The sequence below is a fragment of the Lottia gigantea genome (genome assembly GCF_000327385.1).
Source record: "Lottia gigantea unplaced genomic scaffold LOTGIsca_129, whole genome shotgun sequence".
Classification (NCBI taxonomy): Eukaryota; Metazoa; Mollusca; class Gastropoda; family Lottiidae; genus Lottia; species Lottia gigantea.
The window spans coordinates 217,926-288,458 of NW_008707410.1; the positions used below are offsets into that span (position 1 = coordinate 217,926).

At 34.3% G+C, this 70,533-nt stretch overlaps 5 protein-coding genes across 5 annotated transcripts in view; all 5 read left to right on the forward strand.

Moving 5' to 3' along the window:
- Nucleotides 1-22,312: 22,312 nt before the first annotated feature.
- LOTGIDRAFT_172234 (hypothetical protein) lies at nt 22,313-27,855 on the forward strand (the record flags this gene model as incomplete). Its single annotated transcript, XM_009048816.1, has 3 exons — nt 22,313-22,334; nt 26,320-26,757; nt 27,053-27,855. The coding sequence occupies 3 exons, from the start codon at nt 22,313-22,315 to the stop codon at nt 27,853-27,855; spliced, it is 1,263 nt and encodes a 420-aa protein (XP_009047064.1).
- A 2,001-nt stretch (nt 27,856-29,856) lies between these two features.
- LOTGIDRAFT_224978 (hypothetical protein) lies at nt 29,857-38,953 on the forward strand (the record flags this gene model as incomplete). The annotated part of the gene is made up of 19 exons (XM_009048817.1): nt 29,857-30,058; nt 30,307-30,482; nt 30,701-30,793; nt 31,099-31,270; nt 31,552-31,686; nt 32,191-32,358; nt 32,508-32,676; nt 33,072-33,141; nt 33,278-33,505; nt 34,096-34,190; nt 34,399-34,534; nt 34,649-34,789; nt 34,937-35,052; nt 35,429-35,495; nt 35,758-35,871; nt 36,122-36,237; nt 36,650-36,767; nt 37,265-37,411; nt 37,801-38,953. The coding sequence occupies 19 exons, from the start codon at nt 29,857-29,859 to the stop codon at nt 38,062-38,064; spliced, it is 2,727 nt and encodes a 908-aa protein (XP_009047065.1). The 3' UTR covers nt 38,065-38,953.
- Nucleotides 38,954-39,538: 585 nt separating this feature from the next.
- On the forward strand, nt 39,539-47,478 carry LOTGIDRAFT_238066 (hypothetical protein). The gene is made up of 4 exons (XM_009048818.1): nt 39,539-39,697; nt 43,026-43,106; nt 43,364-43,455; nt 46,842-47,478. Exons 1-4 carry the CDS (start codon nt 39,625-39,627, stop codon nt 47,046-47,048), a joined length of 453 nt encoding a protein of 150 aa, XP_009047066.1. The 5' UTR covers nt 39,539-39,624; the 3' UTR covers nt 47,049-47,478.
- Nucleotides 47,479-59,669: 12,191 nt separating this feature from the next.
- LOTGIDRAFT_224981 (hypothetical protein) lies at nt 59,670-62,966 on the forward strand (the record flags this gene model as incomplete). The annotated part of the gene is made up of 5 exons (XM_009048819.1): nt 59,670-59,810; nt 60,615-60,802; nt 61,118-61,323; nt 61,823-61,975; nt 62,413-62,966. 5 exons carry the CDS (start codon nt 59,670-59,672, stop codon nt 62,964-62,966), a joined length of 1,242 nt encoding a protein of 413 aa, XP_009047067.1.
- A 6,274-nt stretch (nt 62,967-69,240) lies between these two features.
- The window catches only part of LOTGIDRAFT_172238 (hypothetical protein), a gene marked incomplete at both ends in the record, with an annotated part of 1,744 nt that continues 451 nt past the window's right edge, over nt 69,241-70,533 (forward strand). Inside the window, one exon of the mRNA XM_009048820.1 lies at nt 69,241-70,462. Coding sequence (XP_009047068.1) covers nt 69,241-70,462 — 1,222 coding nt within the window. The remainder of the gene's footprint in view (nt 70,463-70,533) is intronic.

A 70,533-nucleotide genomic window follows, 5' to 3' on the forward strand; every position in this document is an offset into this window, starting at 1 on the left:
AAAGGTTGACCACCCTCTAGTATAGAATCCAGAGTTCGGTGATGATTGTTGTTTCTATAAACAGTAAATTGTACAACAGCTGGTCCCCCTCTAGAATGTAATCCAGAGTTAGATGATGTCTCATGTTTGTATACATTAACAACAGTTGACCACTCTCAAGAATATAATCCAGAGTTGGGTGATGTCTTTTGTTTCTGTACATTGACAATAGTACAACAGTTGATCAATCTCAGTTGTGTGTATTAATAATATGACTTGTCATTTCCTTTCAGAAATTTCTAAATGAAAAATGTGTCCATGTTTGAGTTGGTATCAACTCCGGTCAATCTAATACTGTTAGTACTGTTTTTAACTGATATTTCCATTCACTTGAAGATCTACAGCATTGGACATTGAACACATCAGTTGACATTTTTATAATGCTGTCCTGATGTGATGTGATGTGATGTGCTATTTAATGATCAAGAAAACTAACTATTCCTTTAAACATTCAGCAAAAGAACAAATGCATGTTTTTAATGAAGTTTCAACATGAACAATGCTGAGTGATATGTCAACACGATGATATTGACGATAATCGGTCAAATATCGATTACCCACAAACCCCTATTATTCCAAGAATAATACTTAGCAGCAATATTCTATGTCAATAAATTAAACCACAACATAATGGCCATGATAATTATTATTATATCACAGGCTTTTAGTTCATTAATTGTTAGAGTGTACTCTGCTGTTTATATTGAGGGACTCTGTGTTGTGGCTTGGCAATGATTTGTGCTGGAAGTTATAGTTGTAACTTAGCAATGATTTGTGTCAGAGGTAATAGTTGTATCTTATCAATGATTTGTCTCTGATAGAATCATTGTTGTGTCTTGACAATGATTTGTGCTTGAGGGAATTATTGTTGTGTCGTGACAATGATTTGTGCTTGAGGGAATCATTGTTGTGGCTGGGCAATGATTTGTCTATGCCATGTTTTTGGTTTAATGAATCAGAAGCTTGCTCATTACCTAATGGTCTGGTCCTTACATACGTTGAGATGATGCTTTTGTATTTTTAAGTTTTCAATTAAATCATGCCTCACTTTATTGTCCCTTCTGGACAACTACCCTGAGTTTTTGACTGGATAACTGTAAGTTAAAAGGGTTAACTTTACCATGAACTTATCTTCCAAGTTATGGTTTTAAACTTGTTCAAGGTCAAACAAATCTCCTTAATGAAACTCAAGACTTCAAATGAAGTGTTTCAGCTGAATTGAACTCAGAAAGAGGCTGTCTATTTTAACAAGTGTGGGTGGACAGTTTCAATTAAGTTTAGTTTTCCTTCACTTTATCAAACTTGCTTCTCATCAATGAGAGTTGTGCATCTGTAGACCCTCTCCTTCATATAAGTTCCCTGCTTTCGCTTATATGAAAAAAAATACATTTGCCTAATTTTTTTATTGTACAAACGAGGTAAAACACACTTGCCTAGTTGCTCCTGAAGAGTTCAATTAGACCACCTAAACAAGTACAGAGTTTCCAAAACCAGCTGCTTTGGTGAGGATTTTGTAGTCAAAACATCTATTAGCAGCATTAGAGGTTCGATAACACAGTCAATTAGACTCTGTTTTTTACATGACGTCATTTGTTTGTGGAGCAAATGGTGGTTGTGAGTTCTGATCTTGTTCAGCGTGTGATAAGTCATCTTCACTCATAATTCCAGACCACCCAGCTGTAAATCCGAGAAAGATCAATGCCAAGAAGTTTGACCACTTACCAGTTGGTAGAAATGAACCTCAACTGTGAACCTGATAAAATACAGTTGTTTATTTTTTTTAAATGGAATATTTCTGTTGCTAACATTTTTCTCCTGTTCAGTGTGTTCCCAGACAATAAACCTGATAGATATTGGAAAGTTTCAAATAGCACTTGTTATCCTGATGAGAACATCTGAAACTCTTGTTAGCAGCATCAGATAAGCTCTGGTGTCTGATGAGACAATAATTTTGCTTGAATCAATATTTTGTTGTTGAAAGATTTATCTCATGTAATTAGGATACCTATAAATGATTTTGAATCAAAAAACAAAAAAAATCTTTAGTACCAGTAGTTGATCTGCAACCATGAATATTCAGACACCTAAAAAACAACTTTAAACCAGAACTCAACAATTGACGAGATGATAATATAAATTCTTTCATTTATTTAGCCCATTCATTCATTTATTCACAATAAGGAAGTAAGGAAACTCATCTTGCTGAATCGTCGAAAATGGTTTTTACCTGGAGAAATTGTATACCAACATAATTACAATTTTAAATCTGATAGGTTTTTTTTAGCTTAAGTGTAATATCTTTAAAAAAGTAGACTAGATTAATCTAGTTAAAGCAGAAATGGCTATAGCCAGCTTCACTAAAGAAGCCGTCACACCACGAACGTTCTTGAAAATTAAACGTTCTCCACCGATTCCCGGCGACCACTGTCGTTCACACAACACTCTTCTGGCTCTATCCAAGCGACTATGGGCAACAACTAACTGTTCCTCAATGTCATGGTGTGACGACTCCATTAAACTTAACTTGGTTTGATTCCACTGTTCCAGTCAACTTATTATATTATCTTCTGATTGGTCAGTTACTTAAACAATTTTAATTCAGCTTAATAATAACATTACAATATCTCTTTAAAAAATAAAGTTTTGCGATAAAGTCCTCTGCTTTTCAGTCATTTGTATGAAAAAAAATACATATCTTTAAGTTTCTAAGCGATATTATGACAAACCTAATTGTTCATGAAGACTCATTACATTTATTTTTTGTAACATTTTTTTTAATCCTATAAATATTATTATACATCTAGAATATTAGAAATCTCATTAAAACATGTCCATTTTTACAATCATTTTTAAATATACTGGTTTTTATAGCATCTGAATTTGAGGTTTGATCAAAACATGTTTACTATTGACAAAAAATGTAAATTAAAAGTGAATGAAAAAATTTGTATAGGTGACTTTGAAAGCTTTAAGCAGTCATTGAAACTGTGATTTTAAAATTGTGTAGATTGAAGTCTAAAAATATGAGATTATAGTGCATTCAGACAATTAAAGTTAAAGCAGCTTAACTATCAACCGTTCTTCGAGCTCGTGTTTTTTAGTCATCTAAACATAAGCTGCTTTTACTTGCAGCTACTTTAGAGGTGGCTTAAAAGCTGGCTTAACTTTTCAAGTTTGGCCGTCTAAATGCAACTGGCTAACATTAAACCGAATATGTCATGTCTGCATATGCGCATTCTTCTAAACAAATTCCATTATTATTATTGTTATAATGCGCATGTTCAATGATGTGACCTGAATTTCTCAATAAATTCCAAGATAATGTCAAAGCTGGCTTAACTTTTATGTCCGTCTGAACGATTACCTAAACAGTAAACCAGACTCAACGACCTTTAGTCATCTGAACGTACTATTAGTGAATCCCAGTTTTGATTAAAAAGTATTCATTTTTTTTATTTAAACTATCAGAAGACTAAATATGATCAAACTCTGTAAAAATTCCATTTAAAAAATATTCAGGACTACTTCAGATTCATTAATAAAATGTCTAAAAATCTCAAGATTTTTTTATTAGTTTTTTTATCAGTATTTTTACTGTTTTTATTATGTTTGTGGTAAAATTTTACCAGGTGTTAACTATAAAATTAAAATTAATCAGAAATCAGGCAAGTTTATGACCAAATAAATCATAAGAAAACCCATTACTTTCTCAAATTTACTGTAGGTAATTTAATGATCATATATCAAGGCCAAATGGTTAAAAGAATTTTAAGTGGAATCAAAAATGGAAACTATTATCATAATAGGAAAGATAGTTTCAAGGTCTTATCATGTTTTTAACTGGAACTCAACATTTAAAATGATAACATACATTCATTCTTTTGCTAGTTCTTGTATTCATTCATTCATCTATTCCTAAATTCAATTGTTCACCTTTCTAATTGTTCGTTTATTCATTCTGAAATATTTATTCATTCATTCAGTCAGTCATATATATCTCCATTCAATTATTCATTCTGTCACATCCATTCGTTGGGCTATTCATCTATTCTTTCATTTTTTTCATTCATTCCATTAAGTTATATATTCAGCTATTCATTCATTCTGCTATTAAGATAGTGTTAGAAGGAAACCAGAATGCAGACAAATATTAATTCAATTTTAATTGTTTTTATAAAAAATAATTATGAAATCATTCGGCCATTGAACCAGGAAAACCACACAAAATTTATTTATTTCTATTTTCTATGTCACTTGTAATATGAGTCATTCAGTACAAGTAGTGATCTGTTGTTAAAATATAATTGAGAAAAGCTCATCTCGTATGTCGACAAATGTTTCAGAACCAAAATCCTCATCAGGACAGCCAGCTTAAAATATAAACTAGATTGCAGTCAAATGTAAGGAAAACTAGAGAAAACATCCAAAAAAATTCAAACTTAATAGAAGGTGTCCTCATACCACAAGTTTTGCAACCATATTTCATTCTATTGTTTTTGCAGTGTCTTTGCCACACTCATTTATACTGCATGTCTAATGACCTTCTCAATTCAGAACAGAGCGACCAACTGATTTGAACATGTCTAAAATAATCACTGTGTTTTGGCAAATAGTGGCAACAATGGCGAGAATTGCACTATGTCTGGTGTGGACTACACGCTTATAACGCGCTTGTGGCAACCTTAACACACTCTGAGCCAATTTTCCATCTGAATAGCAGCTCAATAAGAACGCCTTTCGACAGGACCATTACAATTACGTTGTAAGAAGTTTTGAGATATTTGTATAACATTAATATAGACTGGTTTGTACAAGACTATACCATTAGAATATCTGGGTATACAAAACATGACCATTCTTAATATTTATCTGCTTATTTATTGTCTTGATGTACAAGACTACATAACTGTCTGGTTGTGCAAGACTAGACAAGTCTCAATATTTATCTGCAAAATGATTAAAATGATTGACATTGATTGAGATTTGTTTGTCCAGACATATAATGGTCAATGAAATGCAGAGCCTATTTAATCTAAGGTTGTTCAAGTAATTGTCTGGTTCCGAAGTTGGAGGATGACACTCTCAAATGGGGCTTACATTAACAAGATAGGAATTGATTTTATTTCACCCGCAATGTAAGCCTAATACAGCTGCACTGGCTATGAATTGAAAATAATTTTATGCTCATTTTTTTTCAATCATTTGGGTTAGGTTCAATCTTGTGGGTTTGTTGGTTAAATTTGATTATATGGGTTAGATTCAATCAAGTGGGTTAAGTTCCACCAAGTGGCTTCGGTTCAACTATGTGGGTTAGATGTTAGGTTCAACCATGTTGACAACGCAAGCACCACACATTTAAGAACTCATTTTTTGGGAAACAACCCATCTCTTTCAAAACACACACATCCTCCTCCAGATATACATAAAAAGGCCAGAAAACCTTCCTTGATTCTCTTTAAAATAACAAGAATTTAAACGAACAATTTTCTTCTGTAATCAATACATGTCATACAATGTTGAGGAAAAAGCAAACCAGGAAAACTGCTGATTGTTAGCCTGCAGCCATTTAATTCCAGATAACGATCAATTCCTATATAATTATTATCAGAGAAAGAAACCAGTTTTAACCCTTTTGAGTCAGAACATTAAACATAGTTTACATAGTGCTGAAAGGTAGGCTGTGGTGCAGAGCCCTAGAGAATTAGAATCTTGACATCATTTGCTTGATTACGTCGAGTAAATTTTCGTAGTCAGCATGCGTGTAAAGTCCTTGTGATCTTGACTAAGTAATCTTTCCTCATCATTCCAGTTGACTCAGTCAGTTAGGGTGTATTGAGACATGTCTCAATGAAAGCACTGGCCTAGGTCACAGAACAATAGATAAGTTTATTAATTATGTGAAAATTAGTTAGTCATTAGAATGATTTTAGTTGAAAAGACACACACACTTAGTATAAGGCTAATCCGAGAAATATCAATGCCAACAGGTCCGGCCTAGGACCAGTTTTTGGACAGGACTGCTGAGAACCTAAGTTGTGTAAAATATGGATGTTTTAGACTGTTATCATTAATAATATGGCCCATTCACAGCCATGTTAAAAGGGTTAAAATTTATCAATAGCAACTAATTTAGAATTTAACTAAAAATCTTTCACATGCAGTATTCAACAAAATTCAGGTATTTTTTTTGCAGGCCAAGAAATAATTCAAATTCAAACTTAATCATGTGACTAATTGACCAAATATGGTAGAAGTAATTCAAAGAGGTCTTTGATTGGCTTAGTCAGCTTGGTTGATTTTTCTTTACGGCTCAAATCATTATTTTACAGATAATAATGCCTGAAAATTGAAGATTAATTTTAAGATGCTGTTCCAGTTAGATATTTCAGCCTTATCTTTTCCTATTTCAACTTAAAGGGACATCTGTTTGACCAATTGTACCTTGGTCTCAGGAACAGAATTTTTTTTTACTTTAGCGCATTAATCAATATTATTACATTTCTAGTACTTTTGAAGACTATTTACCAGACCCAAATCAACCCTAAAAATGGCAAATCTGTCCCTTTAAAACTTCATCTCTCCAGAGTCATGTTTGGTGGCAATATACAAACAGCTTTGAGCACACTACTATAGTCAAGATATTTCTGCTGAACCAGGTCCATTTCAAGATATTAACAAGAGTAGTTCATTTTAATTTTAGGTAGCTTAAAAGGCTAGTGCACACGAGAGCTCCCAGCTGAGCAAATTTCATTTGTGTCTCCCAGCTCAGCTCGCAGCTTTCGTCGGTTTCCCCCGCACACGCTAAGCTTAGAGCTTTCGTAAACAGGGTGTCGAGTCATAGACGTCTACAAATAACTAGATCACATGACATTCTCAAGTGATTTAAACAAAATGTCGGACATGGACAACCCTTCGAATGATTCAGAATATGAAGAAATTTTACTTCTTCTTTTGTTGTTGCGTCGTCGCTGACGAAGAATATTCGCATATTCCGGCCATGCGTCCACCAACTTGTCTTCTTTGAACAGGACCAAGATATGCTGAAATATTTTTGCTATAGCTTTATGACATTATGATAGGATTGACTAAACACTGCAGGAAATCAGATTAATTTAAAGATTAGCTAGAATGATTGACAGCTGTATATTGACCAACCTTCTAAAAGTGATACTACATCTTAGAATGAGCATAAAATTTAAATTCTCAAGAATGGTCACTATGAGTAATATTCTTAAGTGAACTTACCTAGTGCCATAAAGTTACAAAAGAATCCCTGTAAAATCTGAAAATTGGAAAATTCATAAAACTAAGTAATTATTGAATAATGCTTTATGTTGATATTAAGTGTTTTTCAATAGTTAATTGCATATTTATGGATAATTACTAAGTTTTTTGGATTTATCGGATTATATAAGGATCCTGTTATGTTATTTATGACACCAGGTATATCTACTGATGAATGTATGTTCTTATTGGACAAGTTTACAATTTTATGTCCATTCCAAGACATAGTATCCCTTTAACATCAGTCCCCACGTGTTACCCACAAACAAAAAAATGACAAAGTGAGTGTCATAAATGAAATTTAATCTTTAATGACAGTGTGTATCTGACAAAATAATATTGAGTTGTGTATGGGGTACTTCCAATACAGATGAAAGATATCCAGAATGATTGGAGAGAGTCATTTTATGTGGTTGTTTGTTGTGATTAACAACTGTATCTAAGTGGGCGGAGCAAAAGCTGTTCTCAGGGATTCATATATATTGACTCAAAATATCTAGGATGTCACACTTAAGAATTTGTGTTTCCCTTTTTATGCAGAATTGCACAATATCCTGGCATCATTTATAATTTGAAAGGCCTGTTTATGGAATAAAATCTATTTAGGACTATATCTTTAACTCATTAAGCACCAGTACAGAAGGTGGAAAGATAATAATAATATAAATAGAATTTAGCATAATATTATTATAATATATTATGATAACATACTGATATATCCATCTTACTGTAATATTATCATCAATATCTTCATTGCTTTTAATCACAAACCAAGTTTCAAACAAACATTTTTTTGGGCTCAGCTGTTTTCTTCAAATTTTATTCAATAAACTTTGTTAATAATGTAGCATTTTGTAGACTGCAAGGATGGGAACCCTATGTATCAAAGCAAAAAAATATAGTCAATAGGGATTTCCGAATTGAGAAAGAGAAAATATTAGGCAGATATTCTATAATGGTCTCTTCAACATTGCGAAACTATTACAGGTCTTGTTCCTGATATTCTCATATGCATATATTACACATATCATGACCACATCGCTCATAACTGGCCAAACGTTATATGCAGGAGAACCAGAAGTTGGATTTTTAATCTAAAAAGTGACACAGGCAGCTGAATTTAGCTCTTTCATTTCAAAATTTAGACGACTATATCCCTTTCAATAATTGTAACAATTGCCCCAAAGCAAACAAAACTAATTAGATAATAATTATTCATACTATATAGTCTAAGTTATCCAGACACTTAAAAATTGTAAAAACTTCGAAGATAATGTACATTTGCAGCAAATTTTAAAAATAAACCTCTTCAAATTTCTAATCTTAAATTAAACATCTTAAAATATCTCATTAAAAAAATTCATATCTATAGACTAAGTTTATGGGTAAATGAATTTCATCGTTTTCCCATATCAACCGGTTTATTCAACTTTTATCAGAATTTTATTTCTGCATCAATATAATGCACTTATCTTTTTCAATGGATTTGGGTCACATAACATAATTAAGTTTCATATTGAACTTGTTTGGCTATAGAGCATTAGAGGTAGTTAATATGTTAACAACAATTTATTTATATCAAATTATGATAGTTGTAAAACATAAAGAAAGAAGAAAATAAACCATCAAGGATCAAGAATGTGTAAAATTTTATTATTATTATTGTTATGAATATATTGAAAGAAAGGTGGATATACACTAATAGATGCAATGTTTGAAAATATAATTTCCAAGTGTAGAACCATCCCCAGCCTCCACTATCTCAATTGTAATATAACGTTTAAATCATTACTGTAAGTATTGTATTAGAAACATATATATATTTACTGTTCCTGATATTTTATACCAATATTTCAGATCAATATTTCGATGGTCAGCTCTTTGGTAATTTGAAGCGCAGCAGCCTGGCGATGGCCTGGATACGAAATCCTCATCAGGACGGCTTGTTGTGGAAAGGGAGGTTACTTGTTATGGCCTTTTTTTTTTAAACAATATTTTAATCACATAAATATGGAAAGGATTGAGAAACATAATAATATAACCCCTCTCCTGTCTTTTACCTTGACTGACATCTAAGACCTATATTTCAATGAACTTTACCATTGATTTCGTGTCAGTTTGTTTATCTATAGTCTGATTATTATACTCCATCATTAATATTTTACATCTCTCTGGACAAAACTTGATCTTATCTAATTTACGCCTTTTTAACCTCTTTCATCTCAGAGTCACTGTTTTAGTTGTAAATATTGATTAGCTCATAGGAAGTTTTGGTGACTCAGTGTTTGCTAAAAGCAAAGTGAAGTGATCATGAGTACCCAACAAAACTCATAGTTCAGTTACATGAGAGTTGTGTTAGAAACTTTTGATCTAATAGGTAACCATACGCAACTGGTGATTACTAGGGTGTGAGGGCACATTAACTTAGTTATAAGACCTAAAAACATTGGAATAAATTGTCTAGTTGTTTAGCTGAGACAATAAACAATAACAAAGGCCCTGTGTGCTACAGGCTGTGAATATGAAAGATCTTTCAATAGATGGAAATTTAAAAAGAATAAGCTGTCTTCAATTAAAAGTTAGTAGGACATAAAACTCTTATTTCATTGGTATAGTTAGGTGTATAACATTTAAAACTCCACACTCCATTTCATTTCCTTCCAATTTCAACATTTTCAATTAACCTCAACAGAATATAACTAGCTAAATTTTTGTGGTCCATTAAATAAGATATCTATCAATGGAAAACAGATAAATAAGATTTTTGTGAACTTAATTTTTAAAGGAAGTCAAATGTCTTACAAAAAATTTCCTCATGTGTCAAAACTGCCCTACTTTTTATGACACCAGACTTTGATAACACTGTCTGGCCTCATTGATTACCAAGGTCAATAGAAATGTTAATTAGTTAATTACTGATTAGTAATTAACCTAGTTTTGTCAACAGGTGATCTGACATCATGCCTCATTTGCTCTTCACATCAATTAGAGTTCTAAATATGGACAAGATGGGTGGAGATGACAACAATATAGTTTTTAAACCAGTTTCTCCTGTCAGCAACTTGGAAGTCATAGGGGCTATGAAAAAAAGTGTAAAACATTAGGATATTATAATTAACTGAGGCCCTGCATGCCACAGACTACATATAAAAGCTCTTCAACAGTTATAAATTGAAAACAAATCTATATCTGAACTGTTATTAATTTTAAAATTGTTCATGATCTATATTTGGACTGCCATTAACCTGGTCAGTGGAATGGAAAGTCTAATGAAGTAAAATAATTAATAATAAATAAAGTCAATTAGTTAGTAAACATCATCCTCATAGAGTCACCAAACAAATCATAACTTCACTAGAGTCACCAAACAAATCATAACTTCACTATATACAATATTTAGTTCATCTGAGCATACCACACCATCATAGAGTCACCAAACAAATCATAACATCACTATATACAATATTTATGTCATCTGAGCATACCACACCAAACAAAGTCATAACTTCACTATAATTGGAAATAAACTTGTACATAGGAAGATTTGTAAATACCAATGAAGTTGCAATGAAATCAACATTTTTAAAAACTTAAAAATTGAAAGATTTTCATCCTTTATAAGCTATTGTTCTGGTATCAAGCTTTTAAATGGAACAATGAACCAAAGTCGCCAATGCAAGTCTCTCACAGTTTGGAAAAATTCTCGCCTAATGCTGCCACCACCCTTACAAAATTTTACTCTTAGCACATTGTATAGTGTTTTATGCCTTTTTTCATTATCATACGTCATTAGCAAGTCCCATGCTTTCTATGGGAATGTTATTACTATTGCACATTAAAAACCACCCCATAAAATAATCTAATGTATAAACAAGGTAATAAAAGTAAATTAAAAAGTATTTGAGATAATATCAAACCACTAACAATCAACTATAATTGTTCACCGATTTGCTTCACTACACTCAAATGACTTGCAAAATAAAATGTCTTTTTATTTCATCTGTCAATTATTTGGTTAATTCATTCATTTATTCATTCTTTCATTTGTCCGTTTAAGCTTTTCATTTATTCATTCATTCATTTGTCACTTTAATCTTTTCATTCATTTGGTCATGATTCATTCTTTATGTGTCAGTTTTCCACAGACAGAAGATCCTGCGTTCATTCTTGTTCAATATATTCTATTACTTTCAGTATTGTGTATTGTTCCTTAATGTTTGAATTCATTCAAAACCAGAATGTTCGGATTCCACAACCTATGTTTTCCTTAATAAACAGTTGCATTGTCGTCTGCTAGGTCATTTTGTGTGTCTTTTCCGTTGTTTGCTTGGAAACAAGGTGTAATAAGTTTGAATACCAGTAAATTTTGCTACCCTGGTTAGTGCTGTTGTAAGCTAGCTTTATGATGTTTCTGACTCTATATTGGCTGGGAAATAAAAGATAAAAATTGATTATAGGTGGTTAAGTAATTAAAATGGTGTACGTAATGATCTCTAGGTAATTAGCTGATAATATAATATGTAGCGCGCATATCATTATATCTTGTACTGACTGACTTCATGTTGACATATCCTGGTATTAGTACATGCTTGAAGATGGTTAGAAGAATCAGAAAATCAGGAAAAGAAGGGAGTGGGGATGTAGTAAGGTCACACTTTACCTTGAAAAAAAAAGGGCAGGGATTGTCTAGTTTAGAGAGGAAAGGCGATGGAAGGGCAGGTTGAGGGGGATAGTTATCTTGTACTTACTGACATGGTTTCAACAATTCTGCATTTAGTGCACTCTTGAAAAAGTTTGTTACCATACAGACAAAAAGTGCAGGGACAATGGTTGAACAGTTAAGAAGGGGGATGGGAGTTCGATGAGAGGGGAAATTTGTAGGTTGTCTTGCTGTCATGGTGTCAACATTTCAGTGCATCCTTCAAGAGATTTAGTTTATATGAACTCGGGAGTGAGAGAGATTACAATGTTTATCTTAAATGATTTTTTGATAATCGATTTTTGACTCATTGAAACAATGGACACTACAGTTCTCATCTTTATGTATATCATTAATTTCTTGGGTCAGGGTTTTTATTTTGGTACAATTTTTGAGTTATCATTCTTCCCTTGAATAATTATGTTTTTCAATATCTTTAATTATAAATAGCTACATTGAAATTGAATTAAATACAGCCACATTAATAGAGTAATAAAATTGATGCACTTGGTTACTTTTCCTTATCTGTGTACTGTTTGACTCTAGTTTATATTTCTTACACTTGGTTAATAGTTCATTAACCACACTGTTCATTCTTCCTAGGGACAACTAATCTATAGTTCTATCAGCTGATAATTAGTCAATTACACAACTATATCCCTTTATTATAAAAAAAAAACATTGATAATTTTGAAAAGATAATAATTATTTTGTCAAGGTTCTTTATCTAACATCCTCTGTTCCTGAGGATCCTGTCTATCAGCTCGTCCTTAACCAGACATCTTGGAAATGAATTTACTAGGATAATTTAGATAATCCTGTCTATCATATTGTCCTTCCAGTCTTGGCATTATGCTATTCTTTTAACAATTAGCCTTTGTTCCTTACTATTCTGATCTAGTTTGGGATCAAGAAGGTGAAAAGGGTTCTGCTGTGTGCAATGAAAATAAATTTTGCCAAGACAACTTAATTAGACTACTCTTTCTCAATTTCCATTAGCCTTGAGATCTTTCAGGTGCACAAACTTTAGCACATGTGGCCATGGTTTATTATTTCATCAGACAATAAACAAACCTGCATCAACTAGATTGAAAAATCTGAAGGTTCTGCCTCAATCTTTACTGGAAGTAGATTTGCTTTCTTCTTTTTATCAAATCTGATTGGTCTTACTTCTAGTGACAATATAAACCAATGAGTTGTTCAAATTTTAGATAAGATTATTTTCATTAGTGAACATTCTGACATCGGACCCCCAAATAGTTAGGGTGTGTTTCAAATTGTATTTGTATCTACAACAAAGGAGTGATACACCAGCATGGTACATGTCAAAAACTAGTAACCAATACTACAAATGACTATTTTAATACTGTTAATATAGACTATAGGGTGGGGCATGGCTAGAAATAGTGCCCACTCATTTCACAGTACAGTTACATAAAGCTAACTAAATAATTTTTTTTAAAAGGGATATAATTGTTTAAATATTTCCATCATCAGCTGATAAGACTATGATTTTAGCCATGTGAAACAAATGTCAGAATGACTATTAACATCTAAGTTGTCTATAATTCAAGACATTTCTAAAAAAGTACTCAAGTCATCTTTATGAATCTGTATCAGCTGCAATGTATTTTTAATACATCAGAAACTATTTCATATTTCTACCATGTTTCACTATGACAGGTGAACCTCCAATAAGTTATTAGGGGGTGAGAGTTGACATTGCTTTTGAGGTCATGAATGATGACACATGATTTTTAAATTAATCAATAATCTTCCACATAGTCATTTTGATTCTTAGTGAACAATGAACAAACTCTCAAGCCTACAAAAACCTCAAGCAATCTACATCTAAACAATTCCCTATCCCCAATTATTCCATCCCTCCGCCCTCCTGGAACCCCGACTCTCAGCTTCATAAGCCTTCTCTAAAACACTACCCTAACACTACCCTCCCCTCCAAAAAAAACATTGGTTGATCTGTGTTGTAACTTATAAAAAATGTATTGGTTTTTCTTTGTTGTCAAACATGACTTGAACAGGAGTCTAAAGTTCACTGTCCTCCTTGAAAAATGTCAATTTTTTTTAATAGATAACAAACTCTGGGCAATTACCTCTACTTCAATATCTCAACCTGTCAATCAATCTTCAATATTTATATCTGCACTTGACAATATTACCTAGTTTTAAGAGCCAATTGCCCATATACATGTTCACAGGATAGGTAAATATCTGTATACTCGTACACAGGGCAGATAATCATATACTCGTTCACAAGTCAGTTATAATTCACAGGGCAGTAAACCATATCCTTGTTCACAGGAATTGTAAACATATACTTGTTCACTTGGCAGATAAACATTTCCTTGTTCATGGCGCAATTAAGCCATGTTCACAGAGCAGATAAAACATATACAGTTAAACATATCCTTGTTCACTGGAATGGTAATTGGGCAAGTTAGACTATCCTTGTTCATGCGACAAGTAAATATAAAAATGTTCACAGGCCAGCTTAAACTAAACATGTTCACAAAGCAGGTAAACATATACATGTCCACAGGGTAGGTAAATATATTCTTGTTCAAAGAGACGGTTAAACTATCCTTGTTCACAGGGCAGGTTAACCTATCCTTGTTTATGGGGATGGTTAAACTGTACATGTTCAAAACTCAGGTAGATATAATACATGTTCAGGTGGGGAGGTAAACACCCTTGTTCATAAAGAAAGGTTAAACTACACAGGAAAATATATCTTTGTTTATAGGGCAAGTTAGCATATCCTTTTTCACAGGAAAGCTTAAACTGTATATGTTCACACGACAGGGAAACCTATCTTTGTTCACTGGGAAGGTTAAACTATATATGCTCACAGGGCAGGAAAATACTATAGTTGATCAGAGAAAATGTAAATATAATTATACTTGTTTACAGCACAAGCTGAAAGGATTATCCCAGAGAGAAACGTGACGTTACCTGGCAGGCCCCTTGGATGATTTGGACTTGTATGGTTTGTATTATCATTAGTGCATATACATCTTTCTGTCGACTGTCGCAATTTACGACTTTAAGGTTTGCTCGTAGTCGGGGACGTACTATGCACTTATGATCAGGTGTAGTATGGAACTACATACTCTACAGTCAGCTGATATCTCCCTCTCTTCAATACAAACATAATTCATTTGGAAAGATGAATAACCCATCAAATTTAAGTTTCTTACCTGTTTTTTGGTCGGGTCCGTAATCTCCGTCCAATCATTTGATCCGTGTTAGCGTTAATCCTTCCCCGATCCATGGGATCCACAATAGCCTTTTCCGAGTTATTGTTCTGATCAGCTGATTCAAGAACCGGTAACTTAACATTAACACCGTTCATTTCCAATTCACTGGAACTTCCCGGTGACAAGCTTCCGTTAGAAGGGTTAAAGTTACCCTCTTCCATAATGCCTTACTGTTACATCTGAAAATTGGATTATTGATGATAATGCCCTGCAGGTGTCCACAATAATCCAATAAAGGCCGGGCAATTTCGTTCATACACCACGATAAAACTAGTCAATAACCGACCGTATGTTATAATAGCCCTATCTATATACTATACCGAAAGAGAACGAGCACACTGCATGTATATCCCACCAATGAAAATTTGTATTTCTAAAATTTTGTGATTGACAACCGCGATAATTAATTTATGCATAAACTAAACAACGACTGGCATGTACGGCACGTGGATCAGCACGTTCTAACGGTCTACAATCACCAACATTACGTCATTCAAGACCCGTTATTCCAACGAATCCTTCTGCATTGCAATAAGCGATATTTATAGAATAGTCTCGCTCTACAAGTCCTACTATTACACATAGAAAATCAACGACATGATTTCAGAACAGCTGATGAGATTTTAGTCCGAAAGAAGCAACTTTATCAAGCATTAGATAGTTATTTTCACGTGTGTCTGCTAATCTGTGTAGGGCGTAAAAATATGCTTTTTGTGGAGTGTTAGGTTTTTTTTGATAATACTCAGGTTCGGAACACCAGATTTTATTGAAGGGTGAAGACTGCTTGATTCGAGCATACAGTTCAATGGTTCGAGTTTGTCATTCTTCAAAGAAGGCATAGTCAAACTTGTATTAAGGAGACTGCTCAAAGATGACTGCTTACTGAAGTTGTTTGCCATAAAAAGAACCATACCGTGAAGGTGATATTATAAGACATACTTGGTGATCTGATTTCAGTCAAAGCTGCACATAGATCAAGTCATGAAGTATTTGCTTTACTAGCTTACATGGCTGAATTTCAGAGTTTTTTACAGAACGGAATTCGGCGTCTCTTTCTTCTTCAAGTCAACAAAACCGGTATGTGAAAGTTAACCCTGCTGCTACACCCCGACCTTCCAAGTTCTACAGAATCCCGGCACAAGGGGAGATGATACCTCCGATGCACGTAATGGAGGCTGTTATAATATGGCAAAATGTCCATCATTGTATACTGTATTGTGCTGCCCACCCGGGAGCAGTACAATATGACGCAAAACTCAATTCACTTCGCCAATTTACTATCACAGTCAGAAGTAAACAGAGTTTTGGACTAAATGAGACAAGCTAGCCTCGATCACCCACTCAAATACTTCAACTGGCTTTTGTCGTCTGCTGTACTCTCGTGAATAAACAATTGAATAAACTTTTACATTAGCAACAGATGAAGTATGCATCTAAATATATACAACTGTATTCATCGTGTCCTGTGGGGATCCCTAGGGCAATGACCTATGCCTTAACAAAAGCTAAAATGAATTGGAGTTTTACGTCATAAATTTCTCTAGCGACCACTGATGAGCAATTGGGAACTATTATGCAATGAACGGTGGTAATCTACCCTTCGATTTCAATCTAGAACATGGGTCAAGATGGTACTTTCGCAGCATCCCCCATCTCCCAATTAAAAAAAAGAAAAAAAAAGTATCAACCACCAGAAAGCTGTACAATGCCTTTGACTAAGAATTCTATGTTTTTAATGCAATATTTTAACGGATCCCGTTGAAGGAATCTAGTCCAACCTTCAGGCTTTCCAGATGTTCATTATTCATTCAGACCCCGGTCATGTACTAGGTAGATGTTTATCTTGAATCCATTGTCTTCAATTGAATGTACAGTGACCTATTCGAACTGAGTTACATACGGTGTTTAAAGGGACGTTCCTCGAATGTAAAAAAAAAGCTGATAGAGTCAGTTGGATGCAGAAACACAAAGTGCATCTTTAACAATAAAATATTTCCATTCGCTGGTATTTTTGAGTACTTGATAGCCATTTCTTTCCTGTAAATATATTTCCTATATCTTATCTTTCCTCGAACAAACATAAAATATACACCATAAACAATAGGACTATTCTTCACGCATAACCTACTTCCTCTCCTCATATATGAAGAGGTAATTAGTTAACAGGCGGGGTTTAGTAGGGGGGTGGGGCGGGGGGTGGTGCAGGGATGTAGAGAAGTGAAGCACTGTTGATTGCCTTTTGATATTCTTCTTTCTCGCAAACTATATATATGTTGTCGCCTGCCATGGTCCCATTGTAAATATTCAGCGGCACAGAGACTTATGTCTAGTCTTCTGGATTTGCACATGTGACTCTTGTTTCTGCAACCGATCAAGTCTGTATGATTCCCCTCGGACCTCACAGATGATGAAGTGAAGGTCGTATATGTATGTTTTCGCGTATCCTACAGATCGATTTATAAAGAATAACGAAATTATTTTATATTTCAGATTAACAGAGCAATGGGGACTTGGGGTGAGTACAATTAGTCTTGTTACAAACTGCTGCAATAAAAAACAAAGTGAAACCGAGACCCTAAGACCCTTTCCGTAAAATTAGCTTTTACATTCAATTGCCAGAACCTCCTTCTGCCCCCCGAGATCTGACTGAAAGCGATATTGTCGTCGAAATATAATTCCCGAAATTAAATCTGTTGCAGTTCTTCTACAATGCAACAAAAATTTGTTTACAACAATGTGAATATTATAAATTGTGAGTTGAGAGTGTGATATCATTGAAGGATGATTCACGGTTGATAGGGTGTGGTGTTTCTATTGTATCACTGTGTTCAAATATTACACACACAGCAAAATTTATTCCATGTATTTTGTTGTTATTCATGTCTATATTATGGTATGGGTTAAGGCATAAATAGTATCTTGTGTGGCGTTTCAGCGTTCACGATAATACAACCCTTACGTTCAGATTATAGTTTTTTTATTTTGTCTACTGAACGAGTCCTCTTGTGTAGTGGAATAACGGGAATAGTTAATCTCTTTAGATATCACAGTGGCCCTAACAGGAAAAAAAGTAGCTGAAATGGGAATTATCCCTAACGGGAATTAACCCTGACGGGAAGACATCGTGTAGAGTTACGTCCTGAGTGGGGATTTAGTCTTGTCTGCTTGTTAAAACGTTTATTTGTTTAAATGCAAAATACTGATAATGTATATTTTTCTATATAATGTATTGCGAATACGGATGAGTGGCCAACCGCTCTGTTGTAACGATGCGATTTAAGGATTTGTCTGTAGACTGAGCCGCTCTGTTGTAACGTTAGGTAGCGTTTTTATGGTTTTGTCAACTGAGCAAGCTATTCTGTTGTAATTTTACGTTGTGTTTTAATATGAGTCACTCATAATAATGTTTTACGGTTTAGTCTATTGATCGAGTCCTTCTGTAGTAGCGCTACGTGCTGAAAAGCGTTTAAGGTTGTTGGCCTATTGGCCGAGACGCTTGATAAAACGTTCATCTGTTTAAACGATACGTGGCTTGTTGTGACGGTGCGTAGCTCTTTTATGTTTATCTACCAAAAAAGTAAATTTATATGTAGCAACGTTATTTAACGAATCTTTTCTTCTACTTGCAAAAAAGTGGCCCTGCGTTCAAATAGCGCAAGGTTTTGTAGCTTTTCATTCTTTTGTACATTATACTTCCTTATAGTTAGGAGGTAATACAAAACGTTGCCATACGATATTCTACGTAGAAGGCGCAGATAATTAGATTTTATTAAATAGGTTTAAGATTTAATTTACTGTACCGAAGACGACAACAACATCACAAACTGATAGAGTGTGATCTGAATTCACCATTTCTACTGGAAATTAAACATTTTAACTTTAAAGACATCAAATAAACAAAGAAGGAGATGGTCTAAATCACATTAATTGAGTTTGAAGCTAATAAAGGTTAGATCAAGTCGTGATGAGAATTTAAACTAGATTCAATCTGATGATTTTAACACTAGAGTTTTGTTGTTGGGTGACAATATATAGGGTGGAAATGTGGGTTTTAATTTAAAGATGCCAGGTCTGCCTTTTCGGACGTGGTTTTAATAAGTGAAGTTTTATAGGGCGCCTTGGACTTGACTGCAAGTTGAAAGTCTTTAAATACCCTTTTTGAAAATTCGATGAGAATCAGACTGTGGAATTTCTTTTTCTAGAAAATTTTTATTCACAGCTAAAATTCAGCTTTTAGACTTTATATAGAACATACTTAGAAGACATTCAAAGTCCAGAACTCATAAGATCGTGACTACGGAACGTGAAATTTTATGAATTTCACGGGTGAGGCGGAAGTTGTTGAAAAGTTGAAATCCAGTGGGTAATCAGTCGTCTTCTGTCTTATTATGACACGTCTACTCCATTTCCAATAATATTCTTGACTTCCATACATAATTAAGCAGGAAATAGACGAAGTGTACGATGTGGGATTATCCATACAGTAGAAAATAGTGCAAGCGAATTATGTCTGCAACGTGCCCAGACCCGTTTCTCGCGTGTTCACTTCTGTGTTTTGGATTTTGGGACAATACTTCGAGGATCAAAGGTTCATCGAAAATTGGAAAAGATGCAGTTCATTTCACTCTTTGTACATTACATGGGGTTGGCTTTTTTCAATCATTTCAGACGCACCTGAAAGTGAGACCTTGGACTCATCATTGGTTGGGCTTGAAGTGATCTAAGTGAGGACGTCATAGAGGGCACATCTCTGATTTGGATTACATAGAATGCTGCTGTCTATTACGTCCGCGCTTGTGATATTGTGATCGATTTGCCTTTCTGTCTGTAATCCAACTACCAACTACTACGACTACCAACAACTACCTAGTTTGCGATATCAGCATCCGCTGAAAGCGAACGTTAACTTGTCATCTACCTACCTACCTACCTATCTTTTTTTGTGTGTGAAACAGGACCCATACATCGCCACTTTAAACCTGATTAGTGTATATAGTAAAGCAGTACATTATAGCCTATATCTAACAGAGAACAAAGACTTAAATCGATAATTTTCATGTCACAGGGTCAAGGTTGTTTCTTTGTCTCTTATTTTATCTCAACCCCGTCTTGATATTGAGAAAATTTATATTATATTGAACCAAATGGAGTTTTACGCTGTTTTTCACCGTGTGTAACAAGCTGTTCACGTAAAGGATTCGAAAAAAAAATCGAAAAGAGTAGGCTTATGCTTCTGTCCTGGCAAATTTTTCCTTATTGCACACATCATGACGTTGTTCGCCTTCATTAGCCCTAGAAAAGTAGGACATAAAATTCCATTTCATTTCTTAATACCTTGTACAAAATCGATTTAGTTTCAGTTAAGTTCAGACTGTGTAAGTCCTACTTTAAGTGCTGTTAGGTTGTCATTAGATTGAACTAATGCTATAGAGTCTACATCTAGTCGTTAATTTCTATATCAGCTGACTGAACTTAAGGGACACAGTCGTCCAACCACTTAAAAGTAACGATGGCTTGGCCATCAGAGTATGAGTAAATCTGTCATGTGGTTTTAAAAAAAGGTCAATTAACCCGCTTTGATGTAGCCATTTTTACCTTTTGTTTTGTAAATATGACCACACGGACAAAAATCATGAGTACTCGCAATCCCTTTCGAAAGGTCGGTTGAACTCACTGCCTCGTCGAAACTATTTGGATAAACAATGTATCAACCCATTTATTCTTTGGGTTGTGACTCCTCTATGCATCTCCAGCCAGGCTACTCCGAGTGAACTCGTCTCTTAGGACTGTCTCTAACGTCTGGTTTTTTAAACGGCAAGATCCCTTGACTGTGAATGAAAGAGGACATGAAATGAAGCAATAAACATGGTGGTAATAAAACAACATGGTGAATTAGAATGAAATAAATCTCGGTGATATAAAAATCAGCCAGGAAAATATTCACACAGGTTTTACATCATGATTCTAACACGTTTAAAGGAGCAACTTCTGGTAACAAATATACAAAATATAAATTAACAGCTGTATCAGGTCTCTGAAATGAATTCCAGGTTGACAAACCCAGTCGCATAGTGTCACCAGAAATTCCAAGATAGTGTGAATCTCTTGCAATCTTTATGCTGGTGTGAGCTATTTTCCAGGAAAACGAATTAACTGGAAAGACGACCTTTAATTTGTTTGATCTTGGTTTATTACCAAACACCATACCATTGGGAATAAAAATATGATTTTATGATGCAGTTATCATGTATATTTTTGATGTTTGGTCTTTATATGTCCAATACGATATTTCTATCAACTAAAGGTTAAAGGGGTGTTACTACGAAATATTACTCTTTTGGCTTAATGAGGCGATCCCAAAAACAAAAATAAAAAATACCCCTAAACCAAAATCCATATTATCAAAAGAAGTTACAAAATATAATCAGCAATCAGTGCTCAAGGATGCTCATATTCAAATAGGTATGTGGATTTCCTGAAATAACGCTCATATAGCTCTTTACATTATTAGCCATGCAGAATCTGCCAACAAGATGCTTGCATAGGCTACAAAATAGACATGAATAGTTTCCGAATTAACTATTAAAACATTATTAACTATTTGAGCTCTGTGAAAGGGGTGGCTAGTTGGCATACTCAAATAAAGTTTTTTTTTTATGTGAACGTTATGAAAGTACGCAGTTGTTAGTGACGATGTAAAGATGATTCTATTATCAGACTAGGTTCCTTTAAAGAACTGAAGTACGTGACGATATGTGAATGGATCTATTACCAGGTTAGGTTCCTTTAAAGAAAGGAAGTATGTGACGATGTATAGACGGGTCTATTACCAGGCTAGGTTCCTTTAATGAAAGGAAGTACGTGACGATATATATAGATGGATCCACATGTACTACCAGGTTAGGTTCATTTAAGATAGGAAATATGTGAAGATGTATATAGATGGATCCACATATATTACCAGGTTAGGTTCATTTAAGAAAGGATAGGAAGTACGTGAAGATGTATATAGATGGATCCACATATATTACCAGGTTAGTTTCATTTAAGATAGGAAATACGTGAAGATGTATATGGATGGATCCACATATATTACCAGGTTAGTTTCATTTAAGATAGGAAATACGTGAAGATGTATATGGATGGATCCACATGTATTACCAAGCTAGGTTCCTTTAAGAACGGAAGTACGTGACGATGTGTAGGTAAGAATGAAACGAAGCAGGTGGAAGAGAGATAATAATGGAGAGAATTAGTAACAGATATTTTCTATCAAATTATACACAAGTCTGCACATGCATGTTTACTGTCAAAACACACCACTACACGTTTTCACGTTTCTCTTCAACTTTCTTTTATAGTCAAATTACACTTTTCTGTGCAGTGCCGTTAAAAAGATAATGAATTACTCTAAATATTGGCTTATACTTTTCGGTTTGCTGAAGTAATAGTTCAAAATGAAAGTCAGGTGAAATTTTCACTACGCAAACGTGGTGCACGTGCTTTTAACTCTTTTGCTCAGATAAAAATAAAATACAGGTCTGTGTTGTTTTGCACGTGCATTGACCTTGAAACATATCATGACTGGTTGATGAGGACTATAGTTTGGTGAAGGAAAATCTTTACTTTGTTTGCTGGCACTGGCAAAAGTACGTGTGAGTTGAAATGTGTAGCAACAGAGTTCCCAATACTTTCGTTCCATTAGATCAAATATTCATAAAATAGTAGGACGTAAACCTCAATTTAATGTTAATAACGCAAAGGATGCAGAACAGTAAAACGTAAAAAAAAACCAATTTATTTCATTAAAATTGTAGCACTTAAACCCATTTTGATTTGATCAGTCAATCCGATGCGATGTACAACATAAAACTCCGTCCATTTAAAAGCATTTAGCACAATCAGGTGCAGAACATTATACTGTATATAGATGGTAATATCATCAAACAGGGAGTGCACAGTAATGAAACTGTCACGATATAAAAGAAAGGTACTGGTTGACCTAGACTAGTAATGAGTAGGTACGATCAATAGGAGCCTAATTAAGAACAAACGGAACACGACGAAGGTTGAGTCGGTACAAAATATTTAATATTCACTTTATATATCGTACACTTGTTATGTCAGCATTCAGAAGATCGATATTTAAAGGAGCAATATCTCAAATATTGGAGTTCAATATTTCAATGTTTTGCTGATAAATTGGCTTAACTCGCACGCTATTAAGATTAAGTTTATTTGTGTGGTCCTTAAAATCGACATAATAATATGTTGAGTAATTCTTATCAGAAATGAGTATCGTGAACTGTTTTGGGTGGTCGATTTTTATGACTATAATAGTTTTGACTATTTATGGTTAATTGTAGATTTAAAAATAAGTATCAGGCGATTTCTTTAAATAACGCTGATTTACTGATCACGATACTAGTGCATTTTTTAAATTTTATACATCAAAAGACTTAAACGTTTACTTGCCGTTTTGGACTAGACCGGAAACGTGCAGTGTGCAATAAGTTAAATTTTGGCAAGGTTAGCGCATTCCCCTTGTATAGTCGGGGGATCCTTAATATTAATATGACACAAAGACAACGTGTACGGAAAGTCTGGGTATTTAATACATGGTTATTTTTTCAAAACCTGATATATAACTTCCCCTTCAAATTACTTATATAAGCAGTAGACTAACCAAGACCAAAACAAATAATACTTTGGCCTATATATGCGCATTTAAAATTTGCTATGATATTATAAACAGTTTGCATCTACATTCCTTAAATTTCTCCGACAATGCAAGCAATTTGACATTCCTGTCTAATTCATTTTGAAAATCATTAAAAATTCCAAACGCTCTTTTTACTAGAGGAAATAATTATCGAGGTGCAATCACATCTTTTCATGTTCAGATTTAATTAGGGGGTCATGTGGTCAAGCATTTTAGTCGCACACGAGATGAAGATCTTTGAGTAAAAAATACAGATTTGTTGCCGAATTTGAAGGAGGTACTCATCTGGAATAAATTAACTTTATTTATCTTTTACTATCAATTAATTTTCTTTCCCAGTGGTGCTCGTGCGTCGTTGGAGATTAATTTTTTTAATTATCAAAGTCAAAATATTGGTGCAATCTGAATTTTGAAGTTAATGGGATGGAGTTGGGGTGGATGGCACACTTAACTGTGACTCAATGCTACAGTTTTTGACTGAAAAAGCATGGGTTAAAGTCACTATATCAATTAGAAGCCGAACATAAGGATCATTTCATTTTATTTTTCATTAAAGTCTGTTCAAAGAGAGACAGACGTCAAACAAAATTTGAACTCGGAAATTTCAACGTGTACGTTTTCCGTTTTACTACAACTTTCCGTAATATTATATATTACACCGGAAGTTCATATTACTTTGTTTGTCTTGCCGGAAGTGACGTTGGCTATCGTCTAATGACTGACCAATGATTGATCGTACAGAAAGAAAGAGTAGGATTTTTGGGGGGTTTTATGCGGCCAACAGTCTGCTCAGTTAGACAGTTTTGCTTTATATTTAGGTTAGGAAAGCCAGGTGCTAAAATTAATAAAAATAAAAGAAATGTGCGCCTTACCTTATCTAAACTAGTGTTACTATAACTGAAAGAAATATAACCAAAATGAGTTATGAAAATAATGTGCCCGATTATCACGTTCGCATTGATTCAAACACTCTATATGGCCTATGTCTTTTAGGCTACACATAGTGATAATAACATTGGAAGGGGTATCAAATTATATGAAAAGGCCAATTTAATAAACCCCCATGTCTAATGTCTTAGAAGACAGTGTGATTTGTTTTTCAGGCCCAATTGAGTTATTCGGTTGGTACTGGACACAGACCTTTTGTGGTTTGAGTTGTTCAGCTAAGGGGAAACAAATGTATATGGGAATGACTTCAGACTACACTTGCTTTAGTTTCCAAATCTGCTATTATAGCTCGCCTCCAGACATGTTGCCAAATACACTGATAGTGAGTGGCGTGAATTTTATACAGTGTTTACAGATTTAAGCATGTCTAAATAGTCAATTGTTTTTTGTTCTAGCTTTCTGTGTCACCGTTTAGCATACATTTATTTAAGTCCCATCTACGGGCTGTCTACCATTACTCAACTCGCGTGATTTCAATCAGTAATTTGAAGTTTTGATTTGAATAAAATCTAGAGAATCTTTCTTCCGGATTTGTAGGAATGTTAAGTTTTTGTGTTTTATCTGTAGGTTATTACACGGGCCATCTTGATCTGATGAAATCCCCTTTTATATCATGTTCAGTCGAAATTAACAGTGCTAAGAGTGGGTAAAGAATAATAATATCTCAGAATTTTCCACTCAAAGAAATCATTTATTGTAGCCTACAGAACATTTGTTGAGTATTATAGGGTCCAGAACATGTGATGCATCAAACTTTCGTCAGATAATGAATACCAACTGGAGTCACTCACAGAAAAAACACGAAATGACACATCGAGATTTTGTGATAAGATCGTTTATCCCTGAAATGTGTCAGTTTTCTTCCATTGAATGTTTTTTCGTGTTAAAAGACTTGCCATTAGGCATTGTTGCGAATCTTAAGTATAAAATCCATTATAAGTCACAGATTTATTGTTACTGTACTAATCATACACACAATCTACCAGCTAGTCTAACACTTTCTGAGGAGTGGAATCAGTCTCATATATTGTCAATTATTCTCGAATCGTGAAAGGTCTGACCATGTGGAATAGGATCATAACAATAGGAATTATTTGGATTGATGATCAACGGAGCAGGTAAGCAGATGGACTAGGCTACGTCCCTATCCATTAATATGTAACACTTTTATTACTACGTTATGCGAACGTTGTTGAAATACGACTGGTTCAAAATTATGTGAGGTCCAAACATCGAGCTTCTATGTGCTATGCTATGCGATACGTTAAGTTGTGCAATTTTATGCTATGCTATGCTACACTATGTCGTTACATTGATTGATGTTGCCTGATGTCTGGTTTCGATTTCAGAATCCACCAATACCTCTGTTATAACAACCCAAAAGGAGCACGTGTATGTTCCTCTTCTGGATCACGAAGTAGACGTCAGGGGTGTGGATTTCATCACATTTTACGTCAAGACTTGTTCCGACGTCCATGTTGGTATAGCCTCGGAAGAAAGTAACTTTCAATCTAAAATGTATGTTGTTATGATTGGAGGGTCGTTTAACTCCGTATTTTCTATAACGAAATATGAAAAGCATAATTCGACTCGACTTGCACAAAGATATGCTTCATATTTGAACTGTAATGCCTACCTAAAATTCAACATAAGTTGGACTGGAGGAATTATGAAGGTGTTTGCTTCAGATTCGCTAATTATGCAAGGTGAAATTGGCATGAACAAGTTCCCGATTAATTACCTTGGCATTAGTACTTGGAAATACCAAATGGGCAACTGGATATTCGGTAAGAACTTATATTGATTTCCGTTCTGTGTAAAGGAGATTTAGTTGCAAGAAGTATCGACCGAAGTAACTCTCACATTCAGATAGGCATACATGTATTTTCAAGGCGTCATAGAAGAATGTTAATAACAATCCGTGTTCGTTTTGTTTTTTACCAATTTGGCATTAGTGTTTAGTTTTGGAAACATCTGGCATTTATTTTTATACAATTTGAGTTTTACGTTCTAATTTTCTTAGTTTTTAGCCTTGATAAAATATACCAACTGTGAATGCAATAGAGATATGTTCAATTTCAGAAATACCTGAATCTTTGGCAGCAACATCAAAATTGTTATCGTACTACTCGGTGACGTCACCTTACAGTTATCTTCCGCTAGCAACAACCCCAGTGACGTCAACAGAAGAAACAGTACAAACCTTTTCTGATTCAATATCATCATCTTACCAAATTACATCATTTGAATCAATATCTAAATTTGATACGGTGATGCCATCGGAGGGCACACGTGCGTCATTTGACTATGCATCACCACCGTACTTCATGACGTCATCGGAAAACCTGCAAACGTCACTATTTTCATCTGTTACGATGATGCCAATGGAAGGTCTACATAAATCAATATCAACATTAGAAATGGTGATGTCATCCGAAAACCTACAAGCGCCATTTGACTCTACATCATCAGGGCACCAAATGGCGTCATCTAAAAATCTACTAACGTCGTTCAACGCAATATCGTCATTTAGTACGATGACGTCATGGGAAGGTGGAATACAGACGTCAAGAATTAGTAAGCAGATGACGTATTTACCTGAAGGGGGAAATAGCTGTGTATGTTTTTGTGACAACCTGACCAAATCAGACAATGTGAATGAACGCATAACAGAGATACAAAAGGAATTATTTGTCAGTCGCCAGAATCTATCGGCAACCACCCGACGGTATATTAGTGTTTCAGACAATAGACCCAGTGCAGTTTCCCTCGGTGTAACAGGTATTGTTTGTCTAGTGTGTCCCTTATTCCTTGTTGTCATTATGCCAGATTTTCTCTCTTTTATAATATATATGAACAATAGGTTTGGTATTCCGTCTCCTTAATTGCGAGAATGTGCAGTAGACATATATGTAATTTTAAAAAAAATAATAATTCTGTCCTAAAAAAGTATGTTTCAATGAAAGACAGGCTTAGAGCTTCGAAAGAAAAGTTTAAAGCTTTCATGAATTGAAACACGACATATCTGCCATGGAAACTGCCGTAATGAAATTTTCTAGTATTCCCTTGGAGATTAATCAGACAAAAGGTCTCGCCTTGAACCATATGAAATGTTTTTTTTTTTTTTATTGCACGGAATATTATACATTTGAATATTTTATTGTTTAATCGATTCGATTTTTTTTCTCAATTATTCTCTTATGTAGCCTACGGGCCTACATCTTTTGATTTTTGATCTTCTGTTTTTTATAACAAAATTATTAAAGTGTCTCGTAGACAATTAGAATCTAGTGCTTCTCAATCAGGGTTCATGTGCAATCCCACGGGTTAAATGCTCGGGTGAAATCTAGAAGGTGGTGATGGAGGTTAGGGGTGTACTGTATATTGGATATGTAGTTAGTGTTTAAATGTTCTAAAGTTAGCTCCAGATTAAACATCTCTTGTTCAAGAAGAACACCAAGCACACAGTTCTACTGGACAGGGGTCTTGACATCTTCATTGCCTATTATTTGTGATTCCTCATTCTTCAGTCATTATGGTTCATTTTACGCCCTGCAAAAAAGAAAAAAAGCTCTATCAATAATATAATTCATAATATACTCTGTGAACTGCAACTTTAACGAATTTACACTTTATTGTTGAGGATGACTGAAGACAAGCAAAGTCATGCCACACGCCTCATAAATAAAATGAAACGAAATTTGTTTATCACTTATCGTGTTTGTGAACTCGTGAGTCGTTGAACTTTTCTCAAATTTCTGAAATCAGGACTATATGAAGCATTGTTGCATTATTAAACAACTTTCGTTTCAAACTTCTTTAAGAAGATTAGACTACTAGTCTAGGTTATATATTTTGGCAAAAGCCACAATATGCGTGACAGTGAAATGCGGAATCATTGTGTGGAAGTTAAAGCGTTATTTGTTTGGTTTTTTTTAAGTTTAAATTTCCCAAATTCCAAGTCGACGAACTATGATCGGTTGGTAGGCGCCTATCACTTATCAGTCGTGTATTCAGGCGCACATGAGGGGTAGGCCTATCTTTAACTGAGAATTAATTTACCAATTAACTGATTAGAAGGGGATAATCTGATGTCATGTTAATCTGTCCTAATCTTTATTGCCTACAGATGGTAGATTCCTTTGTTCACAGCTTCATATTGAAACTTGATATGGTTCCTTTAAAATTACCTTATAAGGGCATGATACACAGAGTTATCTCCCATTATGGCATATAAACAAACGACAATAAAATCTTTTCCATCAATGAAAAGTTGCAGTCTCTTGAACGAGGTCCATTTCTGAATTGCCAAGACAACGTGATTTTTCGTACAAGAACCAAATCTTCGTAATTTCTTCAGTATTTTTTGTAATATTGCCAACTTCTCAACTCTTCTATAGTCTTCTAGAAGGTACGAAAAGTCTTACTTCCGGTTACTTAGACATGTGAGAGAATATCGTAGTTCCTGACATTTTATAGAATTCTAAGGAACCGAAAACCTCATCAAGGTATATGGATACACTTTTTGAATAATTTTGACTTCAGTGGTGATAATTTTACGTTTCAGTTTCAATTCTTTTTATACAGACATGAAAAAAGAGATCGCAATGGTGAGGGGTGAACTAATTTTTGGTTAGATTAAAAAAGTTTGCATCTTTGAATTAACTTTTTATCTTGGAGGAAAAAAAGGGTTGTTTTATGTAAAATAATGCAGATATTGGGAACCCCTTCATTTTTGTACAGAAAATTATTATGGAGTTTAGGAGCCTAGATCGATCTTAATAAATGATTTTATTCCCAAAATTATAGGAATCCCCATCAAAATATGTAAGGAGGTGCCAATGCTATTTATGCCTTTGATTGCTAGAATTGTAATGTTTTTGTAGATGGGTGATAGTACTGTATTAAAAGAGGAAGGGAACCAGTATTTTAAATCAGGAGAATTGGACAAAGCGTTAGCTAGCTACACTAAAGCTCTAGAGATCCCTAACCTCAAAGACTCAGAAAAAGCTGTCCTGTATAAAAACAGAGCTGCAGTTTATTTAAAGAAAAATGATTTTGGAAATACTATCAAAGATTCTAGTGCTGGTAAGATGATTTGTTTTTGATGTACTGGTACTTCGAAAAAATACTGTGGAAAAAACTAACTTTCTGTACCGTACCTCAGAATTTGAAATTTTTTTAAAGCTTTAAATTATTTAAGAGAGGCAACATATTACTATTGCCTGTGTTATGATTTACATCACATGAATTTATTTTAGAACTTTTTAGTGGGTCCTCACATCTAATATTTTTTATTTGGCTTATTGATAATGATTAACATATCTTTTTTCCAGCCTTAGATCTGGCACCTAATGATCCCAAAGCTTTATTCAGAAGATGCCAGGCATATGAAAGTTCGGGAAAACTTGAAGAAGCGTTCCGTGATGCTGCCTTATTAATGAAAGTAGATCCTGGAAACTCAGCTATTGTTCCTACATTTAAACGATTAAATCCTGTCATTCAACAAAGGGTAGGTAGTATATAGATTCAGTTTGCATTCTGAAATTCAGAGAGTCCGCTTGCTATTTTTTTAGTAATTTTACCCCATTTTTGCTCAAGTTGATTATCATTCTATGATGACTCAAGTTGCAATGATTGACGTGCGATTTTCCAAGACCCCTATTTCTAAGTCAGCTTTAAGCAATAAAACAGATGTCAACATGTTTTCATTTTGAAATAATTTTTTAGGTAAAAGAACAGAACAGTATGACAAATAAAGTGACTCAGATGTTTAAATTCGCTTTTGATCCAGAATGTGAGGACAAAGAAAAGAGAAAACAGGTAATGTACCATTTTATTACAGCAGATTAGATGACCGAATATTGATAGTAGGTTCAAGGGTCTGATTGATAACACCATTAGCCAATCAAATTTTTCCCCTTTCCAGCTCTATGATTGTGTGAAACACAAAAGGAAAAATAGACTAGTTTATCAAGCCCACCAAACTGAACAATGTGCCGATCAATGTTGAAACACGCTTTTAACCCTTTTTGGCCCTCACTGGAGTAGTTCAGTAAAACTAAAAGCTGATCAATATGGTGCAAATTGAAGTGATTTTTAGTGTCATTGTTCCTTATATATTTCAGGCAATCAATAACCTAATCGTACTTAGCAGGGAAGGGGCCTCAGCTAACATGATCTGTAAATATAACGGAATAGAACGTGTGAAAACATTACTGGATGATAAAGACTGTGCTATGATGGTGGGAGGTGTTCGTATTCTTGCCTGTCTTGGTAAAGAAAGCGAAGAAAGAGTAAGTCATTTCCATTATCTTAAAAAAAGAATGTTTGTCGGTCTGGTAATTCAAGAGTTCCCATCTCCATGAAATGAATAGACAAATAGCGTTTTGGATTGTTGTCTGCTGGACAAAAGTTGCTGTGGACTCAATTGAAAGACTGGTGCAACTTCCAGTGCTTACAAAAATCAGCCTGATGGTCAGCTTTAAACCCTTATCATCTATAGTACTTTAATGTGATGTTAGACTTCTAATAACTCCTTTCAAATTTCATATTACTTGGATTATAATTTCAGTCTAGAGAGATCATTGATAAAATAGGTGTACAGAAAATAATGTCCTTGATGGGAGTGAACAATGAAGAAGTCTCCACGTCATGTTGTCATCTTCTACAGAATTTAATGACTTACGGTTCAGAGTTTGATAAATTTACTGAACGTTTAAAAAAATATAAAGAAGATAAGAAGAAAATGGAACATGTTGGACCTTATCCTTATTTTCAACCAGGTGTGATATAAATTTACTTTTAAAATCTGTTGGAGAGATCAATATAGAGAAGTTTGGTCTGACAGGATTCTCGTGAACTTTGGATGTTATTTTTGGATAACTCAAGTTGTCCTTGCAATATATGGATCTTTCTTTCTTATATCATCATAATGACAGTATAAATGGTGAATTTAACATCTTTCTTCCCATGCTAATGTTATTGACATGAGCTCTTTTGACACTGTTTCAGATAAAACACCCTCATCAGGACTGATCGCTTCTGTATTTTGGCAGGCTTATAAAGCATCCTGTGTTTCAGATATTTAGTATTCACCTTATTTTATATTCTTAAACATTTTGACATGATTTGGTATTATATTACTGAGCTGTAAAGTATATTGTCTCTACATGACCTTTTGAAGTTGACCGTTGATTTTGGATGTTTGTTATTTATAGATGAATACAGTGAGAAATATATAGATGAAATATTTTATACCCTCATCAAAATGTTGATAAATAAAAAAGTGTCTGGTTATGGCCGTGATTCAGCCATGGAGATAATGATTAAACATATTGAAAGATTGGATGGTATTGGCTGGATGAAAAAATTCCTCGCGACAGAAGGTATGATATTAATCTTTTAAAGGATTTAGTAATCTAATTATTATTTAGCTATGTGTTTAGACCATACCATTATATCATTTGGAGAGAACCATTAAAATTAGTTTAATTTCAATTTCTGATAATAAAATGTTTTTAATGTATGTATTTAGGTATTGAGAATTTGTTAACGGTAGCTGGAACATTAAAAGTGCACAATACCATCCCAGTGACAGAGCATTCGAGAATGCATGCATCTGTTGCGTTGTCTAAAGTTTGGGATGACACTATGAGTGACAGAGAAAGAGAGATTTTTAAGGACAAATGTAGTGACTATTTCAAGTAAGTTAGAAGAAAGATTAGCTTTTGTAGAATGCCTTCTTCAAAATATCAATGAAATACGAACTTCATCTTATGCCTTGACTGCAATAGCCACTATTTTTCACAGAATGCAGTGATTTGATTTGATTGTATGCCAGGTAAAACAGTCAGTTAGAATGGTCTGCCTTACTCTTCTGAACCTTAAAGAAATTTTGTTTACATTTCCATTGTTTTATTAACATTAAAAAGATAGACATTTAGGATGTGGGATCAAATCAAACACTTTTAGCAGCCCATGTATTAAAAGAATAATGCACCAAAATCATACCGATAACTTACACTCAAAGATAATAATTAACTTGGTAACCTTGTGATGTTGCTGTAGAGCCACAGTTAATTCCTAATATTTATTACAGAGACTTGTTTACAGATGAAATTATGGAGTCCAAAATCGAAGCTGTGGAAGCCATTTCTACTCTTTTACAAGTAAGACATCAATCTTAGTTTGCATTTTGACTTTTGTCCAGTGACTTCTTTAGACTCACACTTTCTATTATCTAAAAAGATATGTATTATTTATCATTACTTGGTTCACCATTTTTATATTGGCCCAATTTTGCAGGGTCCATATGAAGTTGGAAACATGATAATTGGTGCTGAAGGAGTGGTTCAGTTGATGTTTGCCCTGGCCAGTAGTGAGAACCCTTTACATCAACGTATTGCAGTGGAGGCTATTGTACACTCAGCATCCAAAAAGAATCGATGTTCAGGTATATTGAAAGAGGCAGTGCCAATCTTGAAGAAGCTGTATCAAACTGGTGAAGATGAAACTAGAGTCAGAGCTCTTGTGGTAAGTTATAGAATTATTCCCCTTGAAAAAATAATCGCGATACATCGGCCCGATTCTCATAAATACAATTAACTCCCTTTAATGACTAATAGCACGGAATCCTCACGTATTTTAGAAATTGTGTCATGCTCAAATGTTGAAAAATTGCTTTTCACGTATTATTTTGTCTTCAAAAAACGATATGCCAACGGGAAGATAAACGCATGGAATCTGATTATAAACTTTTCTTTTTCCAACGTAATATTTGTTTGCATAGTCATGAAATAATTCCACGAAGCTGTATTCGATGGTTTGATATTTTATTTATTTTTTTTGAAAAAATTTGTTAGTCCTTGTTTGTAACAAATGATGAAAAGTGAGTTTTGTACTTCTAAGCGTGCCAAAATAATTTAAACTGTGTTAAAATATTATTAATTATCAGTTTTCTTTTTCTTTCCCTTTTAATCAAAGAATCGCGATTTATTATCGCAATAAATCGTATCGTTGAACAAGTATCGTTCAGTGTATCAGATCGCCACTTTAGGAATCGTTGCAGCCCTATTGATTATCCTTTGTCCTTGTATGATATAGTCAAGAATTTTATCTTTCAGGGTTTATGTAAACTAGGAAGTTTTGGAGGGACGGATGCCACCTCGAAACCAATGGCTGATGGATCAACTTTGACCTTAGCCAGAGTCTGTAGAAAGTAAGTCTGAATAGGATACAGTTGTTTGTCGAAATTAAGACTGTTACCCATGTTTCTTGGGGGAACTCAACACCCTTTTCTGAGTGTCCATATTTTGTCTTGGTTATTTTTTTGTGATACTTGTGGTCTTTGAGCAGAATTTGGATATAAAACTCCATTTAAGTTGAATAATATTGATAGTTTGTTCATATTGTAATGATTTTTACAGTTTTCTGAAGAAAGCAGCGTTTGATATGAGAAGATGGGCAGCAGAAGGCATGGCCTACCTGTCATTAGATGCTGAAGTGAAAGAAGAACTGTTAGAAGATGCTGAAGCTATTGAAGCTCTCTTTGATGTGGCTAAGGTACTATCAATATTATAAGATCCATATCCCAAAATCTTATGTTCAAAATGATTTCAAGATAAAAATTTGTCCATAGTTGTCAAACCAGACTTAATTTCTGATTATTTTTTGTAGAAAATTGAGAAGAATAGAGTATATGCTACTATAACAATATTTGTTAACCTAACTAACAGTTATGATAAACCTGATATTATGCCTGAACTTATAGAAATGGCTAAATTTGCTAAACAACATGTCCCTGAAGAACATGAAAAGGTGGACTATTTTTCATATTTATACTCACTGATTTCTCAATGTCCTCTGCTCTAAAGTTTCTAACGCATTTTGATATACCTTGTACACGTAAAAACCTGAAATGAAGATCAAGTTTGAATATTTCTAATGAAATTATTATAATTGTAGGATTCTAGTAAATATCTTACAGCCAGGATTCAGAAACTAGCCAAACTAGGTGTTGTCAATGCTTTAGTTGCCATGGCTAGAACAGACAGTAAGGGCAGCCGAGAATTACTTACAAGGTAGGTCTCACTTGATTTTAAAGAATGAGAGATTTATATCTGAGAAACTCATTGATTTTGTTTGAAGTAATTCTAATGCAGGAGAATAAAGATGTTGAGATAAACGCTAGTCTGTGGCTCTGTCTGCATGTTGAAGATCCTCAACTGTTGGGAGAAGAAATATACGCAAATTCGCTTCATTGTTGGTTATGGTCTTATGTCTTTTGTTGAGTAAATTCTCCTGAAGTTCTAGTTTTGGAAATTGAACCCCATTTCCAAACAAATTTTCTTAATGAAGACTTTATGGTCACCAGTGGTCAATAAGATATGGGATTTAATCAATAATATTACAAGAAAAAAGGATGTAAAACTCCATTCCATTTGTTGATTATTACAGAGTGTACATGGGACTGGCTACAGAAGAAAAATTACGAGGGTTAATAGTCCAGCAAGGTGGCGCCAAGGTAGAAAATCTTTTCTGTTCTTGTAGTCTTAGTAAATTGTCAGATATGACTGTATTGTTTCTGTCTCTAGCTATGAACAATCAAAGTGTAAGGTAAGGTTCAGGTAAACTGGATTCCTTTTGTGTACACTTATATATAACTAAACACAGGTGTCTTTGGATTTTATTTAAGCCCACTTATGCTAAGGTGAATGAAGAGAGAAATGGTATGTTAAATAGTTGTTTTATTCATACTGATTCATGACTTTTTTTCTCATTTTCAGAGCTTACTACAACTGGTAGAAAATAATACAGAAATTGGTAAATGTCTAGCTGCTCATGCATTAGCTAAGATAGCTGTTACCATGGAACCACAGACAGCCTTTCCAGGACAACGCGTAAGTTGATAACATAACTTAGAAATGAAATGTCATGAGGTTTAAACCTTACTCTACTGCTCATGATTGGTTCAATGAAAATGGCAGACATTATGCAGTGTGCAATGACTCATTTTTTAACTGAGGGACCTGTAATGTGCTTTTCCTGTAGTAAACAGGACATAATGTATGATCTTCCCTCCACTGAATGATCAGACCTAAATTTTAAGGATAACTTTAATCCTGTTATCTGTTTCTTGTCTCTTTATAGATCTATGAGGTAGTACGGCCATTATTAACCCTGTTAAAAACAGAACGGTCCAGTCTACAGAATTTTGAAGCTCTTCTAGCTCTGACTAATCTAGCATCACATTCAGACTCTGTTAGGTGAGTTTACTTTTACTTCATAGAGGACTTTCTGGAATTTAAACGGAAAAGTTATGCTTTCACTTTGAATTTGTTTTTTTTCTGATTCTTAACCAGATAATTTATTGAAATTGACCTTTACTGATGATGACTGTTATATTTGAAGTGTGTGCATTGAGAGTCTAATTTAAGTCTATATTTTGATAAATACAGTTATATGATTGGCTAAAAAAGCTAGATGTATAATCAGTTTTGTAATTAAACCAGTTATAATTACTGAAACATTAAATCTTACCAGTTGAAAAGTATGATTATCTGACTGATTTCATTTAGAAATTTGATTAGTGCAACACTAAAATCATAAAAAATAAAGGTTTTGAGAAACTTACTCCTGCTCAAAATTTCTGTTAATGTTCCATGATATTATTTACAGGAATCGTATTATAACAGAGAAAGGGATAACAGCAATAGAACAGTATATGTTTGAGGAACATGAGAAATTAAAATTGGCTGCTACAGAATGTATGTGTAATATGGTTATGAATGAAAAGGTATTGACTATCTACTTTTTTTTTTTTGTAATATTTCTGAGGTCGCGATCGATCTGTGATTTAAATGCTTGCTCGCTAACCTGATGCTCCAGGGTTTGATTAGGTCATTGGTCAAGATAATACATTTAAATTTTTCAACTAAGTTTCCCCCGGTCAGTGATACTGATCATAGGGGCTAACATGTAAAAGGGTTTGTTGATGAAGTTTCTGCCCTGGGTATGCTACAGACTATGTAAGTTGGGTTGAAAATCATAAAAAACAGTGCCGATTGTACACTTCATAGTAATGGCTGTTATTTCCTTAGCTCAAACTAGAAAGCCCAATGATTCACTGAAAAATAATAAGAAGAAAAACCATCCACTGTCACTGCAGATAGCTCCTCTTTCAATGTATCAGTACCCTTTGGAGAAGTCAAGCTCTCCTGCCCTGAAATCCATTATATATCAATTATTCATAATTGAACATAAGTTTGACTCATATATCCATGTTATTACTAGGTAGTAGAGCTGTATGAAGCAGAAAATGACCGAGTTAAACTGATGTATTTATATTGTGGAGAGGAAGAACCAAAATTAGTCAAGGCTGCCGCAGGAGCAATTGCAGTGTTAACACAGAGTGAAATTATATGTAATAAAATTATAAATGTAAGTAGACTTATGTTGCTGTTCTTGCAAAATTTCCATCATTGCACACTGAATGGTGTTCTCTTCTTCTTCTTTAGTTTGATCAGGTCTTTAAATGTAGGACATAATTGCATTTCTTTGTTTTTCTTTTTCTTGTATTTGGGCCTATTATGAGAATGTCCTCTAAATTGAAATGCATATGTATGAGACAACTTGATTGCTATAAGATTTTAACAATATTTAGAAGTGAGGAGTACATATAACAAACACAAGACAATATTATATAATAAGCACACTTCTTAATATTATTAATATTAAACACATAAAGTTTAACACGTGTCATCATCAGATTATCATTGTCGCCACATGTAACTGTCATGGTTTTATACTTTAATTCTGTACTATTTCAGATTCAATGCTGGTTGGAAGTTCTGCAAACTCTGGTAGCCAATGAGGATCTAGACATTCAGCATCGTGGCTGTTACATCGCTTACAATATGGTCAACTCCAGTCAGAAAATAGCCGAAAAAATCTTTGAGAGTCAACTGTTTGAGATTATGATGGCAGTGACGAAGCTTGAACAACAGGAACGTGCCAGATCTAAAGAACTTTGTGAAGATGCTTTACAAAAGGCTGTAGAATATGGCATGGTCAAACCAAGGATTGAGGATTAGAGAGGCCAATATTGGTCTGTAATCAAGGGTTGCATGTTAAAATGGACTTTGAAACCCTTTTAGATCATTTGACATCATACTTCACCAAAATGGTAGAAACTCAGATTTCATGACAAAAATGCATTTTAGATTGATGGTTAAATGGAACAAAGCAACGTGCAAAATATCAGTTTGGATTGATGGCTAAAACACAGAAGAAGGAAAAGTGCCTATCAGCAAATTTTAAAGATATCGAGATTGATGGTTAAAATGTAAAAGAAAGCAAAGTGCAAATTAGCAAAGACTTGTGTATGGGGAAAAATTCATTTTGCATTATTCAGTAGATAAATCAATAACTACATCACTTGACATTAATCATACTGCTGTTGAGATCAAAATTTTGTGCAATAATTTCTTTTTTCCTCAAGTTTTTATCATTTTGTGAATGAACTAAGGATCTTCGGGCAGAGAAAAACTTGTGCCTTTTTAGATCTGATGCAGTTTTCAATATTTTCATACTATTTGTAAATTAATGAAAATTTTATATCTTGATATTCCATCCATGTACATATTCCAAATTGTTTTATTTATAAATTTATTTATTTGTCAACATCTACTTAACCTTAATATAATTTCCCTTATTGCACACAACTTTTTGCATTGTGTTCTTTGTCCTCTATTTTACTTAGTAATATGTAGTACTTCCTTTTCAAGAGCACTAGCAAGTAATTTGTTTAGTACTTTTTATCAAAATTACTTCATTGTGCAATGCATGATGTTGCCTCTTTTTAAACTATCTTGTACATTGTGTAATTAAGCTATGAATTTTGTAATTAATGTATGAGAGTGTTTCCATTTCATTTTATAGATCAGAAAGATTGAGAAAATAAAAGAATATACTTGACTAATTAAGTTTGTTGTATCTTTACTATTGTATTAATTGGGTTGAGCCGTTTCAAGATTAAAATGTGGTAATCAATCCACTTAAACTCATCTGATAAGCCCCTATATATAGTTGTCGGTCAATTTTCTACTGTGGCAGATTCTATCAGATGTTTTGAATCGCCAGTTGATCTTTTCTCACTTTTAGATGAATGCTTTTCAACATTGTTGATTTGACGTAGCATTTTATTGTATAGGTGATTGGGTCTGTAAAAATACTTGAATGTTACGTAAATTATTTTTTCAAATATTACAGGATTATGTTGTTTCCACTAACCTTAAAATTGGAAACTATTTCAATTCTAGGCAACTTTATGCAGGCAATTTACGATCCTATATTTTATGCATAGCCGATCAAAAAACAAGATTAACTCCATTACGGAATGGAATTTTATAGTGGACTTGGCTATAGGCTAGGCCTATTCCTGAGTTTTATTGCCATATCAACATCGCGTGAAGAATTCTATCGCCTTACCTCGTGAACTCGATCAATAGGCCCTACGTGATTATCTTCCATTCTGCTAGTATCGTCTGCTCGACTGTTTTCCTGCTTGAATATTCTCATCGTCTGCACTTCCGCGACATTTTTGTATCTGTATTTGTCTGCAACATTCCGATATTGGATCGTCTACTAGTAATATGGCTGATAGCGCGAAAAGAGTAGTTGCTATAGCAGTTGATGAAAGTGAACATTCCGATTTGGCCTTCGAATGTAAGTTAAATTTTTTTCACTATAGATTCTAATCCAGTATGTAATCGTCCGCAAAAATAATAATTTCTGATTTCTGAACAGAATGCAGTCGTTGGTTATCATTCCAAATATTGTGCACAAACCTTAGGGCATTGCGAATCTCAGAAGTAAACGAGCACGGTAGGCTAATGGCAGCACAGAATCGAAGTTTCTCTCGCCAAAATTAGATCACTTGAACTTTCTGGACCGTTAAAGAATCTGTACATTCTGTGATATTCTTGCCTCTTCCTGTAGTCGAGTAGGCAGGGAATTAACCAACACTCCCTTCGGTTATTAGCCGACGAAACCGGACGGGCTACTTACCAGGTCGATTACTTAATGCTCTTTTAAGTGAACTAAATGAAAAATAAATATGTGGACAGAAAGGGATGACTAGTTAACATGTAAGTGGAGGGGAATGCGAACGGGGTATTAAACTTTCAGTTCAAAATAGTTTAAATTATTTAATGAATGAATCATTATTGAAACGTAAATAAAAGCACGAAATCAAATACTTTGTTTGCATTTCACATTTGGTCATGTTGTCTAAAATGTCACTGCTGTGTAACTGTCATTCTATCGTTCGTATACAAACCAACACGTTTTATCTCAAATTTTAAAGTCGGGATACCAGATATTGACCAGAAGACGCTTATTCATTCTTTTTTCTTTGAATGAGAATTCTACCAGATTAAGTGTGTATAAATAATTGTGTAATTAAATAACTAACACACAACTTAGTATTATGGGTTATGATAGGCCTAAATTTGATAAATATCTAACGACGATTTTAAGAAATTGTTATTAAAATATAATTGTGTCCATTTATACATTCTCAGGGAAGTTGGAAATTTTGATTGTATGGCATTTATATGCAGTTCTGCATTTACAAAGAAATCTAATCTTCCAATGTGATGCAGTTAAAACGTCCATTAAAAGATATAGAATATAAAACTTCCTATAGCATGAAAATAACATATTATCCTACTATACTATCATATATAAATTGATATTAAACGAGCACCTGCTAAATATATCAAAATCATAAACAGAGAGCCTGTATTTATAACTGGTAATCTAGAAGATAAACTCTGGTGTTTCTTAAAGATAAACTTGGAATTTCCTACTAAAAAAATGATAGGCACCTTACTGTAATTCCGGTCAGCACGCAACGTTTGAATACTACAAACGTAGATTTATCTTGAAAAGGGAAACATTCAAAATTCACACTGATAATTCCCCAAGTTCTCGAAGATCCTGTCTACCAGCTGATTCTTATGTAAAATAATCAGGGATATAACGTGGGATTCTTGGGATTTTGTCAAGATCTTGGTATTGATCTTTCCTAAATTTTCTAGACTCAATGACAAGATACAAATTTATAGGATTTACAGAGGAGTTTAAGATGATAAATCCCTGCGTTGCACACTGCAACTATCTCCAAAGTAGATTAGTTGCGCTGGTAAATCAGTGTGGCAAATACGAACAGAAATTTGTTTTTATAATGACAAAGCGAATATAAAAAGAATTTCTTCTAAAGCAATTGATTAAGATTGACTTGAAAAATATAATTGAAAAAGTCATCAGTCACGATTATATGGATCTGGCAACTGACTAGAATGCTAGAATGACAAGACGAAATACAATTGATCTGAGCTTTAAATCAGTAGGTGGAATTATTGATGATTCAAAACAACAGATGTTTTTGACAGACTTTTAGATAGCCAATCTTCATACCAATCGTCTTGTTAATCTTGTGTTCAAAATTGTCCTTATCCACACTCCAATGTAAGACGTTCTTTTGTTGTATTAAGACAATAATCCTGAAAGTCATTTTTAATGCCAGCACCCTAACCAATCATCTTAGATTATTCGGAGGGGCAGGTGATATATCTAGAGGAGACAATGGGGTATAGTGTTCAGTTGCAGTAAATTCGTCGGTTATCAGAATTTTTTCAGGGGGAGTATACGAGCAACCTCTCTCGTATGTGAAAAAGGTGGGTTTTGGGTGGCAAAAATATCACCACCTTATTCGAATCTATGCATTTGCTAACAGTCAACCATCCATCTATTTGGAACGTGGTTTAAACCACTATGAGATCTCAGAGAACCCCACTTCCGGAAATCAACCGCTTCAAAAGTGATAGTTTTTTTTTAAATATGCTCTTAACTTAATTCATACACTCAGACTTCAATCAAGAATGTTTCTGTAATCTGGTCGTATGGTTTCTGCTGATTAAATTTTTTTTTCTGTAATGCCGACTGTAAATGTGTTCATATTTGATAAGATTTCTCTTTCTCCTTAGACTTAAGTTGTAATTGTGATTAGTCAGCCAGAAGGGCGTTTTTCGCTTGATTGAGACGAATCTTTGCGGAAATCTCGGATAAAAGAGCTTACATCGGCTATCAGCATCACTTTAAAGAAAATAAATTTTCAACGTTCAGTTCGTCTATAGGTATAAGGAGTCGTCACTTTCGCCAGGTCGTGTTTCGCAGTCACATTCAATTTGTCATTTGTCTTTGAATTTCTTAATGACGTACAGATTGGTATCTGAAGGAAAAAACCTAGCTTAAAAACTCAATTTTTTCTCTTAGGAATTATAGGCCCACTTCCTAACTGTCCCGTAGTAGACTAATGGCACTATCTAGGCAAAATTTACCACATTGCACACCATATAGCGTTGTTCGCCTTTAACTCAATAAGTAGGAGTAAGACTTCATTCGTTTCATTCAGGTTTCTCTAAGCTGCACTGTCTCTGCTACAAGATAATAATAAATGTCTTAATTGTTTATAAAGAGAAAATCGATAACCTTTTGTTAACATAGGAAGTAATAAAAACTTATACATAAATCTAATTTAACGCAACAATTCTTGATAAGATTGGCGCCAACCACTTTCCGTAACTGTTAGATCCGTTGTGTGGAATTGGCTCAAGCTCCGATAGCTTAGAATGTTGAGATTAGGTCCTCACTGGGATTCTATTCAAAGATATAATCAGATAGCACCTTCAGATGGCTCAGCTTATCAAATAAGCTGCTTTTTATTAGCCGAGAGGTGTGGGTGATGCTCGAAGAAAATGCTTGAAAATCGTCTTGTCTTCGGAAGAAACAGTAAAACGTGTGTCATGCTATATCTGCATCCACTGGAAGCGAACGTTGACGTCTACCAACAAACCAGTCACAAAATGGCAAAATTTCCATCATAGCTGACCTAGTCATGGTCTTAAAGCCTCCCCCCTTTCCTATCAATTCATCATATCCAGATGGCAGCATTGTGATCTATATTTACTGAAGTATCGTTTGATTTCAGGGTATTGTAAAAATGTCATGAAAAATGGCGACTTCTTGACATTGATTCATGTTCCCGAGTCATATGACTTGACTCTTGCCAGTAAGTATATTTTGATCTTTCTAAAGCTGAAATATTGTAATGATACTATTAAAGTCTTCTTAATTTGGAATACAATCTGATGAAGCTCAATTTTAACCATCCGTATCACTATTCAGAATACCAGTTCCAACTTGAGTTCGCTTACAATTTGATCGAAACGGAATGCGTAATTATCCTTAACAATTCAGAACAAATGTTTGTCGTTAGTGTCGTCTACATAAACGGAACGTAAAACTCTATTTCTTATCTATTTTCAGGCCCGGCTGTGGTTGAACAGCTGCTGAAGGAGGTGGAAGAAAAGGTCCAGAAAATGGAAGCCAAATATTCACAGAAACTCAAAGATCATAAGGTAATTGTCCATTGAAGGTATGGATTTGACCTTATTCGCATTTTCTATTTACAACGATACAGATCATCCGCACACACCGTACCTTTCTATTCGCACCTTTCATATACTCGTGCATTTTTTGTATGTCATCGGTAATATCTGATATCTACATGATTTTTATTCTGTGAAATGATACAGATCGATGAAAATAAATCTCTAGAGCCATGATAAAAATAATATATTTTGAAACAAACACATCCCTTTAAAGAGAGGAAACATCATTTGGTTTGGACGTCCAAACTATAGAATTAGATGTCATAATCTATAACTATATAGTTCTCGCCGGTCAAGGGGTAGATTATGTCACTGACATGTATCAATATTCACCTACATTAATGGTATAAGATATACCAAGTTTTCGGAAATAACTCCCTATAACATTTTAGTTTGTCTCTACAGCTTCCTGGTGTTGCCATGACAAATTTCCACTTGAGTTACTAAATGCTATTACTAACATCATATTTGCTAATTAATCAAAATGAAAGTAGATCTTGACACGATATGTTTGGAGCGCTGCTTATCTGCTACTCTCGTCCAGGGTATCTTCAGGATAGTAACATTTTTCAACTCGATTTTCTGATAAAACCTGCGTCGCTCAGTGAGTAAGATGCTTGTTAGTTAAACTGAATGTCAGGATCTGAATCAGAGAAATTCCTGCTTAAGTGATGGGGTGAAATGGAGAAAGCACCTTATTGTTGTAGGACAATTAAGAATACTAAGTATAACCAAAACTTCACTTATTCATTAAGACAGCTTCCTGCAAAGTTTCTCTTCAGTTCAGTTCAAATTTCGATATTAGAATTGTGCAGGTCATATACAATCGTTACACCAACTATATTTTACCCCCAGACACAGACATTAGTAATATAACCGGGTTCAATAAGACCTAATGAATCGTATAACAATACAACTGACATCTAAATGGCACTAATAAATCTGACCGGGGAATTCTGGCTAGAAACAGGGAATAACTAATTAACCTTATGTCAGTTCCAAGTCTCTTGGAGTCTGCCGGAATCGATAGAATATGGTAATAAAGGCTATAATATGCATAGTTAAGATGTTATCTTATATAGCATAATATGGAAATAGAATGAAGCTAGTTCTTGTTAATCTATCTTAAAGGTGCGGTCCCAGATGGTTTTTTTTGCTCAAGGTATCTTTGATTGTTTTAATGCTTTTTGAATTTGTATTCTCCGAATTATTTGGTCAGTGAATCATATATTTACTTAAAAGTTGCAATTGATAAAATCTTCAAATTATTTGTTTTGTCTTCGGATCAAAAAGTGAAATTTCGGCTATGTGACACTTTTTAGGATAAAAATTCGACTGGTGCGTCTTCAATCAAATAAAAATTTTGGCTGAATATCTAGGCCATTCTGAACATTGTTGGTACATCGTTCTTAAAGGAAGTCGTTGATAATAACTTCAATGAGAATGGTAATGTTTATATGGCAGACGAACAGACTATAGATTAGAGCTGAAAAATTGAGCTATATCAGCTGGTAAAGTAAATATTTCTATGCCAATATCCCTTTAAGTTAATTTTGATTATTGACATGGATAATGAAATATATTGATGAAAATCTGACGTCATTTTAGAATGAAGGTTATTTATTTTAATGATTTATTCGGTTCGTTTCAAACATAAACTATTTATTACCTTAACAAACTTTCTCAAGATTAAACTTCGACGAACAGAAATTTTCAGAATATATAAAAAAAAATTGATTTATAATAAAACATTGAATGTGCAATGAAGACTAAAGTTATAAAAGTTATAATATGAATTAATTACGTTGTGTAATCAATTAAAGGGATATAGTAGATTAATTTTGACTGATGATAAATTTCGGGTTCCCGTATCATTTTACAAAATTAAAATCTATTGTCATTTTCCTGTACAATTAAATTGTACCGAATGGAAGTGACAGCAGATTTATTAGATTTAGATCAATTGTACGCTGACCAGAAGTTGGAATTTCATTTTGAAATGTATTCCGGATATCTGAATAAAGTTTTATTACTTGATGGGGACCTATTAGGCTAATGCTGCTTTTTTCTTAATGGCTGGTAAAGTAAATTAAACGATTAGATCCCTTGTTTGACTAAAATGTCTGTAAAATGGCAGATTTATATTCTGGAAAGTGTTACGGGAAGCAGTTTTCAGCTGTTATTTATAACTAGACGGCCATATCCCTTTAATGACAAAAAGATGAGCAAAAATGTATTATGATATTTAATATTCGCTATAGTGAGCCAGCGTACATTGATTTTCTGTATGAAATAAAATGTAGCTGATATTTAGATTATTAATTAGATAAAGCCTGTAATAGAGAGTTGTTTAATATCATATTGATTACCAGTTAGAATATATATATTCAACCTTACCGCACTCAAATATTGGGTAGTAGGCGTAGCTTCCCATGTTTGAAAGTTCTGTCAGGTAAGGGACAGGTGGGTCATTTTTGGGTTGATTTGGGCCTTGAATATAATAATATTCATAAGCACTAGAAATGTACGAATATAGCGCAATTCCTTCAAAAATACCTCAAACTAGGAATTTCTCTTCCTAATTCAATCTAGTCTCAAGAAAAGACGAGTGGTCTTTTTAACTTTCAAACAGGATATATTCTAGACACACATAGATTTGAAGACTCAAATTTCGACGGTGAGCATTAGCTTGATTAGCTTAGCTATCAACTTTTCGTTTCTGAGACTAAGGTATGATTGATCAAAAAGATGACCTCTGTCCCTTTAAAAGATATTTTTTTAATCAATTGAATTACTGTATATCCGAAAAGCTGAGATCAATCTTAGTTAAAATTTTGTGGAACTACACAAGGGCTATTAATATTTGACGATAGTTTGATTATATATCTAGATATTTCAGACAAAAAGATGTGAAATCCTGACTCACCAATCGATTGTGAATTTACAGTAAATCAACTCGACTTGTTTCATCATCGATCGTTATCAAATACTAGTAAACTCAATTTGTATGGAAAATCTGTAAGCTAACTTGATCCACGGAGGCTGTACGAGTCGATGTTTAACCCTTACCACAACAACACAATCTTCAATTCGTTTAAGACATATAACTTCCAAATTTTACCATGGTATTTAACCAAACGTGTCATACATGGGGGTTGAGTTATGGCTATAGAGTCGAAAGTCACGGGGCTATTATAACTTATATCAAAATTCGTCTGAACACAAGTTTTGAAGAGTCTCATCAAATCACTGATTGTGATGATGTAGTAACATCTAGATCAGTATCATCAGATACCCCATCCATTCACGCTTGTAAGATACTTCCCTTCTATTTTATTTTTTTTTTATTCCAGTTATGTGGAAAGTTTCGAACCAGTGGTGGTAAACCAGGGGAAGTAATCGTCAATATCGTAAAGGAAGAAAAAGCAGACCTGGTAGTGACCGGAACTAGAGGATTGGGAAAATTCCGTAGAACCATCATGGGCAGTGTTAGTGACTACATCATCCATCATTCCCCCGTACCTGTCATCGTTTGCCGATACAAACCTGAACAAAAGTAGGAACGCGTCGGAAGAATTAATTTAGATCCTAGATGTTGAGTTACACTGTAGAAACTCACCCAAAACATAATTTTAAGTAGTTCATGTTATAATTTAGATGTTGTTGCAGCAATACTTCATAAACCCCGAAATTCAAATCTCGTTTTAAGAAGTTTGGCGCGAAAGGTCATGGGATACCATCAGAGCGATTGCTTCATTTACGTAACAAAAATCATCCTGATTTAAACTTGAACTCCAATCTTCCATATTTTTTATTTGAACTCTTCCCATCATCCATCATATTGATAGAAATAATGCATGTGTGGAAGTGTTCAATAGAAAGTTGAGGAATGTTATATAGATAGTTGACTGGATGACTATATCCAGCTCCGCGGTTTGGATTAGAATGAATAAACTGTTTCATTGTTCTGTAATAAACTATGTTTTCTTTATTTCCAATCTTATTAATTGGTTGTTGTCTGTCGAGGTAGGGTGGATCCTAGACTGGTTGGGTGACACATTGATTATGGTAGTGGTCCATACAGCCGCGCACCAGATATCGTTGAAATGATAACAGAGAAGCCTATTTGCTGCAATTGCACACTGTTTGGCGTTAGCCCTACAGAAAAGTAAGACGTAACACGCCATACGCATAAGATACAAAAACTATCGTTTTGTAATTTGGATTGGTCTGCAATTTTTCACGGATTGTTCCCCTTTAAACTGTTCTATTGATCTTGGTATTGGTAAAATGGCTATTAACAAACCTTGTATCCAGTTACAAAGTCAGTAGTATTTTAGTTCTTGTGAATGTGTTTTGAGGAAATTTCCCTCATTGCACGCTATCATGGCGTTGCAGAACTTCAGTAACCCAAGAAGAGACTGAGAGGCAGGATATAGAATTCTATTTCCTTTTTAATTCAAGATTTATGAATCATTTTTTTCAGCAATTTGATAATTCTGACAAATGTAAGATGATAAATTTTAATTGAAAGAAAGTTTCTTTTTATAAATGAGATAAAAATTGGTATAAATATTATAAAATAAAACAAAATAAAACCCTTATCACCTTAAAAAAATTCATTTCTCTCGCTCGAGATATAGAGAAGAACAAATTAAAACTCCGATAAAAAATCTAAATATATCTTTTTGTACTTCTTGTACGATTTCTGTCTGTGGATATAGTTGCCTTAAAAAGTTTAACCGACTGATAGAAAGAGATTTATTTAAGCTATGTGTATCACTTTTTAAAATTGAAATCCGACATCAATTTAATACAAATGATATGCAGACGGAAGTGACGATAGTAAATTGAGAGGCGATTTATGCAAGAAAAATGCCCTATTGCCGTCAGTGGTAACACAAATTTGAGAGAAAGTTAATAAAGGCCAGGAGGCCCACACTGGCACAAAGGTTGTCCACCAACTTTGATATTCAAGATGATTTGTCCTAAGATTTTTTGAATACTGTATTATTATAAATAACAATATACCAATCCACGCCACATGTGACCATATACCACCGACCGACGACAGGTCTGAAATCTACCAGCTGTCGTCTGCTGATTATCGCAGTTCAAACAATACTATATTTTCAATAATTCTACCTTAGACATGCGTATTACACAGTGAATATCGCTCAATCTACATTCCGTATTTAACTACTATAGAATGTGTTTAGATTCTAACGAGAACGTGGTATGTAGAAGGTACTAGTGATATTATTATTGACGTCTGCTAGCCTGGATAATGGCGGGAATTATTACTGTATAGTACTTGTAACGTACTTGTCGCGTCTGGCACGGTTTCAGTAAGTACCAATATATTTTACAAATTTAATTAAGTCATTTGCCATAATTAATTTGATTTACGTCATCGATCGAATGTAGTCGTCCATTTTGGATTAGATTCTGCGGGACTATCTGCCACTCTACTGAGATCGATATGACTATCTTTTTACGTTGTTACGGGAGATAATTGAATATTTGTATAACCCTGAAATACAACTTGCTTGTGGATGTTAAGCAGGCGTTCCACAGCAGACTTGTTTTAGAATTTTAAAATCACTCTTTTTGGATTGGAAATTTGCGGACTTGATCTTGGAATTTCTTGTCCATTCTTGGGAATATTCGGGCTTTTGGAACTACAATTTCAGACGAAATCTTCTGGAATTTGTGTTTAAGTCGACGAGGCCTTGACTAGATACTGTGTGGTTTTAAAGAGACCTTCGTAGCAGGAACAAACGGTAAGAAAAGACTGATATTTAAGTTAATGCGGTTTTAATTAGTGTCAAAATTAGCCTAGTTTTGTCTGTATTCGGGTTCAAATCTGCAATGAGTCTAATACCATGTATTATTTTTTTTTTTTAAATAGATTTTTATTGCCTTCTTATTCAATTCAAGTCCAGATCACTTTAGGAAAGAGCAATTTGATTTCCCAAATGAAAAGTAATCTTGTATACTAGTACAGTATATTATGCGAGTGCAGTCCGACCTTTGTATAAGACTCCCTAGTACTATGATATGTGCGAACAGAATGACCCTTGTGTAGTGGTATGAATAGGCTCTGACAACTATATTATGCACGTGCAGACTGGCCAGTGTCTGGGAGTATAGACTCTCAATACTATGATATGCACGTACATTAAGAACCCTAAGTAAGGATCTATGCACCGAGTTTCATGCTATGTACGTTCATCAAGGCCTCCTGTGTTAGGGTATACGCACGATGTACTATGGTGTGCACGTGTATCAAGGTCAAGCTTTGAATACTATATGCATGTGCATCAAGGTCATTGTATAAGGGTATAAACCCTGAGTACAATGCTATACACATGTAGCCTGGTCCTGTCTAAGGGTGTACAATGTTATACACATGTATCAAGGCCCCTTGTAAGGGTATTGACTTTAACTAATTACATTGTCGTTAGATAACCAAGCCAAATTCTAATCCCAATTTGCAACCAATTATCTGTTAAAGTGTAAATTTAAAAGTCATTAGTCGAGAAGTTAATGTATTTTCCCGATGTGTATATGTTGTTAATGTAGGGTAGGTCAGAATATGCTGGCTAGGTTTTGAAAATGAATGTTCAGTCTGGATTTTGAATTATTCAGTTATTCTTCACTCAAACGGTTACAATGATCTTAGTTACAACAGAGTGGTTGACTGTTGTACTAGTGACTGCTTATAAGGGTATCAGAAGGTGATGCACTGTTGTACTGTGGTCATATAAAGCAACACTTGCATCACCTTAATCTAGGTTATAATCTAGTGTGTAGATCATCGTTGTACTATTGAGTATAGAAATTTCAATAATATTTAAATCTCGGTTGTATTTTAGAGGATGGTTCACTGTTGTACTATTGTCTGTCGATAGAAACACCCAGCATAGAGTAACTTAGATTTTATTTTATGGAATTGTTTACTATTTTACAATTGTCTGTTGGTAGATACACAAGACATCACCTTACTTTGGGTTATATTTCAGAGGGTGATTCAGTGTTGTGCGAATGTCTGTTTAAAGAAACACCAAGCATCACATATAATTGGGTTTTACATGTATTCCAGTGTTGTACTATTGTCTGTTTATAGAAATACAAGACATCACATAAAACTCTTGGTTGCATTCTAGAGGGTGTTACGCTATTGTACTAAACTTTGACCGTGTGTGCGTTGAAGTTCGCTGGACTGAAAAACTTCCTCTGACCATACTGCCTGGAGTTAGGCTATACGTAATATTCCATGTTATTAATTTAGCACACCAAGAAATAGAAAAGTAGGACGCGAAGCTCATTTACTTGTCTGCATTCAGATTTTCTGAATTAAGTTAAAAGAAATTGGAAGTAGGACTAATGATCATGGTTGTCTGGAGTAAAATTTCATAAATAAACAAACCTAAGTTCAATAAACAGTCTAGGTATTCAACCATCTGCGGTGCTTGTGTTTGATGGCTGCAGAGATTAAAGTCAACGTGTGCTTCAAGCTTGATATAAAGCTAAAATATCTATGGCATTGTCGTAATGAATGTTTGAAAACCTTTGAAATTCGGACTGATTTTACTGATTTAAGAAAGAAATTGATTTTTCTGATAAGGTCAAAACCGGAAGTCCACGAACAGACCAACCAAATTATCACAATTATAAAATCTTCTAAATGTCTAGTGGAATTGGTGGCGCTGTCGTTGAAAATGTACTCTACTCTCATTGCACACTGCACAGAGTTAGTGGTCTTTAAGTCTATAATGTTAAGAAGGCCCATTTCATTTCTTTTATTGATAACGTCAAAACCGGAAGTTCACCTGTCAACCAAATTAACATTGTGTAATCCTTCGACAGGTGAATTTAGACTAAACTAGACGAGACGACTGTTCTATTCTGTACAAGTTACAGAAAATTTAGACAAAAAACAACTCAGACCGGAAGTTTTTACTTTATATACTTTATATAAGTTGGAATTCTCCAACAGTTGAAAATCGTACAAGTCCAGACGAATTGGTATCATACTAACTGTTCTTGTCCAATATGATACCATCAAACCCGGAAGTGCGACCAAATTATTGTAGTGTAATGACACATGGTAGTTTTTATAAATAATTTATTTGATTTTGATTTGTTTATAATAAAAAAAATTATTTAGTTTATTTCCACCCCACGGGTAACACTATTAACCCAATTTACATCATTAGAATAATTATTGTTTTTAATTGGATCCAGCTGCCAAACCTGGTTTCTAAATTTCACTTGTTATGTTTACGTCTGAGATAAGGCGTAAGGCCATGATTTTGGTTTCCCTAAACCTCGGTCCTTTAAACCGTTTTTCTCATCGAACAAGTAAATTAACTAATTTATTTATATATAGGCGTATGAGCCAAATATTAGCATATCTATTCGAGCAGCGACAAAGAAAAGTACAGGTAAAATTCATGGGAAAATTTCCGGCAAACCTCCTGCCCCTTTAACATCTAATTACCTTAAGATTTCAATTTCTTTTCTTTTTGTTTTCTGATATTTATTACTGGTTATCAATAACAGGCCCTTCTTTACCCTCTCTGGTTGGTTAAAAACAACGTCATTAGTACGGGAGTGGGTAAGAAATATTGTTAGATTAGAATGGAGAAGTTAATTACATTTGATGTTAAAGGGGATTGATTTTTAAAGTACTAATAACAATAAGTGGTATGCTGCTAGATAAAATAGCCAAACAAGAACTTAAAAACAGCAAAGACTAAGCTAGAAGGTGTAAAAAGGTGTACAAACAAGCCTAAAAAGTGTAATAAAAAATCTAGTGGGTGTAAACTCTTAAAAAACAACACACTAATAATAACAAACGATATGCTGACGGGAAGAATGATGATAGTGGCAGGTATTTCAACAAGTAACTATTTAAACAACTTTTTTCACTCGTAAAATATAAACATCGCTATCAAGACTAGATTCTTTATTATTTACACCCTCTAGGTTAACTTCTATCTTTACTATTACCCGTTACACCCTCAAGGTTAACTTCTATCTTTACCATAACCCTTTACATCATCTAGGTTAACTTCTATCTTTACTATAACAATTTACATCCTCTAGGTTAACTTCTACCTTTACTATAACCCTATACTCCATCTAGGTTAACTTCTATCTTTACTATAACCCTATACTCCATCTAGGTTAACTTCTATCTTTACTATAACAATTTACACCCTCTAGGTTAATTTCTATCTTTACTGTATCCCTTTACACCATCTAGGCTAACTTCTATCTTTACTATAACCCTCTACACCATCTAGGTTATCTTCTATCTTTACTATAACCCTTTATACCATCTAGGTTAATTTCTATCTTTACTATAACAATTTACACCCTCTAAGTTAACTTCTATCTTTACTATAACAATTTACACCCTCTAGGCTAACTTCTATCTTTACTATAACCCTTTACACCATCTAGGTTAACTTCTACCTTTACTATAACAATTTACACCCTCTTAGTTATCTTCTATCTTTACTATAACCCTTTATACCATCTAGGTTAACTTCTATCTTTACTGTAACCCTTTACACCCTCTAGGTTAACTTCTATCTTTACTATAACCCTTTACATCCTCTAGGTTAACCTCTATCTTTACTATAACAATTTACACCCTCTAAGTTAACTTCTATCTTTACTATAACAATTTACACCCTCTTGGTTATCTTCTATCTTTACTATAACCCTTTACACCCTCTAAGTTAACTTCTATCTTTACTATAACAATTTACACCCTCTTGGTTATCTTCTATCTTTACTATTACCCTATACACCCTCTAGGTTAACTTCTATCTTTACTATAACCCTTTACACCCTCTAGGTTAACTTCAATCTTTACTTTAACAATTTACACCCTCTAGGTTAACTTCTATCTTTACTATAACAATTTACACCCTCTAAGTTAACTTCTATCTTTACTATAACCCTCTACACCCTCTAGGTTATCTTCTATCTTTACTATAACAATTTACACCCTCTAGGTTAACTTCTACCTTTACTATAACAATTTACATCCTCTAGGTTAACTTCTATCTTTACTATAACAATTTACAAACTCTAGGTTAACTTCTATCTTTACTATAACAATTTACAGCCTCTAGGTTAACTTCTATCTTTACTATAACCCTTTACACCCTCTAGGTAAAGTAAATCTTCTAGGTTGTAGATATCTAGTTTATATGAACGATGTATTTATAGCTGGTAGAATAAAATTTATACAGATAACTGAGATTGAGCTCTATCAATACTGTTGGCAAAGTACATATTATTTAGACGATTTATACTGATTGCTGGTATCAGCTGGTAAAGTAAATATTCAGACGACTATATATATTACTGAAATTGAGCTCTGTCAGTTGGTAATGTAATTATCTAGACTATACATATTGGTGAAATTGAGCTCTGTCAGTTGGTAATGTAATTATCTAGACTATACATATTGGTGAAATTGAGCTCTGTCAGTTGGTAATGTAATTATCTAGACTATACATATTGGTGAAATTGAGCTCTGTCAGTTGGTAATGTAATTATCTAGACTATACATATTGATGAAATTGAGCTCTATCAGCTGGAAAAGTAAATATTTAATCGATTATACATATTGCTGAAATCGGGCTCTATCAGCTGGTAAATTTCAAGTAATATTTAGACGAAGAATTAAGCTTTCACAAGAACATGGTAAAACACAAGTATGGTAATAGGCTTAGATATTTTTTACAGATTACCATTTCACATCTAATTATATAAAAATGCCTCAGGCTAAATCTCTACAGCTAATATTCCTAATTGGTTTGTTCTTCATTTTCTAAGCCTGACGTTCTACGTCACCTGCTGTCACTCTACAATTGAGATTTTATATAGCTAACATTACTAATTGGTTTGATTCTCGTCGTCTTAATCTTAATCTCCATCACCTGATGCCATTTTACTTATATGATTTTCATTCCTACAATGAAGCTTTTATTTTATGTTTTGATGTTCTGCAACCCTCAGATGTACTTGCAAAACGTGCAAATATTTTGCAAAGTATTGATTAAAAGCTATATTCAGTTCTTCGTAAAAGATTCTGAGAAAGCAAACATGATAGCAGACTGCCATACAGTTTTCCGGATACCCCTTTCTCTTTTGCAGAACATGTATGATTGCGTTACTCTGTGAATTGATAGGGCCTACAAGTCTTTAGGAGTATATTGATACAAGGAAATCAATTCAACCCCAACAGAAACAAGTGTTCACTATTGATACATGTAGTTAATTATTTTTATTTCCTATTTAATACAACGGTATATCTAGATATCTGTATCGCTGTACAATTATTGATGTATTGCGCTCTATTTTAACAGTGAAAATATTTTGTTATCGTATCTCTATATCTTAATTCATCACTACTGTCTTGCATTTCTAAATTGGTTTCATCACTTAAACTAACTTAAAAGTCAATTAGTAGGAAATAAAAGGAAGTTGGTTCTTTTTTCGAATTTCAATGAGTATCTGTTGCTGATAGTGGTGCGCATTTGAACGAATCGTCCTGAGCACATATTTCTTCCGTGTTACACTTTTTCAGTTAAACCTGTCATCAAGAGCCGAGATAATGCATATTCTGCATATTCACGATGTCACGTTATTATTTGCCTATAAACACGTGTGCATCCCGTTTACGTTTTGTAAATATGAACATAGGCATGAAACTCATGAAAATTATGTAGACTGCGAACACCCTCCTATTATGAAAAAAGATCATTTTGACTGGCAAGACCCTATACGAAACTATTTGGATAAAGTTAACCATGAGCTTAGCTATTATCTTTTAATATGGATTTATTAAATCGATGATGAAAAATGAATAATATTACAGTTGGCTTGGTGCTCACTGTGACGTCCTCTGTTGTAATATTCTGATATAATGATGGATGCTGTATACTAAATATGGATATTTATGCGATCTGAAACAATTTGCACGATAATTTTCGAAATGATATAAAACTTGTATTCATCAATCAAACTACAACTTTCCTTCTATTAAATCATTAATATTTCATTTGAACACAGAGCTTCATTAGCGAGATGGCAAACCTAGCATGGGGCGAGATGACCTTGATTTACAATAAACCTAATATCCAAGGGACTGACAAAAGATGCCTCGATAAACCAAAAAGAACAGGTCACTGCAACTGTCCTGGTAACAGTGGGGGCTGCGTAACCATGCATATGGAGGGGTAAATGCCAATTTTTTTTTTAACCATAACTTCAGGGAGTAAAATAAAGGGCATTTTATGCATTTTGGAACAGTATTCTTTTGATATTACATTAAATGGTATAAAGAAAAAAAGGTTTTCGCCTTTTTTGGGGGAGCGGATGTGGCTTGGCAAACATTCCTTCATTGCACACTTCTTGCGTTGCCGGTTTTTAGTAGCCCAATTATGTAGAAAACATAAAACGCCATTTCATTTTTCACAATGAAATAGAATTTATCCTGGAATGCAAATGTAGGAAACTGTCAGCTTGACCCCAGTGTATCTTTAATTACAATATATATAGAATGTTTGACGTCACAAGTCGGGTCATGGTGACCTCGACTATAATATTTATATTGTCAGTATAAAGATCTTATACTGGATAGAAGAGTTGTCAATAAGTTGTAGAGATATTTCACTTAAAGTCTATAATGTATTATTGTTGATTTATGAGTATAAAGAGATCTAATACTGTTTATAAATCAGTCAATATCGATATTATTTCACAGAGAGTTCGGATGAATAGAAATTTTACTTCTTTTTCTCGGACTCTTATCGCACTAATAAATTAAACCCTGTTATCTCCTGCCTAGGTTGATGAAGACATGCCACACCCTGCAATGGGCAATGATTTTCGCTACGAAAGCAGAATTTCACAATCTGTATCACTCAGGACCTCGTTAAATGTTTATGTGGGCGACCAGAATTTATTTAGTGTCAGACCCTCCGACATGCAGCACTAACAAGGAGAAACTGAGTTTAATAAACTGATTCTTGCTTGTATCGAACCCTGGACTACTAGATTAGAGAGCGAGCGTCTTACTACATAAAACAAGATCTTTAAGCTCTGTCTTGTGTCCAAGTGAACGATATAATGAATAAACAAGTTTACAAATATATATCTGCTGGTGATCATTGTAGATGCTATATTAAGCTTGACATTTACCAGCCAGACTAGAGGTTTTAATATACTGGGATTTATCCCAAGAATTCATTTTATTCAATTTCCCATCTTCTAACTTTTATATAAACAGAGTTAAATATGGAATAGAAATCAAGATTCAATAGGAATTTGTAACAAGAATTCATTCAATTTAATTTTCTATCAATTCTTGTATAAACAGAATGCACGGTTTAATTTAAGTCATTTTTATAACGCGGACGTCATAGTATGCAAACTCTGACTTTTTAGATATCTTCCTTGTAGAATATCCCCCTCTAACCTTGACCAACCCTCCCCCCCCCCTCCCCTTCCTCCGAACCTCCTTCTATGACATGATTATCTCAGTGATGAAAGAATAGTAAACAGTTATATACGCCGAAATATCTCTCTTGCAGAATGTTTAAATCTGGTCCAACTCGGGATTCTTAATGTCCATTTATTGGCCCGTCGATGAATGGTATCTTATTTCTAGCATTTTCCCCTTTCGCGCCACAGTCCTTCCATGCCCGTCCCCTTCATCAACCCTCTTTATTACTAGCCACCCCCCCCCCCCCCCGCCCCTCCTTTACTTCTCGGAACGACCGTCTATGAATAAGTGTAAGAATTTCAGTGTTGGTAGAATACAAAACAGTCATATACATGAAGATTTCTCCATCTAGAATATTGATTACTAGTCAGAAATAGATCGCCCACTCGGAATAATTCTACAGAATCTTTCCTAGCCTGATATCATGCAATATTGTCATTTAGAATACATTACATTTATTTTTGCTTTGTCAATATATTTTTGAGATTATTTTGTTCTTTTGTTCTCTCACCGAACCCCTTTCCACCAGGTAGTCAGACCGCTTGGTATTTCCTGTATTATCTGTACTAATTTAAAGCTAGGTTAACTGAAAAACACGAGGAGAGATAACCTTATAATCTATAGTCACCAGACTTTCAGACGCTGGCCGTGATTAGAATCCACGACCATTTAAATAACCAGAAAATTATGAGTCAAATCCGAATACGGTACAGTTCGTTCTCGGGTGTCTGTTTAACTATTGAAATATAGCCTATAATTATATGGGCTATCGCCCAGAAATCAACCTGCTTTTGTCGGCACTGTTTATGGAATTATGTTAAAAATTCATGTATTTTGTTTTGTTTGACGACCAAGTTCGAACAAGATTGTATTCATATAACTACCAATTTACATTGAAAGTAATGCCGTACCACTCTAAGTTGTTGTATAATAAAAGAATTAAGACGACACCTTTTAAGAGTAACTAAAGTATTTTAGAGACGGAATGTGAAATGATTTGGAAAATAACACGTAACAACACCTGGCGATAACGAAAACTCGTGGAATAAAATACATATTTTGAAATAAACTCATTAACCAGCCAATACCTCCACTTTCATGTATTTAAAGTTTTGATTGATTATGTCAGTTATAATTATTAGATTTGTCATGTGACATTATTGGACTAATTACGTATATTCTTGTTTATATAAGATATACATATTGTGTTTTTCTTGATTTGAGAGCAACTGGATTCATAACGCACCATCGATTATTTGTATGTATGTTTACTGTATAAATGAATAGGTGGGAATATAGGTATAAGGTATGGGTGTACAGTTCGGTATTGGCAAATGTCGACATACTGGAATGTACAATAGTGTCATGTACTCCTTCGGACTGTTTCGACACGACAACATAAACCATACTGAACAACGTACCTAGTCTATCCACAGCTTAAGAAATATCACATTTAGAGATACCTTAGCCCAAGCAGGAGCAGAGAATTTGAATGTATTTTATTTCTCTGTAGTATTCGGTCACCAGATATCTCTCACTGAGTTTGTGTATTCATAATGTGTGACTGAAAATATGATAAATATGATAATAAGGTGTATTTGAACATATGACTATACAGTCATCGCTCTGGAATGTTTGAAACTTATGTTATTGATTTTACACAAAGAAAAATTCTTGCCAAAGTTTACATTTTAACCTATATTAGTCTTAGAGTTTGCAAGTCTTTAACCGCCGTTTCTCAAAAGCACAATCCGTGGCATCATAATTTTGAAATGCTTGAAGGGGTATCGAAACCACAGGACCTACTAGCACATAACAATCAATTTCGTCACTTATTAAGCAATTCGAAGCAACTCAGATGACAAAGGTTGACAAGGATTGAAAGACACTAAGTCGGCTCTCTGAAGCAATGGCCGTGGAAACAGAATTCATCTTCTCTAAAGGAGTATTCAATCCAACAGCACCTAATCGCCAAACCAATTACCAATCACATAAGCTCTTCATCTCCACAATAAACAATTGAGTTTCTTCATTATGATGTCATAAGATTTCAAACGTTCTATTGGGTTTAACTACGCCCCACCACTCACACGCCCAAATTTCAAGTCATATAATGTGATAAGGTATGCTTTTTTTAAAAACCAGACTGGCAACTCGGCAAATATACCTCACCATCAATTTATTTTGGCTGTGTGTCTATAGTTCTACATTCTTGTGACTAATTTTCATCAAATGGAATTTTGTTTTGACGATAATTAACTAACTTAGAATGAACAATAATTAGTGAGGGTTTTAGGTTGATTTAAAGAGACAATAGAAAGGGTTTCAACACAACATCGATATGACTCTCGAAAGCACAAGCTGTGGTGTCAGAATTGTTCCTTAGCTTGAGTGTGAGTGGAATTCAAAGCCTTGATTATGAGTTTGGATTTAGCCTACTTGGCTTTGTGAATATTGGTCTTCTTTAAAATTTTATACTTCACGTTTTGTTTGTTGATTTCATATGTTCTGGGGTTTCTATTCTACAAACATTTATTTGACAAATTCTAGATTTTCTAACCGCATTATTTAAAATGTTCTTCTGTGTTTCAGCTAGGTGATTGAAAATCGATTTTCGGTTTGATTTCAACCAAACCAGCTCAAAATGTCGGATATATTCGTTGCCCTGCCTCCAGCAACAGGGGGTACGGTCATATTTGGTAAAAATGCCGATCGTCCACCGTCTGAAGTACAGGAGATCGTCTACTGCTCGCCAAAAGATAACCCTGAAGGGTCAAAGGTTAAGGTAAGTTCGATACAGTGATTACCTTTTCTGTTGACACTTGTTTTTGTGATTTATTTCCATCTTGAATTTATGGACTTTGACTTTTTCATTTCGTTCTGGATATATAGACCAAATGAAATATCAGATTTGCGGTTTCTGTTGCTCCATTAATTGGAGAAAAATGTCACTATAGTGATAATGATGCTTGTTGATACATGATACTGATAATAATAATAATGATAATGATGTTTGTTAATGCATTGTCATGATAGTGATGATAATGATGATAATGATGATAATGATAATGATGATAATGATAATGATGTTTGTTAGTGCATTGTCATGATAATGATGATGATGATAATAATGATGATGATGATAATAATAATGATAATGATGATAATAATAAGGATGATGATGCTACCCATATTTGATAATCAAAGACATTTCTCTTGGTAAAAGTAATCTGGTTTAAATTTTCTGGAACACAGGAACCACAGAAAGTCTCTCTGGAATTTCTTTAAGGATTTTAAGATAACCTACATAATGGGAGTATTTGGTTCATAAACAACATAAATTCTAAAAAGAAAATCGTATCTGTTTAACATGTGTTTTAAATTTATTTTGAGATTCGAGGCTGATATATCAAGTTTAGGTTCAATTGTTAAGCGATAAAGTTTACCGAAGTGTAACAGACAAAATTTGTTTATTTCACCTGCAGAGTTTTTGGTGCCAAGAGAGAGAAAAAACTGTTCTAATTCTAATCTTCCACGTATTTTGTCTTTTGTTTACAGTAACTACCTTCGTTCATTTATTCCCTTGCAGTGTACCTTTATGGAAATCGACCAAGTAACTCATATCAGTGGGGTGGTTCTCAGTAAAGCAGCATGGACGTGGGGTGCCGAGATGGGGGCCAATGAACATGGAGTGTGTGCTGGTAACACCTCCGTATGGACCAAACTCTGTACACCTGGGGATCATAATGAAAAATTATTGGGCGTCGATTTAGTAAGGTTTGTTATCGTTTGTTTGTTTTCCTTATATTATTCTGAAAAAACATTAATGTTTGATCAGGTTTTGTCAAATTACAATCACAGAAATCAGCCATGGTACCAAGCATATCCTTGTCACCTCGGCTCAATAAACCGTTGAAACCCTGCTTTTGGCCCTGAAGAAAATATTAGAACCGTAGACATCTGAGGTTCACAAACAATTGGACATCGATTACGGAGTAGACAGTATTTAAGCCGCGACAATGAATATTATTTTCAAAATTAACCTTTCAGAAGATCCATATGGCTGATAATGTACTATCTTATATTTTCTAGATTATGTTTAGAGCGGGGAAAGTCGTCTAAAGAAGCCATGTTGATAGTAACGGAGCTGCTGGAGAAGTACGGACAAGGTGGACATAGTTGTGAAGATCCTAATTTCGGACAGTGGACCTACAATAACAGCTTTCTATTCGCTGATCGACATGAAGCTTGGAAGCTGGATACTGCCGGTCAGTATTGGGTCGCCAAAAAAATAACACGTAAGTTTCTCATATCAGTTCGGGGGTATTTAATTAAGTGTGGATAAAATAAAGATTTTTCAGAAGAACAAGATCTAAGCGAAATTTTTTCGATCTAAAAGTAACAAATCACGGCGTTACTAGGCTACGCTTTTATAATAAAAATTATAAATGCAGAACCAATCGATTTAGATCAACACTTGCCCCCATTTTAAAGTTTTCGCTAGCTTTTTTTGTAAATTCGAGAACTGCATCATTATTTTCAACTTCTGGTCATTACCAGTCAAAGGGAACTAACACTCATTGATGACGTCAATAATGTTGTGGTCTGTAGTTATTCATTTTTAATATCTTTCATCCATTGCTATTTAAAACATTGCTTCTTAACGTGTAAGCTTCATCATACTGGGATACTGGTTGAAAGTAGGGCCCAATTCTCTTTCGTGGAACAAGACATGAACTTCAGATGCAGATAAGCCGGACGCAAAACTCAGTGCTTCTATATATATCTCTCTTACAGAAGGAACTGAGAACATCTCCAGTATACTTACTATAGAAACAGATTACGATCTCTGTTCAGATGGTCTGAAGGAAAAGGCAGAGAAGGCTGGGTTTTATAAACCAGAATCGGGCGAACTGAATTTCTATAAAACCTTTCACGCCGCTTTCTCTGGTCTCTCTCTATCGGATCAACAAAAGGCCGAGAATCGACTAGCCCAAGGGAAAGAATTATTACAAACTATAGCAAAGCCAAGTAAGTATAGATGGACGATATAGTTTTGCCAAGCTGGCGCTCGCGGAATTTAGTTAATGAAAATCTGTCAGATATACCCCTCCCAAATTATTCTGAGTTTCTATGCTTGTATTAATTGTATAGTCCAATTTTGACTCAACTGGTATAGACATTAGATCTGACCATGTTTTACAGACCAACAAACCTATGTGTTTGACCAACAAACCTATTTGTTCGAACAACCCAATGTGTTTGACCAACACCCCTATGTTTTCGACTTACAAGCCTATGTGTTCGACTAAAAAGCCTATGTGCTCGACTATGTTCGACTAACAAGCCTATGTGCTCGACTATCAAGCCTATGTTCGACTAACAAGCCTATGTTCGACTAACAAGCCAGTGTTCGACTAACAAGCCTATGTTATATTTTATCGTTTCAGATGAATTCTCACAACACAACATGTTCCAAATTTTACGAAATGAACCCAGCAGTATCAACTTTAGTGGCGAGCTGGTAACAATGGCGAGTCAAGTTTCTGTGTTACAACCACAGAACGGCTCAATGGTTCCTGACGTACATTGGTTCACTGGAACACCAAACCCAAGCCTATCTGTTTTCAAACCATTTATATTCTCAGACCAGCCGGTAATAGGTGACGTCACCATAGCACCAGCACACGACGGCAAACCAACGTTCCAAACCGTAGCAGATCGACGCCACACTCTTTTTAAAGCTCATGAGAAAGGGAGAAAACTCATGGAGGAAGGAACGCCGAATGGTAAACGTCTGTTACAAACTATGAAAAGTTTAGAGATCCAGTGTGTTTTAGACGTATCAGAATATCTACAAAACTTTGATAAAACAAAATTAGACGAAGTGCACGATTTATTCAAGGATTTGACCGAGTCAGAAGTGAAATTTTACGTTTAAGTCGCAGACGATATCATGGAATTTGTGGTTACAATAATGCTGTAAAGAAGATTTTCGGTGTTAATTGCAATGGATGTTTGTCAGTTATATTAAAGGCATCGTTTGCCCTGAACGGGTCTTTTGTATAGACCAGAACCAAAAACAAGCTACTTAATTCGTGTTTTGAATTCTTTGGTAACTCTGTGTTTTTGTGTTTCATGGCAAGAGCTTGACTTCTTATATCTTCATTGGAAAAATTCGCGAATATTACAAAAGCAAATCTACATCATTACCCAGTGCCTATATATGAGCTGTTTTAGATTAGACAAAGGCATGATTCAAAGTTAATAGGCTTAAATGTATGTTCCTGCTTCTTAGACGTAAAATCTAAGTAACAATGTCACTTCTACACCATTCTGCCATTAATTGTCCAGAATAACCAATATTTCTGTCTAAAAGCCAATTTGCTTATTCCCTATTGTCACCGCAGTTTGCCTTTCCCGTTTGAAAAAAAAGTAGTTTGGTCTACTGTTTTTGCCAATACATCCATGCTAGCGTCTGCTTCATATGACGTAATCGTGTTCTTGTGATGTAAACATAGCTTATCATATTGATCACAGAGCACGGATGTAAACACAACTTTGATTATGTACAACACAACTTATGGCGTGTAAGTGACGTAAATTAACACATTGGTGACGTCAATCGAAGCTTACAATGTTGATGACGTAGTAGCCTACACAACGTTTAATTTGATTACGTAAAGCACAACTTGATATTTTTGATGACGTAAAACACAACTTATAAATCGCTTTAAATGACAATCAGTGCACTTGAAATTCTATTAACATAATATTATTTCCAGGCAGTTTTTTGGTGTTATTAAAGCTGAGCTGTTAATGTCAGTTTTTTTAAAATAAAAACTAGGTGTATTTATTATTTATTAAATGTTTTAAACATTGGCTGTCCTTTTTCATGATGATTTAAAGAACCAACCACTCAGCAGTCAACAACAATACATAATATTATTAAACCTTGAAACCCGGGGTTCGGGCTTAGGCAAGGCTTACAAGGCAAAAATTAAAAAACCAAAATCTGTGAAGATTTCCCTTATTGTACACTTCATGGTCATATAAGTAATATAAGTATTATCCAGTTTGATTCATTTGGTTTCATGTCAAATGAAAAGGACCAACCGGTTTCTCGTGAAAGCCCAGAGAAAATTTTCATTATAACGGCTGGATAACAGCGGGATACAAAATATACATAAACTTGATAATTTTACATTGCATTTAATCCAGTTGAATGTCTTTGAGAAGAAAGAAATAAAAGCCATTGCTAGGAAGTAGAGAGAAAACCTGGCGTCCACGAACGAATGACAATGTGTTTAGAATTGTAAAACTGAAAATAAGTTAAGAAATGTTAAAGTAAGAACGTGAGGGTCGTGAAATGTTTCCCCGGGGAGACTCGGTATTTTTTCTACCACAATAATATACCACTGCTAATCCCATTATATTGCTACACATAACAAGTACATGATATAGCTATAACGATTGTGTGGTGTAAAATTTGCTACAGCACTTCTAACACTTAACACGTCATATCCGCTATACGCTAGCTGATGACGTCATCAACTATAACGCAATGCATAACAAGCGCTGATCTATATGGATCACAAGTACATGATAATCAGACAATTTCAGTATAACTCTTTTGTTGATTGAAATTACAAAAGCACAGACCGAGTAGATCCGTTCATGTACTGGATGATGACATTGAAGACGTCATCAGAAGTTCGAACGATTCCGCCAGGGATGATAACTCGTTGTTGGCAAGGTTTAGGTTTGCTCAGCAACGAGGTTAATATTTTTACTCATATCCGTTCATAAACTAGTTGATGTCATCATTAGATCATTTATTACTCAAGCACATGATATGACGCTTGAGCTTGGGGAAATGAATCGAGAGTTTACATCGGACTGTCTCTAAATAGCACTGCCCATGGCATCTAAGCTATTGGGTAAGATATTAGCTTATCAAGATTGTTACTCTAACTTGCCATGGTGTATGATTTCTAGATTGTTACTCAAGCTTGCCATGGGATAAATTATATCTTTATCTAGATTGTTACATTAGCTTGGCATAAGATATAAAATAGCTTTATCTAGATAGGATAAAATATAGCTTTATCTAGATTGTTACACAAGCTTGACATAGGATAAAATATAGCTTTATCTAGAGTGTTACTTTAGCTTGACGTAGGTTGAATATAGCTTTATCTAGATTGTTACTTTAGCTTGACATAGGATAATATATATCTTTATCTAGATTGTTACTTTAGCCTGACGTAGGTTGAATATAGCTTTATCTAGATTGCCACTCTAGCTTGACATAGGATAAAATATAGCTTTATCTAGATTGTTACTTTAGATTGACATAGGTTGAAATATAGCTTTATCTAGATTGTTACTCTGGATTGCAATAGAGTGCGATATAGCTTTATCCAGATTGTTACTCTAGCTCGCCATAGTGTATGATATAGCTTTATCTAGATTGTTACTATAGCATGCTATAGTGTATGATATAGCTTTATCTAGATTGTCTCTCTATCTTGCTATAGTGTATGATATAGCTTTATCTAGATTGTTACTCTAGCTTACTATAGTGTATGATATAGCTTTATCTAGATTGTTAATATAGCATGCTATATTGTATGATATAGCTTTATCTAGATTGTTACTATAGCATGCTATAGTGTATGATATAGCTTTATCTATATTGTCTCTCTAGTGTATGATATAGCTTTATCTAGATTGTTACTATAGCATGCTATAGTGTATGATATAGCTTTATCTAGATTGTTACTATAGCATGCTATAGTGTATGATATAGCTTTATCTAGATTGATACTCTAGCTTGCTATAGTGTATGCTATAGCTTTATCTAGATTGTTACTATAGCATGCTATAGTGTATGATATAGCTTTATCTAGATTGTTACTATAGCATGCTATAGTGTATGATATAGCTTTATCTAGATTGTTACTATAGCATGCTATAGTGTATGATATAGCTTTATCTAGATTGTTACTCGGGAGCCGCGGTGGTTCAGTGAGTTAGACGCTTGCTCGCTAACCTGAAGGTCCAGGGTTCAATCCCGGCATAGGTCGAGATAATACCTTCGGATTTTTCAACCCGGTTTCCCCCTGTCAGTGATGCAGGTAAGAGGGGCTGACATGGAAAAAGCGTCTAGTCGTTCGGATGGGACAATAAACCGAGACCCTGCATGGCGTCGCCCGTCTGCATTAGCCCACATGGTGCAGAAAAGTAGGACGTAAAACTCCATTCATTTCATTTCATTTCATTTCTAGATTGTTACTCTAGCTTGCTATAGTGTATGATATAGCTTTATCTAGATTGTTACTATAGCATGCTATAGTGTATGATATAGCTTTATCTAGATTGTCTCTCTAGCTTGCTATAGTTTATGGCATAGCTTGCTACAGGGTTAGCTCTAGGATTATTCAAATACAAAAAATGGATAGGAAAAACTATAGGATTGGATATAAGTTTACTTAGAAACTTGAGTATACGTTATATACGTCAAATTATTCAAAAATACTTAACTCTTCTCTCTATTCTCACTAATCATTTACATTTAAGTTAATTTGATATTTTCATTAATTCATTTATTCAAATTGAAAATTAAAAATTCATATCTTTTCACCGTGTACGATATCCAAGACCATTTAAAATGTATTCAAAATCCTTTAACCTATAAATATTGAATTACATGGAATTTAAATGAATATAGATAAAGAGAGGGATAATGAAATGCAAGATTTGTACACATATCTTAAGATATGAATTCATTAGAATTTATTTTTAAAAAACGTTATCCAAAAGCGTTAAAGGGATTCGAAAGAGTATTTCTTTTATTCTTAGAATGTCTATCTAGAAAAAAAAAATAACCAGATTGCCCTTTTTGGCGAATGAAAAGATCACCTGAACCGCAAAGAAACATAAGATGAACTGTTTGAAAATGTGAGGAAGGTCATTGTCAAAGACCAATTGCATGTCCAAATACAATTGTCCCTATTCATTATTTCAAAGTTTAGCGTGAAATACATTGAAAAGACCAAGTACATATTGACAAAACCTCTGCAATGTAAAATTGGCTACCATAGAGCCATGAGCACATTGGGCATATACATATGTGCTGCTATACTAATACTTATATTCCTGCAGCACTTCTATGCCAAAACTTTAATAATATATTAAAATAAGTGATATGAAAGAATTTTTTTTACAATCAAAATCTTCGAATATGATAAACAGTTTATATCCTTTTCTTTTCTTGAAAATATTTTTTGACAAAAATTGTATTAAGATATTAGTTTAAACCCTTAATACGTTAACACAATACATTAACGATGAAGGCACAAAAACGTCGCCCTGTCTTCAACCGCAATTGTTATCTAATAATACGCTTTGAATACATGTAGTTATAAAAACACGAAATAATTCACCCCTTTCACCAAAATTACGAGACGATTTGAAAACTCAGTGGATTAAATTTTAGAGTTTAGTGATATCCCGCCGAAAAAATCACAAAAAATCAAAATAATTTCGAAAAGTATGTCAGAAGCTGCTTTCTTGTTATTTAACAATGATTTCATGAAATAAAGAAAAATTGTGGTCACTTTTCACTTTCCTCTTTGTATTGTTTAAATTTGAATTTTCTTCCTTTTTCATTAAATTCATTAAATAAAGACATTTATGAAGAAACTTCAAAGGACGCCGACACAAATATGCCGGAATGGGATTAGGGACACAAAAAGATAAATTTTTCCATGAAATTTCACTTCTGGGTTCGTAATAAACAATATTCTAGTAAAATGGCTCATATCTTAACAAAAACTTGACATTCTACGTCTTTTTCACTCAAAAACAAAGATACATTATTTCGTCACATATTTTAACAAGTTAATTGAATGAAAATTTGAACAAAAACCTTGTAAGTTATATGAGTTTTAATGTAAAGCATGGGGAAAACAATGCTTAATTTTAAAATTATGACAGAAACAAAAGACATTGCAGCTATATTTAAACTCAAACAACTCTTTTAACTTTCATAAACTTTCTCAAGATGTTGCTTAGATATTTCACTTCGTTTTCAACTATCTAATTCACACCTTGGAGCTTGTTTGGCATTTTTCTTCGAAAGTAACTTTGATTTAAATTTTTCGGTCTTGGATTACTTGTTCTTTGGAAATTGATCTAAAGGCTCTCCTCCACTTTAAAAGGTAATTATTTTATTTTACTATTATATTCTTAGGATTAGGATGTGGTCGCTTCAAAATTATTTTGTTTTCATTAATCTCATCTTTTATATTATGGTCAATCCCCATGAATTGACATCCGTTAGATTTTGGTGGCCAACTGCGAAAGGTTAGACCACAGTGTAGTAAAAGTTGTGAAAAATGTAATTTGAAATGTTATAACGTGACAAAAATTGAAAAGGTTTTACCCTATGTCACACATCACATTTGATGGCATTTAATTCGCTGTGGAGGGTTCACATGGCTAATAACATTTTTTTTATATTTGATATGTGGTAATATTCTGAACGATTTTTATTGAGCATGCTTACCATAAAGGCAAAGTGCACACTTTATGGCTAAGAGTATTACAAATACTAAATGCTCAAGGCAAAAACAATACAAATTGTCCTTTGTAGAAGAACTGGCTTATAGCAAGTACTGTATGTACAAGACTACATTACATCTTAATTTGACAACCCAATCGCAGAGGGCTACAGTGTTGTGGAAAAGTGAGCATGGCCTTAATATACCTTTTTGTACAAGACCACGCTACATTACATATTTATGTATCCACATTTTAAAAACTTTATCTTTATTGAATTTATTGACCGATAAATTCTTTTGAGCCCATATTGTAAGTCATTATTTATTTTGAGGTTTATTTATATAACAACTACCAACTCGAATGCAAATTATAAAACCACATTAACACCGAATGTCATCTAAACACTTTATGTTTGAAATCTATGTATCTCCTTCACAGAGTTCAAATAGTTAATAATATTTATTCTGTAGTTAGGTTTGTCAACCATGTATCCCCTTCAGAGAGTTCACACAGTTAATTTTCAAGAATCCGAATATGCTAAATGCATATGGACTCTCTGAAATTTCGTTTTAATTTGTTAGATTTGAATTAAATTATTATTACAGATATCCAGTGTGCAAGTCAAGCCGTCGACCAAGATCCAAAATATGGCTGCTAATACAACGTCAATACCATCTCTACACCGACCACCCGTACCCCCAGAACTCATCTGCCTCAATTACAATGGTACCCATTCCATGGGCAGCCACTTCACCTTAGACTATACCCTAGCTGATACGACCAAAGTCGTTGCTGGTAGCTTGTCCTTTCTTCTTGTGCTACCCTTCGTCCTATTCGAAGTCCGATGTTTCCCGATCGGTACCACGACCTCCGTCCTCACTGGTGCAGCTTTAATGGTTATTACCACAGTCTTGACGCAACAGGATGTCTACCATCTTCTTGGGGAAACAGAGAATCTCAGGACGATCTTTTTGCTACTGGGAATGATGTTGCTGGCCCAGTTCTTTGAAAGAGAGAAAATGATTGGAAAGATTTTAAAAATGGTACTAAAAGAATCCCATTCCTTTGCGAACTACATCTGGAGAGTGAGCTTGGTCACGTTCATCTTCGCAGCTTTGTTCACAAACGACGCAGCCTGTGTTGTCCTTACCCCAATCTTCTTGAAGTATTGGGAAAAGCAGAAACGAAAGTCTTCTGAGCTGCAGACAATGTTGTTGGCCATCGCCACGTCTGCTAACATTGGTAGCGTCACAACTATTTTTGGAAATCCACAAATGGCCCTGATTGCTTCTAGAACTGATGTTCCAATGTTCAAACTCAGCACCCTGACTTTAGTTAGAAGTATCGTTTATCTGGGTATACCTGCCATCATTGCCTTCTTCATTAACTTAGGATTCTTGCTACTCCATTACGAAGTCCGAACTAGATTGAAGATGAGAAAATATGGAACCGTCAGCTCGTTCAGTAAACGCGGATCCGGTGAGGATCAGATTACATCCAATGGTCAAACTACTGGTGAGGAAGATCTTGCATTTTATGGCGCTACTGGTGGACAAATTCATGACAACGGAGACCAACCAGATGGTACCACCTGTCAAAAAGTTGATCCTAAACTTGGAGTGATTATTGTTGATGATGGGGGCACTCCTAAATCTGTGACAGCAGGCGATGGAGACACCGGTATCGATATGGCTTTGGGAAAAGTCACTGGGAAGAAGACTAAGAAGATCGAAATCGAGCAGCAGACTGACGTGGCCTACCAGTTTAAACAGAGCCATTCCATGGTCTTCAAAGCCTTCCTGTGTGTCTTATTGTGTATTGTCATCATACTAATGTTTATTANAGTTGACGCCATTGCATTTGATATTGGTAAGTTCTTTCGTACTCTGATATTAATTTTTGTTTTTTATTTCTAAAATCATATAACTATTGCAATCTTT

What these genes read in the sequence shown, in the direction of transcription:
- LOTGIDRAFT_238066 (XM_009048818.1), top strand. Translation starts at nt 39,625, where the DNA reads ATGGCTGATAGCGCGAAAAGAGTAGTTGCTATAGCAGTTGATGAAAGT. An exon ending in ATATGACTTGACTCTTGCCA is followed by an intron (nt 43,107 to 43,363) that starts GTAAGTATATTT and finishes ATCTATTTTCAG; the next exon opens with GCCCGGCTGTGGTTGAACAG. An exon ending in AGAAACTCAAAGATCATAAG is followed by an intron (nt 43,456 to 46,841) that starts GTAATTGTCCAT and finishes TTTTTATTCCAG; the next exon opens with TTATGTGGAAAGTTTCGAAC.